Source organism: Magnolia sinica, chromosome 1 (genome assembly GCF_029962835.1).
Source record: "Magnolia sinica isolate HGM2019 chromosome 1, MsV1, whole genome shotgun sequence".
NCBI lineage: Eukaryota > Viridiplantae > Streptophyta > Magnoliopsida > Magnoliales > Magnoliaceae > Magnolia > Magnolia sinica.
In genome coordinates this window covers 70,584,868-70,656,956 of record NC_080573.1, presented here as the reverse complement: position 1 = coordinate 70,656,956, position 72,089 = coordinate 70,584,868, and the positions used below count along the sequence as shown (strand labels likewise).

General features: G+C 42.5%; 1 protein-coding gene across 3 annotated transcripts; it reads right to left on the bottom strand.

Annotated features, from left to right (window-relative positions):
• Positions 1-21,682: 21,682 nt before the first annotated feature.
• LOC131250889 (ribonuclease H2 subunit A) lies at positions 21,683-50,028 on the bottom strand. Of its 3 annotated transcripts, none has more exons than XM_058251285.1 (8): positions 49,829-50,018; positions 49,494-49,565; positions 42,567-42,690; positions 42,382-42,469; positions 30,526-30,663; positions 29,671-29,758; positions 29,453-29,573; positions 21,683-22,009 (listed from the first exon to the last, which is right to left on the bottom strand). In XM_058251285.1, exons 1-8 carry the CDS (start codon positions 49,920-49,922, stop codon positions 21,832-21,834), a joined length of 903 nt encoding a protein of 300 aa, XP_058107268.1. In that variant the 5' UTR covers positions 49,923-50,018; the 3' UTR covers positions 21,683-21,831. The 3 variants fall into 3 exon arrangements, with proteins under 3 accessions (XP_058107268.1, XP_058107273.1, XP_058107281.1); XM_058251298.1 differs by lacking the exon at positions 21,683-22,009 and adding an exon at positions 28,764-29,351 and having other exon boundaries at positions 49,829-50,028; XM_058251290.1 differs by lacking the exon at positions 49,494-49,565 and having other exon boundaries at positions 49,829-50,019.
• Positions 50,029-72,089: the final 22,061 nt, after the last annotated feature.

Genomic DNA, 72,089 nt, shown 5'->3' with positions numbered 1-72,089 from the left:
ATGTTACATTGTAATTTATGTTTATATCGATGTTGATATTACATGTATATCCTTTCCACAATAAGAGTGGATTGTAGATCGGATGTGGTTGGGAGAGGAGCCCGATTGGTATTAGGGTTGCCTCGTATGCATATGTGGCTTACATAGCATTGCTTGAGTGCAATTATACTGCATAGCGTGCTTGTGGATTATCATTGCATTTTGCATAACATCCTCATGAGATGGATTGAACACCACAGCAACATCGTGGTTATATTGATGAGACCACCACAGTGGTATCGTGGTTAGTATTTGTGGACACCAGAAATTTGGGTTTCTTATACTGGGTCCCAGAACCCTAAGTGAAATTTCCTAAACCTCGAGTGGTACCCTCGAGCCTTATCGTCGAGACCGGACGGATGTCATGGGTCACTTAGTGCCGAAGACCATAGTAAGCCTGACTCCCGTCGACGCGGTCAGGTGAGAAGAGGTTCGGCCATGCCTAGCTAAAGAGTTTGAGCGAATGTGGTTGGGTTTGACCAGCCCCCGAAATGGGTCCATTACCAGCATGCTGGTGGGTATTAGTATGGCTATAAGCCCCCCACCGACAGGGCGAGTATGCGAGGCCTCTATTTAACAAGTTTCCAACTTGTTCTAGATAATAGGCCCCGGTGATTCCCAATAATGATAACTATATTGTGATGTGAGACCCGTACCGTTCATTAGGCTTCTGTGGTCCTCCCAGTCAAATTTCAGCGACCCGCGATATGTAACTGGTATTTGCGCATGATCCTGAGTCGTATCCTGTATTCCAGAGTCGGTTCGACCCGAGACTTGTACCCTAGTAACCGCGTCGTCGCCGCGATTCGGACGTCGTGTCTCGTGCGTCGAGGCGATACCCGGGCCAGGAGATGTGGGCCCGCGTTTAGTTTGAGGAAAATGCCACGCATTGCGAATACCGAGGGAATATCTACAACACATCACATCAATCTATCAATTAATGTCAAGTACTACATCCCATCCTCAAGTACAAGCAACCCTTACCTCTCTCTTACACAAGTACCCTAAAGTCAACTCTCTCCATCACTCACTCACCCATCCCTCCCTCTCTTACATCCCATCCTCTCTCTCATTTCAAACTCATTCTCCCAAGAAACCATGGGAGGTGGACATCCAAGCTCTCCATGAGAAAGAGCTATGTGTGGCCCACCTTCCTACCATCCAATCCCACCCTCCATGATCGATCTCAACCATTGAAGTCCATCCATTGGAGCTCTAGCATGCATTGGCGGAAGAAGGAAGAGGAGATCTAACGGTGGGTGATTTTTTTGTATGATTTTGATGATTAGAGGGCCCACTTATGGTGGGACCCATCTTGATGTATGATTTGTATCATGAGGGGCCCATAATGGCGGGGCCCCTCCGCTACCTGATCCCTCTCTCTCTCTCTCTCTCTCTCTCTCTCTCTCTCTCTCTCTCTCTCTCTCTCTCTCTCTCTCTCTCTCTTCCTCATCTTGTGATCCACCATGATGCATGTATGTTATCCAAGTCGTCCACCCAACAAGGGCCCGCATCACTGCCACGTCCAACGGGGCCCACCTGGCTATCCATTAAGGATAGGCCTGGATGAAGGGAATAGCAAATATCAGCTCAATTCAAATTTTGGTGGGCCACCACATGGACCCACCTGATGCACATATTGCATCCAGACCACCTAGACACTGGAGTCTGGACGGAGAGAAAACACAAATTTAGTTTGATTAGTGAGCCACCACGTGGACCCACCTGATGCACGTGTTACATCCAAAATGTCCAGACGCTGGGGTCTGGACGGAGGGAAAACAAAAATATTGGCTTGATTCCAAAATTTTTGGTGGGCCACACTCACGTGGACCCACCATGATGTTTAAGTCAATCCACACCATCCAGATCTCTGGATGGTGGGCCCCTTGAAATATATGGATTGAATCCATCTGTCCAGACCGTTCATCTGGACGCTAGAGGGTGTACATATAATAAATATATATATAATATTATGGTGGGCCCCACATGGGGACCCACCTTGATGTATGGAATTATCCACATCGTCTAGCGTTTCTGGACGGTGGGGATCCACCTTGATATATCTACTTTATCCTCACCGTCCAGTATATTTGGACGGTGGGTCATCAGACCGTCCAGATCAAGGTCCCACCCTGATGTATCTATTTACCCACACGTGTGGACCCACCATGGCAGGTATAAGACCTACCTTGATATACGTTTTATATTCCATCCGTCCGTCAGTTTTGGACGGGCAGGACCTACCTTGCTGTATGATTTCGTCCACTTCGTCCATTCATTTGACGAGCTCGTCTTAGGCTTGGGACTAAAAATGAAGCAGATTCAAATCTCTGGTGGGCCACGTACGTGGACCCCACCATGATGTATTTATTTCATCCACACCGTCCAGACAATGTTTGGACGGTGCTGTCCAATGTTTGGACAGTGCAAATTTACCTATCCAATGTTTGGACGGTGCAGATCATCATTAGAGCGCCATGTGCCCCATAGAATGATAGGGTGTAGTGATACACATGTTACACCTATAACTATTGAAATGGTTTTTAGATGTAATCCAAGCCCTCATCGTGAACTGCAAACCCCCCCACGACCCACATCATAGTGGGACCCACCATGATATATATGTTGTATATTCACACCGTCCATTCATGTGGCCTCCACGTGATGTACGTGTTTGATTTGAGCTATCCATTTTATGAGGCCCATGTGACGTATTGAGGCCCATGTGTAGGGTCCACCTGTTGTATATTTGAGGCCCGTGTGATGAGGCCCACGTGACGTATTTGATGGCCCATGTGATGGGGCCCACCTGTTGTGTATTTATGGCCCATTATGCGGCCCACTTGATGTATATAAGGCCCATTCGTGCGGCTCATTGATGCGGCCCACTTGATGATATGACGCCCATGAGTGAGGCCCAGTGTGATGTATGTGTGGCCCATAAGTGAGGCCCGATGTGATGTATGGCCCATGGGATGCGGCCCACTTTGATGGACATGAGGCCCAGGTATGAGGCCCGTGAGTGAGGCCCAATGTGATGTGTATATTACCCATAAGTGAGGCCCATGATGATGAATATTAGGCCCTTATGTGAGGCCATGGGACCACTAATGTTCGGCCCTATGTGGGCCACTCCTTGGGAGCAATGTTAGTTAAAGGTCCACATTGATGGGCAATGATGGTTAAACATCCACATTGTGACCTTCCCTTAGGCCTGGTTAGGCTCATTCTCGTCATTCTCTAGTAGGTTACCCCAAATGATTGGGCCCCATTGATATTGCTTAGTCCATCATCGGTTGTCCATCCATGGATCCCACCTTGCGTAAAGGTCGATTCCGATTGTTGAGGCCGATCATCGAGGCCAATTCTGATTGTCGAGGCCGATTATGATTATCGAGGCCGATTCCGATTGTCGAGGCCGATTCCGATTATCGAGATCGATTCTGATTGTTCAGGCCGATTCCAATTATCAAGGCTGATTCTGATTGTCGAGGCCGATTCTGATTGTCGAGGCCGATTTCGATTATCGAGGCAGATTCCAACTATCGAGGCAGACCACCGAGACCGATTCTGATTTCTGAGGCCGATTAACAAGACCCAATGTGATGTATATGCGGCGCATATTTGAGGCCCATTATGATGTGTGTTCAGCCCATGTTGAAGGCCCATTGTGATGTATATTAGAGCTAGGTGATGAGGCCCATTGTGATACATTTGAAGGCCAGGCAATGAAGTCCATTTTGATGTATATTAGGCCCATGGGAGAGGCCCGTTGTGATTTGTATTAAACCCTTGAGTGGGGCTCATGGTGTTGTATATTAGGCCCTTTGTGAGGTCATGGGTCCACCATACGTTAAGCTCTATGTGGGTCACTCCTTAGGGGCAATGTTAGTTAAATGTCCACATTATCGAGGCCGATTGTCGATGCCGATTATCAAGGCAGGTTATTGATACCGATTATGAGTATGTGACAGCATTACATCATGATACATGCCCATACAAATCATCTGCATGTTTGTTATGAGATGTGGTTAACTATTGCATGTCACTGGGCATGTTGTTATGAAACTCCCTGACAGGTGAAGGTTGTCTCACATGAGCACACGGTATGTGCAGGATTGATGCATGACTGGATTGTATGACTCATGCATTGTGTGTTGTGATTACTATATGCCCTAGCGAATCAAGGTCGTAGCCTCCACAGGCATATCGTGGATGGCCAGATGAGATACCGAAAATCTGTTACTAGCATTGGGCCGCCATAAATGGCCCTGGGTGAAAATCTCTAAACCTTTTTGGTACCAGAGAATGCCCTAACGTTGAAACTGAGTGAATATATATGAGCGCATGAGGGTTGTATACTAGTAGGCCGCGTCTCTCACTGTGTCGTGGTCGGTTGGGAGGGGGAGTGGCCTTACCCGCCTAAGGGTAGGGGGCATAGCTAGGTTGAGTTTGACCAGCTCGTAAATAGGTCCACTATCAACGTACCGAGTAGATATTGGCCGACTACTAGCAAGGCGGATAGTGAGGTCTGTTCCACTTGCATGGTTGCGCGTCCAGTGGGTGGCGATTGCATGTAAAGTGTACTAGACACCGGTGATGATTACAGAGATGTATAAATCTTGACAGTCCAATTTTAACCATTGATCGATGTACCCAATTAGTCTGATATGACCGTTAATCTACAAGATCAATTGGTTCAATCTCAACCATTAATTTGGACATATCCAATCCAACTGCTTATTAACTAATGAATCCAACCATACAATTATCCATCCATCTACATCATCCATGTACCATCAAATACATCACAACCACACACATGCACAAACACATCATGCACATCCATCCATCTATCCATACATCCATCCGTCCATCTATTGATCCATCCATCCATCTACATCATCACAACCATAGCTTAATACTGGACACCGTGTATAACAATTTCATTCATGCACATACATGTGGCACACATGAGATACATGGTGCACATGCACACTAGATTTCCCACCATGAACACCTATTTCATACACACCTCTTATACGTGTGGCACACATGCACCACATACATCACATGCACCTGATGTCCATACACGTGACACACATAGCAGATGTGAAACGTACAACATGTGGTGCCTGCAAACCAGAGAACATGCAGCACATGTTTTAAACAGACCAATAAAGAAGAAGAAAGAGAAACGGTAAGAGAGTAGTAAGAGCCACTCTCTCTTACACGTGTTAAATATGGAAATGAAGAGGCTATAAAAGGGAGGTATGAGAGATAGAAAAGAAATTGTAAAGTGAGGGTGGAGTGTGGTGTGACGTGAGAAAAGTGAGGAGAGAGAGAAGAGAGAGAGAGAGAGAGAGAGAGAGAGAGAGAGAGGGAAAGTTGCTATTCATTTACGTTAGAAAGAGGGAGAGAAAGAAGAGAGAAAAAGGAAGATAGACAAGAGGAGAGAAAAAGGAAGAGAGAGGAAGAAAAGAAAAGAAAAAGAAAAAGAAAAGAAAATACTTTTTTAAGAAAAAAGTGAGTTTTTTTCTCACTTGATATTTGAAAAAAAAATAATAATGTTTTTTATTATTTAATTATTCATTTATTCAAATAATTAGATCTTACTTGCCCATCTTATATGTATTGTTATTTGTTTAATTTTTATTATTTGTTTTAATTGCTTACTATAGTTTTAAACATGTCATTTTAATTTTTGCCGTTCGGTTGTCTTTATTTTAATTGACATGATATTATTGCAAAAATCTTGAGTTTATAAATTTTGGATTCTTAAATCAAATAAATTATATTGCATGTTTATTTATTTTTATTTTTATTTTTATTTTTTCGTAGAACTTTAATCATGTATATGCAAGTTACATTGATTAACAATTTTGTTTTAAATTTAATAAATTGTGCACATCCCGTATTATGAATTGATCAATAGGAGTCCTTAAATGTTTTTAGAAATATTTGATTTATGCAATATTAAAATCATGCATCATTAAAATAGTTATGAAACACCAGAAAATAGGTGAGGCGATCAAGTCCTCTGGGTTGAAAATCCCTAAAGCGTAAATAAGTGAGGCGATCAAGACCCTTGGGTTGAAAGTCTCAGAAACCCAACTGGTACCTTTTGGAACCTCTATCATACCCTTTGAGTGGGTGAGCATGTCAGGATTGCAAAAGGTTCCCACTGCCGGGTTCGGTAGGGTAGCAGTCTGACCAGCTAACATACAAATGGGTCCCTCACCAAGTGCCCTTTGGATGGGTGAGCATATCATGCAAGAGGTTCCCATTGCCAGGCTAGGTGTTGTATTGGCGCGGATGTTGGCCAACTGATGTAAACTGGCCCTGGTGTTAAAAAGAATAAACTGCTTATGTTATTATGGAGTATAGCATATGTTGATTTCATTCATTCATTTTTCTTTGAATTTACATGGAAACATTTTGTTTATTAAATCTCCTCATTTGCTATTTTGCCTAAATATGTATTGTATTTTTTTATACATTTTATTCATATTACATGAGATTATTTGAAACCAGTGTTGAGATTACTCACTAGGCTTCGCAGCTTATCCTGTTGGGATTTTAAAATTTCAGGATCGGGATCTTATGGAAAAGCTTAAGGAGATTTTCTTTTATTTATTTTTGTTTCTTTACCATTTTCTAAATAAGTGTAATGAACATTTAGTATAACAATAATATGATGACATGTGTTTGATGATAATCTTGAATAGTCGAAACATTGATATTTTTCTTTAAATAAATGTTTAATTATTTAATTTTTGGATTGTTATATTTTATGAATGAGGTTCTTTTGTCAATATATGTGTAAAATATGAAATGTAAACATACAAAATATAAGTCATGCCTGCGGGTACGGAATCGGGGTCGGATATAACCAAGTGCCGAATTTCGGGGCGTGACAGATTGGTATCAGAACCAAGTATAGAATCATTGAGGACCTAGGGTTTTACTTAAAAACTTAGTCACTTTGAAAATTAGGATATATCCCCTGCGAGTGTTGTTGTGATCAAAACTTAACTTGTAGTATTGTCTTTTAGTGATCCATCCTTATGTGATATCTAAAGCTTATTGTTTGCTTTAGAACATGTCTGGGAGCCGGCGTGGAAATAGAGGTAGAGGTAGAGCCAGTCCTGTGGCAGCCACACCAGGGACCACCGAAAGTGGCCAATCATTGGATGGGGTCTTTCATGCTTTAGGTGACATGGCAGCCATTCTTGGACAACACATTCGTCATGATAATAGAGGAGTCGCCCAAGTTGTGCAGGATGGCATTGGGGGTTTAATAGAGAAATTTAAGAGATTGAAGCCGCCTACTTTTAAGGGTTTGTCGGACCCTATGGAGGCAGAAAAGTGAAAAAAAATAAATAGAGAAGATATTCACTATTTTAGGATGTGATGAGGAGCAGAAGGTTACACTTGCGGTTTTCATGTTAGAGGGAGAGGCCGACCACTGGTGGGAGTAGAACAATTGAAGAAGATACAGCATGGACATAGGATATGTTCTGTGAGAAGTTCAATGAGAAATACTTTCCTGAGTGTGTACGGGAGCAGAAAGCAGAGGAATTCATAAGCTTAGAACAGGGGGAGATGACTGTAGGCCAGTATGAGTCTAAATTTACTGAATCATCCCATTTTGCCCCATTTATGATGCAGGATGAAGCTCGCAAAGCTAAGAAGTTTGAACGACGTCTGAGAGGGTCAATTCGTAACAAGTTGACTCCACTTAAGCTTAGATTGTATGCCGAAGTAGTAGAACGGGCTCTAATGATAGAGCGAGACAACGAAGAATTCTGGAAAAGTCGTAACCAAAAGAGAGAAGTGAAGAGCAATGCTAGGGCTGCATCGAATACATCTCAAACACAGGGTGATGCTTCCAAGAAACTAAAGACGATGGTAACAAACACCTCAACTCTTGCTCAGCCAATGAACCGATTTATGGGTAAATGTTATAACTGCAGAATGGAGGGTCACTCCGCGCATTTTTGTAAACAACCACATTATCAGGCGCCCCCGCAGATGCACCCAAGACCTCAGCCACAGTTTCAAGCACCTCAGCCACAGTACCAGAGACCCCCATATCATCAAGTACCAGAACAGTATCAGAGACATTCGCAACAAAGACCCCCTCAGCAACAGCAACGCCCACAGCAACAACACTACCAGCCGAGGTAGGAAGGTCAGGCTTCTCGACAACTAGCCCAGGGTCATGTGTTTGCTATAGTACCATCAGACGCAAATGCTAATGGAGCAGTGGTGGAAGGTACCATAATTATTTATTCCTCGCCCACTCAAGTTTTATTTTATTCAGGAGCTACGCATTCTTTTATTTTGACTCTTTTCGTGCATACATTGGGTCTATCTCCTGAACTCCTAAATAAGAATTTAGTAATTGCTACACCAATAGGAAGCTCCGTAGTATTAAATCAGATATGTAGATCTTGCCCTGTCATGGTTGGAGATTCCGTATTGTTAGCTGACCTTATCGTAATAGACATGCAAGAGTTCGATGTTATTCTAGGAATGGATTGGTTAGCTTCGTTCCATGCAAACTTGGATTGTTTTAAGAAGACTGTGACATTCTCTATTCTTAGGCGAGCGAGACTCCAGTTTATTGGAAAGCAAAAGAATGGACCATTATGCGATTTCTTAGCACTTTTGGAGGAAAAACCACATGAAGTAGGTATCGATCAAATTCCAATCGTATGAGTTTTCCGACGTATTTCAAGACATACCGGGGTTGCCCCCAAGAAGAGAGATCGAATTTGGTATAGATCTTATGCCCGGAGTCTCACCAATCTCCATGGCACCTTACCGTATGGCACCAGTAGAGTTGAAGGAACTGAAGGAGCAAATTCAAAAGTTATTGGAGCGGGGTTTCATTCGGCCGAGTACGTCACCGTGGGGTGCGCCAGTCATATTTGTAAAGAAGAAGGATGGCTCGATGAGATTATGTATTGATTATCGCTAGCTAAACAAGGTCACCATTAAAAACAAATACCGACTTCCTAGGATAGATGACCTTTTCAACCAGTTGAAAGAAGCCAAGTTTTTCTCCAAAATAGATTTGCGGTCAGGATACCACCAGCTTAGAATTAAAGAAGTGAACATACCAAAGACGGCCTTTAGGACTTGTTATGGCCACTACGAGTTTCTCGTGATGCCGTTTGGACTAACAAATGCACCAGCAGTATTCATGGACCTGATGAACAGAGTATTTAAGCCACACCTAGATTGTTTTGTCATAGTATTCATAGATGATATTCTTATATATTCTAATACCCAGGAAGAACATGAGCAACATCTTAGAGTTACTCTTCAAACCCTGCAGGAACACCAATTATATGCTAAATTTGAAAAGTGTGACTTTTGGAAGGAGGAAGTGAAATTTTTGGGCCATGTAGTTTCGAAGAAGGGCATGTTAGTAGACCCATCAAAGGTAGAAGCAGTATTGAAGTGGGAACAGCCCACGAATGTGACTGAAATACGTAGTTTTCTTGGTTTAGCGGGGTATTATCGAAGATTTATCAAAAACTTCTCTCGAATTGCGGCACCGTTAACTCGATTGACCAGGAAGTGTGTAAAGTTCATTTGGGATGATACTTGTGATCAAGCATTTTCAGAGTTAAAGATTAGGTTGACGACAACGCATGTCCTCACCATTCCTTCGAGTGGTGAAAAGTTTGTAATCTTCAGTGATGCTTCATATAGAGGTTTAAGTTGTGTCCTTATGCAACAAGGTAAGGTTGTAGCTTACGCCTCTAGGCAACTGAAAGTGCATGAGCAGAATTACCCTAATCATGACTTGGAGTTGGCAGCCGTGGTTTTCGCTCTCTAAGTATGGAGGCATTATCTATATGGGGAGAAGTTCGAGCTATTTTCAGACCATAAGAGTCTGAAGTATCTTTTCTCTCAGATAGAATTGAATATGAGGCAACGTCGGTGGATGGAATTCTTGAAGGACTATGACTTCACCCTTCAATATCATCCAGGTAAAGCCAATGTAGTAGCAGATGCCTTAAGTCGTAAGCCACACGGAGTAATCGCTCACCTCATGATTCAGCAATGGAAAATGTTAGATACAGTGAAGGATTTTGACATCCAATTGAATCCGCAAACATCTGTAGCTCGTCTCTTTAACCTAGCCGTTCAACCTTCCTTAATTAGTAAGGTTATAGAAGCTCAACAATAAGATTCATGGATATAAGCTAAGGTAATAGAAGCTGAAAAAGGTGGTAAGTCGGAATGGAAAGTTGGTACTGATGGTGGATTAAGGTTCCAAGGAAGATTATGTATACCAAATGTGGTTGAATTAAAGAAGGAAATTATGGACGAGGCACACCACACTAAATTCACAATCCACCCTGGAGGTACGAAGATGTATCAGGATATGCGTAGGCAATATTGGTGGAATAATATGAAGAGGGAGATCGTTGATTTTGTAGCCAAATGTCTCACATGTCAATAGGTGAAAGCAGAGCATCAGAAGCCATCAGGGATGTTACAACCACTACCGATTTCTGAGTGGAAGTGGGAGCATATATCCATGGACTTCATTATGGGATTGCCACGAACATGTAATAATCATGATGCAGTTTGGGTCATCATCGACCGGTTAACTAAGTCCGCACATTTTCTTCCTATACATGCTACATATTCCCTAGAGGAATTATGTAAACTCTATATTAAAGAAATAGTTAGACTACACGGAGTGCCTGTATCTATCGTATCTGATCGGGATTCCAGGTTTATGTCTCGTTTTTGGAGAAGTTTACAGAAGGCACTGAGAACCACTCTTGATTTTAGCACCGCTTTTCACCCTCAGACTAACGGACAGACTGAACGAGTGAATTAGATCCTTGAAGACATGCTCCGAGCTTGCGTGCTTGATTTCAAAGGGAGTTGGGATGATCATTTACCATTAATCGAGTTCGCTTATAATAATAACTACCAGACGAGCATTGGAATGGTGCTATATGAAGCTTTGTACGGGAGGCCTTGTAGATCTCCAAATTGTTGGACAGAAGTTGGAGAAGCTAGTTTACTTGCACCAGAGATTGTGCAAGAGACAACAGAGAAGATTTTTATCATTAGAAACTGTTTGCGCGCAGCTCAAAGTCGTCAGAAGAGTTATGCAGACAATCGCAGAAGAGAGCTAGAGTTTGCAGTTGGAGATCACGTCTTCTTAAAGATTTCTCCTATGAAGGGCGTCATGAGGTTCGGTAAAAAGGAAAAGTTGGCTCCAAGGTATATAGGTCCGTTTGAGATTCTATAGAGAGTTTGTGTTGTCGCATATAAGCTTGCTTTACCGCCTCAGTTATATGGTATTCATGATGTTTTCCATGTGTCAATGTTAAGGAAATATAAGCGGGACGTTTCTCATGTTATAGACTGACAACCATTACAGATCTAGGAAGGCACTTCATATATCGAACAACCAGTACGTATTCTTGATTGGAAAGACCAAGTGCTTCGATCGAGAGTTATACTGTTAGTCAAGGTTCAGTGGAGTAACCATACCCAGGAAGAGGCTTCTTGGGAACGAGAGGTCGAGATCCAAGAGAAATACCCTCACCTGTTCGCATTATAGGTACGTAAATTTCGAGGATGAAATTTCTTTTAAGGAGGGTAGAATGTAATAACCCAAATAAATCTTGACCGTCCAATTTTAATCATTGATTGATGTACCCAATTAGTCTGATATGACCGTTAATCTACAAGATCATTTGGTTCAATCTCAACCATTAATTTGGGCATATCCAATCCAACTGCTCATTAACTAATGAATCCAACCATACAATTATCCATCCATCTACATCATCCATGTACCATCAAATACATCACAACCACACACATGCACAAACACATCATGCATATCCATCCATCTATCCATACATCCATCCGTCCATCTATTGATCCATCCATCCATCTACATCATCACAACCATAGCTTAATACTGGACACCGTGTATAACAATTTCATTCATGCACATACATGTGGCACACATGAGATACATGGTGCACATGCACACTAGATTTCCCACCATGAACACCTATTTCATACACACCTCTTATACGTGTGGCACACATGCACCACATACATCACATGCACCTGATGTCCATACACGTGACACACATAGCAGATGTGAAACGTACAACATGTGGTGCCTGCAAACCAGAGAACGTACAGCACATGTTTTAAACAGACCAATAAAGAAGAAGAAAGAGAAACGGTAAGAGAGTAGTAAGAGCCACTCTCTCTTACACGTGTTAAATATGGGAATGAAGAGGCTATAAAAGGGAGGTATGAGAGATAGAAAAGAAATTGTAAAGTGAGGGTGGAGTGTGGTGTGACGTGAGAAAAGTGAGGAGAGAGAGAGAGAGAGAGAGAGAGAGAGAGAGAGAGAGAGAAAAGAGGGAAAGTTGCTATTCATTTATGTTGGAAAGAGGGAGCGAAAGAAGAGAGAGAAAAAGGAAGAAAGACAAGAGGAGAGAGAAAAAGGAAGAGAGAGGAAGAAAAGAAAAGAAAATACTTTTTTAAGAAAAAAGTGAGTTTTTCTCTCACTCGATATTTGAAAAAAAAATAATGTTTTTTACTATTTAATTATTCATTCATTCAAATAATTAGATCTTACTTGCCCATCTTATATGTATTATTATTTGTTTAATTTTTATTATTTGTTTTAATTGCTTACTATAGTTTTAAACATGTCATTTTAATTTTTGTCGTTCGGTTGTCTTTATTTTAATTGACATGATATTATTGTAAAAATCTTAAGTTTATAAATTTTGGATTCTTAAATCAAATAAATTATAATGCATGTTTATTTATTTTTTTATTTTATTTTTTTCGTAGAACTTTAATCGTGTATATGCAAGTTACATTGATTAACAATTTTGTTTTAAATTTAATAAATTGTGCACATCCCGTATTATGAATTGATCAATAGGAGTTGTTAAATTTTTTAGAAATGTTTGATTTATGCAATATTAAAATCATGCATCATTAAAATAGTTATAAAACACCAGAAAATAGGTGAGGCGATCAAGTCCTCTGGGTTGAAAATCCCTAAAGCGTAAATAGGTGGGGCGATCAAGACCCTTGGGTTGAAAGTCCCAGAAACCCAACTAGTACCTTTTGGAACCTCTACCGTACCCTTTGAGTGGGTGAGCATGTCAGGATTGCAAAAGGTTCCCACTACCAGGTTCGGTAGGGTAGTAGTCTGACCAGCTAACATACAAATGGGTCCCTCACTAAGTGCCCTTTGGATGGGTGAGCATATCATACAAGAGGTTTCCATTGCCAGGCTAGGTGTTGTATTGGCGTGGGTGTTGGCCAACCGATGTAAACTAACCCTGGTGTTAAAAAGAATAAACTGCTCATGTTATTATGGAGTATAGTATATGCTGATTTCATTCATTCATTTTTCTTTGAATTTACATGGAAACATTTTGTTTATTAAATCTCCTCATTTGCTATTTTTCCTAAATACGTATTGTATTTTTTATACATTTTATTCATATTACATGAGATTATTTGAAACCTGTGTTGAGATTACTCACTAGGCTTCGCAGCTTACCCTGTTGGGATTTTAAAATTTCAGGATCGGGATCTCATGGAGGAGCTTAAGGAGATTTTCTTTTATTTATTTTTATTTCTTTACCATTTTCTAAATAAGTGTAATGAACATTTAGTATAACAACATTACAATGACATGTGTTTGATGATAATCTTGAATAGTCAAAACATTGATATTTTTCTTTAAATAAATGTTTAATTATTTAATTTTTGGATTGTTATATTTTATGAATGAGGTTATTTTGTCAATATATGTGTGGAATATGAAATGTAAACATATAAAACATAAGTCATGCCTGCAGGTACGGAATCGAGGTCGGATATACCCAGGTGCCGGATTTCGGGGCGTGACAACCCGTAACCTGCGATACTACGTACTGCCATCCCAACTTCACACTTCAGCTTGGTCATTTCATTCACATCGCATATTACATTGCATCCTCAACACATAGTATTTGGCTTACTATCTCCACATTGCATAGTTGATCTACATTGCCTCCTCAGTATATGATATTGGTTTTTTATATTTTTGCACCGCATAGCCTGGATAAGGCTGATGGTATTTATGGGCCTATCAGCATGTTTTCGCATTATTCTGATATTGTATGATTTATAGGCTTGTCAGTATTTCCACTTACTCTGATTACTCTGATATTGCTTACTTAACACTTACCTTGTGCACACACTTTCACCACCCACTAAGCTTTCTATAAGCTTATGCACGATAAATGCATGCAGGTGGCGTTAAGTTGCAGCAGCATTGAGCTTGGAGCATGTAGCGGACCTGTGGAGCTTTGATTTTCGATATATATATTTCCCTTTCAGCATTGTATTCAAATGATTATATTAGTGGATATGTGATGATGATGTTGCCTTGTGATTTGAGTAAACTTATGATTATGCTTCTTACGAGATAAATGCACGTTGGAAAATCTTCCTTGTAGGATCCTAGGATCGGAATCTGGTGTATGGGCATTGGGAGCCGAGAATGGGGTACTACGGAGGCTGTCGGCACCGGATTCGGCGACTGGGATTCCTGTGAGTCTGATCTCCGAGTTTGGAGTGTGACAGTGATGTGGATTTTTAGAAGAGAACCTGCATGCATACATATATCCAGCATACCTTTGCATATCATCACTTGCATTGCATCCTATCCTCTTGGTTTTATGCAGCATTACTTGATCACCTTGCTTCAGTTTGTGTACTCTAATATTTTAATTGTTACTACATGCTTGTACACAACGCACACACGAGTGTACTCACTAGGCTTTTTGCCTAAGCTTTCTATTTCTCCTTATTTTTTTCAGGGCAGGAGTAACTTGGAGGACATAGCTTTCTCGATGCATTGTATCTATTTTGTAATTTGGCAATATTGACGTTGTGTACGTGTTGGAAAAGCATTGTACTTGTAACCATTAGGATTTATAATGGAGACTGTTGCTTAGTATTGTGATTACGGATCATCATGCTCATGCATTATTATTATTTTTTAAAAAAAAAAGTTAAAAAAATCTTCCTTGTGGTGCGCCGAACTCAAGACTTGATATATGAAAGTCGAGTGCCGGATTCGGGACATTACGGAAGTTGTCCGTCCCCGGATTTGGGGCATGACAGCATGTGTTTAACCATGTATCTACTTTCATAAGGGGTCGAACGAAATCAAATGGCCAAAATTTAGTCATTTCCCAATGGTGGGGTGTCTACATGTTTCAATGGTGGATATTTCCTATGGTGTGGTCCACTTGAGCTTTAGATATGCTTAAATTATGAACTCACGCCATAAAACGAGCTGGAAAAACGGATGGACAGCATAGATAAAATATATACATCCACGGTGAGGGTCCCTACTCATGGCTTGGTGGTAGACTCACATGAGTTTCAACACCAAAGTCATTGGTTGAGTACCCGTTCTGGTGTGTTAAATTTAATATAAATAAATAAATAAAAACCAACACTAAAAATCCTTGGTGGGTCCACAGTTTACTCAGTATGCAATCGGCTTCATGTGGAAATGGAACCACCTAACTTACGGATCTAGACATGCCACCTCCGATGGATGATGCACCTAAATTCTGCTTGATCGGGTAATCCTGACCTTTCAACTTGTGGGCTGGAATAGATGGTTAAGAAGAGAGATGCAGCAACAGTGCTCATTCCGCTGAAAACTAGAAGGCCCAAGATTGGTGGCTAGGATCTTCTAAGTTGAGAGAATTTTCGGAATGGCCCATCTCCAGCGGAACTCAATTAGACAAATATTATTGGACGGCTGAACTAGGATGGCATCACTCTTATAAACTTAAAATCCCATGCACAAACGTGGGTGCCTTCAGGTTAGGTCATATAATTCTGGTAAGAAAACTAGTGGCGTGGAATGATTAAAATCAGGAGGGCATGTAACAGAGGCATGAGAGAGATATGGTGCTTGGTCTGACCGAGCTTAAACATTAATGGCAAAAACATGGCAAATTGCATTTGGGCCCTCGGAAGACTGTAAACGCCATATAGATGGGCTTGCAAAGGGATCAATAGAGAATGGATGGGACTCTTGAATCAATCTGGAAATGGCCCCTCTCTTTTTTTCTTTTTTTTTTGAAGAAACAATAAGCTTACAAAAAATGACAAGTCAGTCCCAAAAAAAGCAAACTACAAAGTAATCCAAACGGCTCTACGAACATTAATGAACATCCGCCGCATGAGACCATTACCCCACAGATCTTCTTGGTAGAAGGAAGACAACACCTGCCGTGCTTGCTTTTTCCCTGAAAGTCTTGTTGTTGCACTTGATCCAGACTGACCAAAGAACTGCTTGAACCCAATCTCCACACAAAAGATCTTGTCCTTCTTCCCTCTACCCTCACCATGCCAGGCTTCAAGGGACGCAATCATGGATTGAGGTATAACACACGGTACTTTAAAGAGGCGGAAGACTCCACCAACTTTCTTGGACGAAAAAGCAATGCATAAACGTATGGTCGACCAATTACACCTCCCTGAGGCGCATTGGACACCCATTAATTAGAAATACTCTCTTTCGTAGGTTGTCTATTGTAGGTTATATGGCCCCTCTTAATTGTAGATTTTATTGGTGAAATGAACTATAACTCCGGAGGACAGATAACTGACCGGGAGACAACCCATGAATAAGAAAAACAGGTTTTATGATTCCATGAATGTATCTTTGCTTACGCCTAGTTTGACCGCATCAGATTTAGTGACTTAGATGATGCCACGGTGCAGCAAAATCTAACAAGAGACAAACGGAAGATCTCTTTAGCTACCCTAAAAGCCAAATATGATCAGGATTCAAAAATTCATGAGTAGCCCAAAAGGAATACGTCTAACCAGATATTACCATGGAACATGTCACGTATCTCACTCACGTGGGAGAGTCAACTATTCATTATAGTGGCTTCATGACCGAAAATGGGTATTAACTGAAACATAGTTGCGGAAAGTGATGGATTCACCGGATGCACTATCGCATCATAGAAGTTCTTATGGTCGAAACCAATTAAGGAGAAAAGTAACAACAACACCAATTTGGCTGAGTTTCGCAACACACTACACATATTAGTGCGGAGATAGTGAACGATCACCAACTCGTGCAATTATGAGAAGAATTCTCATTTGCGTAATAAAAGCAAGACATATGTGCAACAAATGGTCAGCCCATGACAAACAACTAGCACATGTGGCTAGGGTTGTACACAAACCGAGTTAGCTCAGTTAGCTCGCTCGACTCAACTCAAAAAAACTCAATTCAACCCGGTTCAAAACTAAGTTCGAGCCGAGTCAAGCTGTTTTTTTAGCTCGAAAAAATTTCGAACCGAGCTCGACTTGACTCGGATCGAACCCAACTCGAATCGAACTCGGATCGAGCCATTTCGGTGACTTGGTTGCTTTGATATTGATGTTGCTCACCGAGTGTTTGATGAAATGACTCAACGAAGTGTGGCTGGTGACAAGGAAGGTATGTATATGAGACAAATACCTTTTTTCTTGATTTTTATGTTGCTTAGGTGTTTGATAAAATACATGTAAAACCACTACTGTTGTTGTACATAAAGTGAGATTTTGAAGGTGCAATTCATGTGTTTGTGAAAATGTTGCACAGGCAAACTCAGCTCGAACTCGGCTTGAATTGGCCGAGCTGCGGAACCAAATCGAGCCGAGCTGGCCAGTCAAGCTTGAGGACTGAGCCGAGTTCGAACTGGGGTTAGCAAGTAGCCGAGCCGAGTCGAGATGTGCCCAGCTCGACTCGATTCGACTCATGTACACCTCTACATGTGGCGTTGCATGAAAAGCCACAACCATCTATGACCCAAACTATAATCATGGCACCATACTTTATCAATAGTATTATGGGCCTATCAAACTTCACAAAGGACCAGCACTGATGTGAGTCCATTCACCTTAACATATGCACGTCACATCATGACATAGTATTACCAATGGAAGTAAATGTACCTTCACTCGGGGTAGCATTTCGATCCTAATTGACCCCGGCTGAATTCACCGAAGCTAAGCTAATTAAGTTAGAAGGGCCCGATAAAGTCAGGCTTAGAGCTTTGGACTCACTGAAGCTTCACAAATTGAAAGTAGCCAGAGTATACAATAAAATGGTTAAAGGGAAATTATTCAGCAAAGGGTCCCTAGTTTGGAAAGCTATCCTGCTAATAAAATAAAATAAAACCGAATATGGAAAGTGGTCTCCAACTTTAAGAGGGTCCATATAAAATCAAAGAAGTAATTTGTAGAGGGGCATACCAAATGCAATATCTAAATGGGCGAGTATCCTAGTCAGCTATCAATGGTCGATTCCTGAAGAGATATGCCCCCATCGTGTAGGAATCGGCAAGAAATAAATAGCAAAGATTGCTAATAAGGCCGAAATCCCTTCATCTAAATAAGTAATCAAAAGGAGAACGTCTGATTAAATTAAAAGACTTACTATTTATAAAGGCATAAAATGGGCCGAAAGATTCTACAAAGATCAAAATTACAAAAGTCAACCAAAGAACAAAAGTGCATACTAGAAATGCGGTCGTCAAAGTTTGAAATAGTCTAGAAACCGCACTACATTCCCACAACAACCAAAAAAAAACAACAAAAAACAACAAAAAAAAAAACAAAAAAAAAAAAAAAAAAAAACAAAACAAAACAAGACAAGACAAAAAGATAAAAGTAAGCCAACTGGCTTCGAAATAGGCACTCAGAGATGCTTCATCTGATGGGAAGTGAACCAAGCGAAAGTCGTTGCCATCACTCCGCGGCTTCTTCGTACCTGAACTTCCAAGTGTGACTTTCATGCCACACTTTTATGAGGAACTCTGAGGTTTCGCCAGCCCACTTCCCTATAACAACCTTCTTTAAGATCCAGTTCGTGCAAGTCTTCCTTCACGGCCCTTCGATATTGCGAGAATTCTCATATCCATCAATCAAGAAAAGTGAGCTCTCAAGATAGGCAACGAATTTCATCATGATTTTCGTCATGACAATGCTTCTGCATCTCCTGCAACACTTGTTGCCAACGCCGTCATTCCTCTCAAATGAGGTTATTGATGTCGACAATCTTCTTCTGACAATGGGTTTGACATGCCCTACAGCGATCATACTCTTCAGATAGCCTTGTAGCTTCTTCCTTAAAGAGCTCGTGCTCTGAAAGCAAAGCCTTCGCCTGTAATGCTCCCATCTTGCATCTCCAAACTAGTTTACAATTGCCGAGAGTTCGTCTAGAGATTGCAAAACTATGGCTTCATCTAGACTAATTGAAACTATGTTTGGAAGACAGCCAACTACCATGGGGATGTTATAAGGGTCAAAGGAAAAGATCAAATCAGATAGGTCGTGCACCAGAAGATCAGTCGATAATCTTCTTACTTGTTGGAGCTCCAAAGGAGATGAGGCATCCATCATTGCTAAATCAAGAGTACTTACACCAGGACATCCTCTGAATGAGCGAGCAGGGTGGATGAATGAACGAGGGTAGAAGAAAACCTTAAATAGAGGAGAATTGTCATGAGATTGTACCCACATTTAATGTGGCATCATGGCGATAAGTAGCTCTTAAAGTAGACACAGCGCAGGTGATCGATGAATTAATGAGGTTACGCCATGTGAAACCATTGATTTGTCTTCATGTGCAAGAGATCTGTCATCTCGCTGCAAATACAAGTTGTGAATCAACTGAATCTTTCCATGTAGGAGACGGCTATATGGCTCTCCATGAAATGTGGCTACGTCTCTTCACATTTGGTCAAATGTGAAGAGACATGAAAGGCATTGTTTGCGCCTTATTTGACCGCATCAGATCTAGCGACTCAAATGATGTTACATTGTAGCAAAATCTTAACAAGAGATAAACAGAAGATCTCTTTGGCTGCCCTGACACCCGAATGTAATCAGAATCCAAAAAGTCGTAAGTAGCCCAAAAGGGATAAAGACTACTGCTATGAGACATGTGTCACGTATCTCAATCATATGGCAAAGTCTACTTATCTTAATGGCCTCATGACCGAAAATGAGTATCGACCAAAACACAGTCGCGGCAAGTGACGATCTCGACTGATGCATCATAGCATCATAGGAGTCATTATGGCCGAAACCGCTTGGGGAACAAAGTAACAACAATGCCAGGTTGGCCAACTTTCACGACGCACTATACATGATAGAACGAAAAAAGAGATAATGATCACCAGCACATGGCATTAAGAGAAGAAATCTCATCTACATAATAAGAAGACATACACACTACCAATGGCCAACCCATGACAAACAACTAGCACAAGTGGTGTTGCATAATAAGCTAGAACTATCTACGAGCCCATACATTTTTTCCACATCGACAGACATAAGTAGCTAAGAAGATCTTTCTCCAGTTACCGACTCAAAATTTTATAAATAGGAGAACAATTGAAGAGCTTTAAGCCCTCATTAACCCAACAAAAAATAAGCTACAGTGCAACATTGACTATCTTATCTTAGTTTATCCTAGCATAGGAATAGCGTAATCCAATCCTTTTATGCTTAACTGACTTATCTTAAAAGTAGTGTAATTCCCTTCATCTATGCCAAGTCGCTAGACTGAGGAAAACATTTTTCTTTTCTTTTCAATAGTGTGATTCCCTTTATCATTGCCAAACTCATTAGACCAAGGTTAGTTCTAGGACTTCGCCATCTATGCCACATATGTTGAATCCAAATTATCATTGTAAGTTTCTATTACTCTCACATGCACAAATTAGTTTATCTTTGCTATCATGGTGAGAAAAGGCTCCTTCAGCTAAAAGACAAAAAGAACTCGTTAAAAGGGTGAACCTTTCCCCTCGCAAATTGTCCAGTTTCATTTACAAGTAGTTGAATAGAAGACCAAACTGATTAATTCTTGATCATAGATGACCACTCATAGTCTCTTTATCTCAACGCTTGGGGTTATGGGTGTTGATTTGGATAAAGCCGTATCAGGCTCTAACACACTCGGCACCATACACACGTACCAACGACAGAATTTTGAGCCAAATAATCTCCTAACCGTCCTATTCCACACACTTACTAGGATGGCAAAAGAGTCAAAGATCCCAGCCATCCATTAGGTCTGGCCCCCACTGTGCAGATGCCTTGCCAATCTGGCACATTATTCAAACGCCCAAGCTATCCATCAGGTCTGGCCCCACGGTGCAGATGCCCCAGCTCAAAAATTAGTCCGGTCCATGGTATAACAAGAGATGGGTAGCTAAAATAAACTTGGCCAGCCATCCATGGCTCGCATGATGAGTGAACCCACCAGATTGGTAGGGAATCCAATGGAGGACTCCAGTATTGGACACGCGCCAGGTTGGTACATGCACAGTTCTAAAACTCGATGACTCAACTCAAAACCTGGCAGTCTCTGACGAGTTTCCCATGCCAGTCTTTGAGATGAACCAACCCGATCGAACATCGAGGCAAGTTTTTAAGTTTCTGATCTATGGGTACATTTTGATGGGGTGGAGACATACAGGCCTGTGGAATTAATTAGCACACCCACCAAAAAATAAAAATAAATAAATAAATAAAACATCCATCACTTGTTTCTTATTAGAATTTTGTCAAAGATATGATTACGTCACGTCTAGCTTCAAAATTGTGATGAGGATGAACATAGGTAAAAAACGAGTGGACATGTATCTAGAAGCAGTTCAACAGGATTAAATCACATCAATGGAAATTTCGGGCTTGCTCGAGCTTGCGGGCAAGGAAAAACTTACAACGGCCTTTGCCACTCGATTCGATTTCCTCAGTCTTCCTCTTGCATCCACTGATGCCAACACTGGTCAGTTTAAGTTGGCGTTTGCCTCTCCTGTCTGAACCATCCTCATCCAATTCATCGGATTCCCTAAACCACATCACCATCAGTAACAGTCCAACACCTCTTATCTCAATAATTTTGATGCAGGACATGAAATTAAATATGGAATGCAAAAAATCAAGGTTGTGATTATACCAATTTTAAACCGTCACAAAATTCCACATCTTACATACTATTGAACATTCAAAAAGGGAAATCTATGCGAGTCCAAGCCTACACAACTTTAGGACTGGGTCAAATAAATTTATAAGTCAAACAAGCCCAAAGGAGTGTAAGAATCATCCATTCTTGCAGAGGATTGTTCTCAATTCAAGAGATTCACTTAGTTTCAATTTTGGAGAAAATCTAGGGTTTGAAAATTGAGAATAATTGGTATTTGGGATTCTTTAGGATTAGGGATTTGGATTAAGGGGTTTTTTTAGTCAAAAGAGAAGGAAATAGATGAAAAAGAGAACCCGTGATGAGTCACGCATGCTGGGTAGTAGATGGGCCTGGATGCACGTGCGTGACAGGTCGTCCGCACGTGTGTGGGGCCCACAGTCGGAAACCAACTTCTAGGCTAGGATCGGCCAAGGATGGGCTGCCTCCATACTAAGTTTCGCATCGATCCGTCGCAAGGCATGTGCGTAGTACTCCGCTGAAGTTTCAACCCCTCAGATGGGCCAGAATCTGAAAATCTGTTTGTACACTGCTGTATGAGAAAACTTGGATATGAAAGTGGGTGAATCTAAAGGTGGAAGGGGTGTAGAGGGTGATGGATGTGGTGCGTAAGAAAGTGGACATGATTTGGATGAGATGTGGCTTCGCACCATGGTAGTTAGCCCTTCGAGAAAGGGAGAGCTTCGCACCCAATTCAATTCTTCAACCCAAAGAGAGAGAGAGGAAGAAACGCTGAAATTTTTATTCATAAAATATCCGAACGGTTCCTTGAGGATACCGCTCTGGCCTGAGGCGAACCATCACAGAGTCCCCTACATTGAATTCCTTGAATTGTTTATGTTGGTCTGCAGAAAATTTGTATTGTTCATTACTAGTATTGATCCTTCGCCTAATTTCTTGATGCAATGAATGAATATGACGTGCAAAGGACTCTGTAGACTCTGATAGCCTATGGGACAGGGACATAGGGACAAGATCAATAGGCTTTCTAGGTTTATAACCAGTAATGACTTCAAAAGGACTTAAACCTATGGATCTATTGACAAAACTATTAAATTTAAACTCGGCGATAGATAGTGTAGTGTCTCACGTCTTGGTGTACTCCCTCACTCAACACCTGAGCAAATTTTCTAGGCTCCTATTGACCACCTCAGTCTGACCATCAGTCTGAGGGTGGTAGGCAAAAGAAAATTGGAGCCTAGTACTCATCATATTCCATAATGTCTTTCAAAAATAACTCATGAACCGTATGTCATGGTCAGACACTATGGTTTTGAGTAACCCATGAAGTTTGACAACCTAACTAAAGAACAATTTGGCAACATGGGATGCGTCAGAGGTCTTCGAACAAGGATTGAAGTGGGCCATTTTAGAAAAACGGCCCACGACAACAAATATGGAATCGTGTTTGCGAATGGTCTTGGAGAGCCCAAGCACGAAGTCCAAACTGATGTCCTGCCAAGGGGTGAATGGAACTAGTAAAGGTGTGTATAGCCCCGTATTCTGCTTTTTCTACTTTGCCAGTTGATAAGTACGACACTGCCCTATAATTTTGGACACGTCTCGCTTGAGACTTGGCCAGTTGAATCTATCCTCCACTAGGGCAACGGTCTTGTCTCAACCAAAATGACCTGCGACCCCTCTTGAATGTAACTCTTAGACAAGAAAATCACGGAGGGAGGTGCGAGGTATGCACAAACAGTCACTCCTAAACAAATACCCGTCCAATATTAAATACCCACTGCTAGCTCCTGACAAACTCTCTAACAATGATGCGTATACAACTCCAAAATTCCGGCACTCAAAATAATCCTCTCTGACATGCTCGAGCCCCGTGACTTCGACACTCATGGAATTGAGTAACGTGACTTGACGACTCAACGAGTCGGCAAGCTTATTCTCTACATTGGCCTTGTGCTTAAGCACAAAAGTATACTCTTGAAGAAACTGGACCCACTTGAGGTGCCTAGGGTTTAGTTTCTTCTAAGAGTTCACATATCTCAAGGCCTCGTGATCTAAGAACAGGACGAATTCTTGCGGCAATAGATAGTGACGCCAATGGCGCAACGACTATACTACTGCATAGAATTCTTTGTCATAGTGGATATTTTTGCTTCGCCTCATTCAGTTTCTCACTAAAAATGGCGACGAGGTGCCCTTCCTGACTAAGTACTTCTCCTATGCCAATTCCTGACGCGTCGCATGCGACCTTAAAAACTTTTGAAAAATCCGGAAGTCGCGTGACTAGAGTCTCGGTCATCTTAGCCTTTATCTCGTTGAAAGCCTTCAAGGCTGCCTTCGTCCATTAAAACTTCCCTTTTTTTTATGCAATCCGTAACAGGAGCCATAATGGAACTGAAGCCTCGAATGAACCGCCTATAGAAGGTGGCCAAGCCGTGAAAGTTGCGCACCTCATAAATATTGCAGGGTTCAAGCCAATTGATAATGACCTTAACTTTCTTGAGATCTGCCGACACGCCCTCAGCTGACACAACAAAACCTAAGAAGATAACACTGCTAGACATAAACGCACACTTCTTTAGGTTGGTGTACAATTTTTCGGCTCTAAAGATCCCATAAACTTGCCTCGTTCTTTGGTCATACTATAAATCAGGATATCATCAAAGAAGACGACCTGAAACTTCCCCATGAACAGCCTCAACACTTGTGTGTCATCACACGCATGAAGGTACTCGGGGCATTAGTCAGCCCAAAAGGCATGACTAGCCACTCGTATAGCCCATCCTTCGTCTTGAGGGCCGTCTTCCACTCGTCGCTAGGGCGTATGCGGATTTGGTGATAACCACCTTTGAGGTCAATTTTCGAGAAGATAGTAGCGTAGACCATCATGTCCAACATGTCATCAAGACGAGGTATGGGAAACCCATACTTGATTGTATTTTGTTGATGGCCCTACGATTAACACACATCCTCTATGTGTCATCCTACTTAGGTGTAAGAAGGACAAGCACGGCACACGGATTTATGCTCTTTCGAATGAAACCCTTTTCTAGGAGCTCATCAACCTGCCTCTTCAACTCCGCATGCTCCTTTAGGTTCATTTTGTAATGAAGGAGGTTTGGTAGAGTTGCCACGGGGACTAAATCAATGGCCTGCTGTATATCCCTCAGAAGTGGAAGCTCATCCGGTAGATCATTAAGAAGACATCACAAAATTCATCCACTATCAGAATGGCATCAGTGGATAACTCTACACTAGCCTCTAGTGCACTCTCCCTAGCCACAAGGGCGTACACCATTGAGTCCGACTCAGTCTCTCACTCAAAGTCTTTGGCATTTAGAATATGGAGAGGCTTAGACTTGGACTTCAATTCCTTTGGGCCGCTCACACCACTCTTTGTGGTGAACTCCTTTCCAGTCGTGTTCTTGGGTGGGAGAGGATTTAGCTTGACTTTCTTGCCCTCAAACAAGAATGTACACATAATCGAATGACCAAATATGGTGACATCCCTGTCATAGAGCCAGGGCCTACCCAAAATGATGTGGCCAACATCTATGGGAACAACATTACACCAGAGTGTCTTTATATGATCCAAAGTGAATAGGAACAAGACAACAGTGCGAGACTGGAATGGAAGTCTCATCAACCCAAGACACTCTATAGGGTTGAGGATGGACTTGAAGCTTCAAGCCCAAATGGCTCACAGTGCTAGTTAATACCACATTGGCACAACTACCACTATCCACGATCATCTTCCAACTCTTATCACTACATTTTGCGTAAGTATAGAAGATCGTGTTGCGGCGCCAATCATCGGTATTCTTTGTTTGTGCACAGGTCCAACGAACAACTGCAAGTGTCGTGGTCTCTTGCGCTCCCTCTTCCTCATCACTAGGGATCTCCGCTGACTCGTATTCTTCCTTATCACCGTCATTTTCTAGGGGCACTACTTCTACTTTCCCATCAATAAAGAACACCTTGGTGCCCTCTTTTGTGCCACCGATGGGCAAAGTGACCAAAACCCTAACATCTAAAGCACCTAGTCACGTCACTTCTACATGAGCTAGACCCAACAACTCCTTTACCCCTTATCATCATTGGGCCCAGACTGAGAACTACTGGAAGGCTTGTATTGATATCCAGTGCCAGGCTTAGCCCCATAAGGGTTGGCCTTAGCGCCAGAATCACGAGACTCAAACCACTTCCCACATATGCCTTGAGGTATTGCTCGACCTCCAACACCACTTGATACATCTGTTCAAGAGTGTTTATGTTTTTGGCGAGCAACTCTCTCCAAATGTCAAAACGAAGGCCCGTCTTAAATCGAGCAAGAGTGAGCATGGTATCCTCTTCAACCTCACACAAGGTCAAGTACTCTTCGAACTTCTCAATGTATTCAGCCACACTCATGGAACCCCATCGAAGAAATTGCCAATCTTCAACCAACCTCAGGTGATAAGAGAATGGGAGGTACTTCTCGTTTAGAATTTCCATCATTTCTTCCCAGTGGACCATTGGGTGTTCCTTCAACCTTTCTTTCTTTCATTCCAAGGTCGTCCAAAACCTCTTTGCTTGGCCCACAAGATTCATCTTAGTAAATCGGACTCGGCGAGCACCCGACATGTCGTACCATTTAAAATAGTGGTCCATATCCGCCAACCAATCTAAAAAAGCTTTAGGGTCCAAGTGGCCATTAAGCGTAGGAGCCTCTACCCTAACTCCCTTGAGGAGTTGTGCATCTGGGTCATAATGATCACAGTGCCCCTCGCGGGGTGGGTGCACGGGTGCGCGCCCACAACCATTTCCTTGGCCACTCTCATTCTCTTGCCTATCCTCCTGCCCACCTGCCTGAGATTGGGTATCTTCACTAATGGTGGTATTTGCTCAAGTGGAGGTTTCAACTTGATGGACGCGTGCATCTAATTGGTCCAAACGATTATTAACCTATTGCGAAGATGCTTTGATGCTTGCATCCATGGTATCCAACTTTCGGGTTATTCTCCTAAAAGACTTGGTAAGTTGCTCGGTGTTCATGATGGGGTGCAGACAAAAGCCACATCCAGTATGTGCGAGCATGCACTACACAACTCAAGGGGTACTAAGATGTAGCTATATGCATCTAGACTTCACTATATGCACCCTAATGACCTTAGATGAACCTATACAACGCTATATGGACGAAATTACACAACTCTACAAAAATCCGGCAATATGACTGTCAAAATAAATGGACAACAGAAAATTCAGCAATGTGAATGGCTAACTTTCTGATAATAGGAATTTCAGCAAGCTATATCATGAATTATGGACCTCTAAACAGTCCTAACTGAATGGGTGTGGTGTATATATATATACACGGAAACGCTCACCTGCGAACCAGTTCGTACATACTACATACGAACTTTTTTGAGAACTCATCATATCTGATGAGTCTCGCAAATCTGAACGGTCCACATGAAGCGGAACCTCATGAAACCCGCTAGTACGAATTTTTACTTTGATCCAAAACTTCGGTGGCCATGAAAAATGCAAACAATTTCTTCCCTTGATTTGAATTTCTCTTTGCTATGGCCCACCAGAATCTTAGATCATGGTGAAAATTAAAACCACCCCCCCCCCCCCCCCCCCCCAAGGGGTTTCATGGGATTCCGCATCTTACGGACTGTTCAGATTCGACACCCATGACACGTGTGCAAAGGTGCGCACATGCATAGGTGAGCATGCCTCTATATATATATATATATATATATATATGAACTAACCCCTAATCATTCATTGTATTCCCCTATGACAACCTTGTGCTTTGATACCAAATTTGATGTAGGACATGAAATTAAATATAGAATGCAAGAAATCAAGCTTGTGATTATACCAATTTTAAACAGTCACAAAATTCAACATCTTACATTCTATTAAACATTCAAAAAGGGGAATCTATAAGGGTCCAAGCATACACAACTTTAGGGCTAAATCAAATAAAATTATAAGCCAACCAAGCCCAAAGGAGTGTAAGAATCATCCATTCTTGCAAAAGATTATTCCCAACTCGAGAGATTCACTAAGTTTCAATTTTGGGAAAAATCTAGGGTTTGAAAATTGGGGATAATTGGGATTTGGGATTCTTTAGAGTTAGAGATTTAAATTAAGGGATTTTTTTAGTCAAAAGAGAAGAAAATAGAGGAAAAAGAGAACCTAGGATGAGCAATGCACGTTGGACAGCAGATGGGCTTGGACGCACGTGTGTGACAAGTCGTCCGTACATGTGTGGGGCCCACAAAGTGGGAAACCAACTTCTAAGCTGGGATCGGCCAGGGATGGGCTGCCTCCATACCAAGTTTCGTGTCGATCCGTCGCAAGGCGTGCGCCTAGTACTCCGCCGAAGTTTCAACCCTTCAGATGGGCCAAAATTTGAAAATCTGTTTATGCATTGTTGTATGAGAAAACTTATATACGAAAGTGAGTGAATCTAAAGGTAGAAGGGGTGTAAAGAGTGATGGATGTGGTGCGTAAGAAGGTGGACATGATTTGGAGCGGCTTCGCACCAAGGTAGTTAGCCCTTCGATGAAGGGAGGGCTACACACCCAATTCGATCCTTCAACCCAAAGAGAGGAAAAAACGTTGGAATTTTTATTCATAAAATCATTGCAATACCTACATGGGATTGCTATATTTATAAGAAAACCCAAAACCCAAAAAAAAACAAAATTACCCTTGTGTCATGTGCGCACACTAATACCAAAGCTAAAGCAAATAAAATAACTAATCTAACCAATTAAAGCCGTTTATGATGTTTCTAATAACAAAAATAGTCAAAACTCAAAATCCTATATCATCTAAAGCAGTGGGCCACGATCATGAGATCCGATGGAAGAATCTATGTGATGATCGGGTCCACTCCAGTGCTCCATAACGCAGCCCTCTAATTATGAGACCCTCCAAAGATGTCATTGTCGATCAAAATCGAAAGTGAGGCCCGCCTCCTCCTCGAATACGTGTGTAGAGGGGGCATGTGCATGATGTCCCCATCAAATTTCCTCCATTTGAATAAAAGATATAACAACTTTGCTAAGCCTGCAAAAGCCAACATACGAGCTGTGGAGCTCAACAGGTACATGACCTGGCCTGGCAAATAGGCCAGTCCCTGTTCATCATAGATGTTGGATGTGAACTGCAGCAGGACAGTTCTTCAAAACTGTGTTTGTCTGATCCACCAGATGAGTTGACAGTCCCGATTTTGGGGCCAAGTCATCTACATGGTAGGACCCATGCATATATGTGCTTAGTAAATCTCTAGATAAGAAAAGACTCAGATCAACAAAAGTAAAACCATCCAAGACGGCCTGAACTCACCATAAAACTTCAACGATGTCTTTGAAGTAGGGAGTGCATGTGCCCCAACTGAATCGTACCAATGTTGGGAATCCAAACACCGAATGTTTGTGATGGTCCAACCAGGCTTTCGTTTCAGGGTCTGAGGCAAAGGTCACACAACATGATTTGTCAGTCAGGGACCACTGAATTAAAGGATACAAATAGGCGTGGATTAGGAGGTGCAGAGAACTGGTTACCTCCAGGATATCCAGATCCAAAGTTGTTATGCATATTCTCTGCTGTTTCTTCAAGCACCCAGCCATGGAGGGCTCTATCTCTGGTAACCTGTATCAGTACAATCTTGTCAGGCATTGAGAAACAAGGCAAGGTTTATAGTGTTGCTAGGCTCCACCAAATGAATAGTTTGCCGAGACTGGGATTTTGTGCCTGTGGTCCCCATTGTTTGATGATCCGCATAATGCAATGGCGGATGCTCCAAAAATAACCCAGAATAAGAGGTTTCTAGCAATAGAATCATTCGCCTTTTCTTTTCCAGACTGGAGGGTCCAACGCTCTTAAGCAATACAAATCTTTGGCATTTTTTTCCCCAGACTGGAGGGCACTAGCCCCTACCAATACAATCTTTAGCCTTTCTATCCACACCTCTGCTGTTTTGTTCAACTCATTGATTTTAATTAACCTATGTAATAGACTATTAGGTAGGGCTTGTGGGAGTTTGTGCTCTCATTGCCAGTGCCAAACCCAGATAAAGGAGGGCTATGTCAGGTTGGCAGCAATGGTAAAACTTTTGCAGCAACTTTTATCATGAATCCTGAATGGCGTAACAGGATTCATGTAGCTGACCCCAATTAGTCGTTTTAAGGCTTTGATGATGATGAAACCGTCTGTTAGCAGGCTGCTGATTGGAGGATGTACCTTCCATGGTGGGGCCCAGCAGATCATGGACTGAGTAACTGAACATGGAACCCATATGAACAAAATTTCACAGATCTGTAAAGTGTATGTTTGTGACCAGCACCGTAGAATTACTAAAAAGGAAGTCATTGCCCAATGATGATTGATGAGCTCATCAAGAAAAGGGGACTGATCACCTTAGCAACTATGCTTGCTCCACTGACGACTGGAAAAAGACTATCGGCTTTCTTTGCGACCACAAATTTGATGCCTGGAAATCTTTCTGACAATTTGATTCTGTACTTCTCTGCATCTCCCACAGTATCAACATAGACCTGCAGCATTTTCAGTAGAAAAGCAATAGTCACCTGGGATATTAAATGAAAAGGAGATTTAAAGGAGAATCAAAGAGAAAATAAGGAAACAATAAAAACTTAGGTGTTATCAATTCAGTAAGGTAAAGGTGATCAAATGTCGAACACTTATAGCTCGGTCATCCATTAAGCACTCTCATCTCCACACAAGTTCACCAATTTCACCCAAAGGTGGCAACCGTTCAAATGCTCCAAAAACCTAAGGAAATCTTCTGCCTCCTCATCCGAGAGATTCCTTCTGCAAGGAGGGGACCAAATCCCTAGCGCATACAAGTGGAGAAGCAATGAGCCACAGGCATGTTCTTTTCCGTCAAAATTTGAGCCAACCTTGCGAACTTCGACTAGAGAGAACATTCACCACTCCATACTTCTCAAAATTGAATCCGCGAACTGTCGCCGAGAGAAAAGGAGATTCCTCATTTGAACATCAGGGCCACCCTTGCAACCACTTACCCCTATAGATGGAAGAGTCCCTGACCCACCATGCCTCATCCTAGATGCCATATTTGCTAGCAATTACCTCTCTCCACTTCCCTCTTCCATGTTGAATCTCCAAATCCATTTCCCTAACAAGGCAGTGTTCATGATGGACAAGTCCCTTATACCTTGCAGCTGCTTCTACCAAAGGTTTGAACACCTCTTCCCAGTTTAGGAGGTGGAATTTGTGTTATTCTTCAAATCCGCACCACAAAAAATCCCATCTGAGCCTATCCAGCCTATCCAAAACAGATCTTGGGCATCCACACCGAAATTGGTTTCTTTTTTTTTTTTTTGAAGGAAATAGTAATTTTATTGATAGAAAGCACAGAGAAGGCACAAAAGCAACAACCCAAGAAAAGCAAAATTACAATCTTTCAAAAGATCTATACCAGAGGCCCATTTCATAACATAAAACTTCGCCTTGCTAGAGACCCACTTGGCCGCATTACACTCATTCTGAAAGCATGTTCTATCCCTTTCCCCCTATATCACCCAAAGGCCAGCCAACAGGCTCAATTTCCAAACTAACCTTGCTTGTTTCCCGAGCTCCACTACATTCCAAGCCATAAAGAAATCCCTGATTAAGATTGGCATCGTTCAAGACAAATTGAAGCACCTAAAAAATCATGCTACAACTACCACGTGAACAAGCAATGCATAAAAGGATGATCAAGTAATTCAGCACTCAACATGCACATGAGACAAAGATAGGGACTATCATTGACCTTTTTTCTAAGATTGTTGATGGTCAAGACCCTTTCCCTTCCAACTAACCACCCAAAGGCTGCGACCTTCAAAAGGGCATTGTAGAATCACAAGTGTCGCGTCCACCCAAAAAATCCTTCTAGCTGTGGAGCTCAAAGTAAACAGTAGAAGTGAACCAAAAAACACCCTGACTTTTCTTTCATCAAAACCATCCCTAATCCGAATCCCCTCTCACCGAGCAACATAACTAGAGGTGGTCCAAGAGTAATTCATACTCCACCTCGTCGTCAAGAAGGTACCTACAGCAGGGGGCGACCAAACAGCTACGTCTCCACACAACAAGAAGCATCTGGAATACCGCAATCCGAATGGAGGAGACTATGCTCAGAAATGCAGTCTGCAAGGAGATCTCCCCAATCCATACATCCTCCAAAAAGCAAATCCTCTCCCCATTACTAAGAGAGAATCCCGTGCCATCAATAAACTTAGACTTCACGCAAGCAACCCCTACCAGATTGCATGCCCTATAAAGAAATGAGTCCCCAATCCACCATCCCCTTCCTTGTCACCCTTGTTCGCAAAACCCTCTCCACAAGGCACCCTCTTCCAACCCTAATCTTCATAGCCACTTTCATAGCAATGTGAGGTTCATAGATTCCAAGTACCTGATGCATGCTCCTCCCTCTTCATAAGACTTACACACCTCACCCCACCCCAACAAGTGGAACTTCTTCCCTTCCAACCCCTACCACAAGAAGTCATGCCTTAGCCTCTACAACCTTACACCCTTACCAACACAGACTTCAGGTATCTAAATAAGGACATGAAGTATAGCAGTAAATTTGACAATACTATTTTGATTAGAGTAATCCAACCACTAAGAGGAATGAATCAACTCTTCCATCGTGAATCCGTGATAACCTTCTTTCAACCTTTCTACCTCTTTTTCCCACAAGTGTTTGGTCAACTTCCCAATGCAAAGGGGCAATCCAAGGTAGGTGGACGGAAAGAGCCCGCCACACCCAGAAGTCCCCGCCAACTTTTCAATCTCTCCCATAGGCATTCAAACTCCCAACATCTCACTCTTGGCGACGTTGACTTTCAACCCCAACACCACTTCAAAGCATCTAATAATCATTATCGTCCTGTCCATCATAATTGCATCGGCATCATAGAAGAGGATTGTGTCCTCAGCAAAGTAAAGATGGGAAATCAGGGACGTCAACCCTCCCACCTTGAACTCGCGGAAAAGACCAACTTGTCCTATGCCCAACATTCTTCCCAAAGCTTTTGCCACCACCACAAAGAAAAAGAAAGAAAACTTGTCACCTTGTCTTATGCCTTTCGAAGTTTTTAAGAAGCCTTTGGCAAAGCCATTGACCAGCTTTGAGAACCTCATTGAACTAATACACTCCCTAATCCATCCTCTCCATTTCCTCCCACAACTAATCCAGCTCGGCATATAGTCCAAAAGGCCCCAAATAACATGGTCGCAGGCCTTTTCAATTTCCAGCTTACGAAAAATTCCTTTTAAACCATCCTTATGCCTCGAATCTATGCACTCATGAGCTATAAGTGCATTGTATTGATTTTTCCGCCCCACAACGAATGCACCTTGATTCATGAATATGGCGCTTGGTAGGACTGCAGGGAATTCGGATGCCAAGAATTTGGCGAGGATCTTGTGTAGCCCTCCAATTAAGTTGATTGATCTGAAGTCTCTCAAACTTTCCACACCTGTCACCTTCGGAATAATAACAATAAAGGATGCCCCAAGCTTTGCCTATAAACGCCCCCTCTTAAACAAATCTGACATGAAGCTCATAACATCACCCTTCTTCTGAAAACACCTAGAAAAACACCAAAGGGAACCCGTAAGGGCCTAAGGCTTTGTCCCTCCCCAAGGAGTCCACAATGGCCTTCACTTCTTCCTTAGTGACGGGTATCTAACGTAAGTCAGCTTCCTTCCTTGAAAGACTACTGGAGTTTAAGTAATCCAGGCTTGGTCTCCTCCACCCTTCCCTAGTTAAAAACTGAAAGATCGAGCCGCTCACTTGATCTTTTGCTTGAGTCTTCTACCTTCCACAAGAATGCTTCTAATCTTGTTGCATATGGCCGCATGCTTGCAATTCTGTGAAAAAATAGTGTTCCCATCACCCTCCTTAAGCAACATGGCTCTCGAGCACTACCTCCACTTGATCCCCTCCTTAACACGACTCAAATAGTCTTGAGATAACTTCACCAGTAAGCTCTTTTCTTCCTCTGACAACTCAGTCCCTTCTGCCTTGATTTTGAGAGATTGGATTTTGTTGAGGATGTTTCAATTTTGGTTTCCCACCCACCTATAGCTTCCCTCTTCCAAGAGTTTATTTTCCCTTTCAATGGCTTCAATTCCTGACTTAGTTTGAACCTAGAAAAACATGCAACATCGAAAGAAACCTATTGATCGCTCACTAGCTTGGAAAACCCCTCCACATCCAACCATGCCTATTCAAATATGAAAGGTATCGGGTCCCAATTCTTTTCCTGGACAATGGTCGGAAATAGGCTTCGACAACCCACATTGACAAATAATTGCCGAAACTAGGAATCTATCAAGGCTTGACACCAGGAAGTGTACAAGATCTTGTCCATTGGACCAAGTGTGTTTGCCGCAACCCATCAGGAGATCAATCAACTCATGCAAGTCCACCTATTTTGAAAATGCCCTCATGCTATGAATGATTTTCCCATGACTAGACTTCTCGGACATGAATCTAGTGACATTAAAATCGCTCTCCACACACCAAGGCCATTTGACTTGTCAAGAACTGAGCTCAACCCTACCCAAAATCATCCCCTTTTGCTGCCAAATTTGGCCCACACACCACTATGAACATCCATTGAAACCCAGATGAAACGCCCTATAAAAGCACCAAAACACAAAAATTCCAACCTCACCAATTTTCCTTGACCCAGATACTAGAATCCCATCCAACCGACACTCCCCCAGCAGAGCCCACAGCATTAATGGCCACCCAATCCTTGGCATTGATGTCCCACAGAGAGTCCAATAGATTCCTATCGAGGGCATGGGTCTTGGTTTCCTAAAAGGATACCACCTAGGATTTCAATCTTCTACAAATGTCTTTGATCTACCTCTTTTTCATCTTACATCCCACACCCCTTACATTCCGATCCAAAATCTTCATTTGAGCGCTAATCTTCTCCATCCACCCTTCCTCATTCCACTTGACAAACCCCCCATAATCATAATTGACTTCAGAGGTGAGGCTTACCAATTCTTCCTTTCAGAGATGGTTGTATTGGCCTTTGTGAGACAAGTTATTGCTTATAGCTTCCACAATTTTCAACGAACTGAACTAAATCATAACAATCTTCATTGCAATCCCCAAATGTGACTCCAGTCAGCCTTCCCACAGGACTCAAGGCTCCCTTGATCCATTGTTTCCCCACTAACAACGGCAACTTGATTAGCCCTCCTTTCATCAAATTTTCCAACCCGAGTGCGCTGGAAAATCATGGATGGATCCCTCCTCTTCCCCATCAGCAGCTACCACATGCAACAAAACAACCTTAAGGACATCTCTTTGTCCCCCATCAACGTCCTTAGCATTATGAAGCACCATCTTAACTAATAATCTCCTACCTCCATCTTGCCTACTTAGACCACAACCAACATTGTGTGCATCACCTCTTCTACAAATTCACATCTACTAAAGATAGCATCACATCCCTGCTTGACTCATCGACTAGTGACGAAAAGAACCCCAGATATACCTCTAGATCAAGCAGGAGAGACAAACTCGGAGGTTGTAAATCTCTAACTAGGGAAATAATATTGTCTCTTGGGCAGTATATGGAAAATTCTCCACACGTGTGAGGGCCATAAGTAGATGCTAGATGAGCCGCATCTGGAGAAAGGGTCATACGAACCCAAAGTTTCATACACACTAGGCTCCCTTTTCAAGATGCATCAGAGATACATGGAGAGCTTTTTGGCACACACCCACCACGTGTCATCTTCTCGAAGATATGCTCGAGGCCCAATCAATGTTTTAAATAGCGAATAGTGTGTAGTGTAAGCAACATGCTACTTTTATATTTTTAATAAAGGATGTGCTTGGTTGTACCAATTTCGTGATATTTTGCACCAAGTTAGGATGATTGATAATGAAATATACAAAATTTCATGATATTTGGTGCAATCAAACGCATCCTATAATAATAGGAAATGGTAATAATTAAGTATAAAGGTAAAGAAAGAGCAACAAAACTAATTTATTTATTTATTTATGTATTTTGGATTACTGATTTACTATTGTTACTTATATTATTTTACTAAAAGCACTCAAAAAATTAACTAATTTTTATTGAAAGTTAAAAAAATGTAACAAATCATTGAAAACGTTAAATGATTTTAATGTCGTAGTGAAAAATAACTTGTAATGTGATCTAGCATAGACAAATTATCATGTAGCGTAGGCTACACATGACTTGAGATATTTTCATGAGCTATGCAGTGTTAAGGCTAAGCTACGCTACGTAGCGTAAACTACATGCTACGTAGCGTAAACTATTTAAAGCATTGCACCCAATCTTGCCATTGCCAGCTCGAGACAGCACTCTGAGCCGCCAAGTATTGCCCAAACCTCATCCTCCAGCACCCAAAGCTCACCGCCAAGGTTGTCATCATCTCCAAGTATTGCACCTCTCCGTCCTGACCCTTTAGTCGAGGTGTCGTCTTTTAGCATCGTTTCAGAGAAGGCACCAATCCATCCACGCATCTCCATTATAGCTACCAACGCACTATCTAGCTCCTGGCAATAAGTCAATGGCCACCACATCTCACCCTCAAGAATTGGTGCTCTTTTGAAGCACAGAGACGGTTCACAATCTTCTCCTCGACTCAAAGAACCCACCACCAGTAGACCTTCACAAACCACCATTGCAATTTCCTCCTTCCCCAACCTTGCCTAAGCTCCTCCTTCACCACCCTCACAGCCACTCTAACCTCCTCAGCCACAATAAAGATCTTCTACGACACTAGCAGTGCCTTCTTCCTCCTTATGAAAACCCTCGCCATCCTAACCTCTACGCCATCTTCTGTCGTCAAATCAACCATGACCACCTCTCCAATACACAAGCCAATCATTGCGAAGACTTTCGTAAACCAAATTTCCAGTGGCTATACTTGGAATCACGCCTCCTCTAATCTAAACGACAACTGCTCAAGCCACTCCACCGATCAGTCCCTGAACAACACTCCAGCAATGAGGAGTTTGCCCTGCCCACCTCCACCTGCAGACTCAACGAAACCCAACTCTTATTTTCTGAGAGGGGTTTGAGAAGGGACTGATCTTCAACAGTTCCACCACTTTCAACCAATCACTTCTTCACCTTGTCAACAGTAGCTCTGCCTTTAACATGTACCACCGAGCTCCATCGAAGCACCTCCCATGCATTTTCCACAACCTTTGGGTGGATTCTCACCACTGGCCTGTCGCTTGCATCATCCCTCCACAGTCACCTCTTTTCCCCCTTTCTCCCCTACTACACCTAAGGAACCCTTCCCCCAGCTCAGCCTCAAGAGACTCCAGCGCCACCACATCCCTGTAAGATGTACCAACCTTCGCAGCATTTCCCAACCCTCTCCACACCCTGGAACTACTTACCCCACCATCCCCTCCCTTCCTCTCCATCTTCTTCTTGACTTGATGATTCACCATCTCCGAGCCGTACAAGGCCCTCTAAACCGAAATCTTCATCCCCTCAGAGCTTCTCCCGTTTAGAGCCACCACGTAGAGGACACATTCGTTTACTCCAAACACAGACACGAATCCTTTGGCCCTCCTTGACCATGTTCAACCTTGGCACCATCACCTACCTCACCATCAGCACTCTGCCAATAACCCTTTTGAAGTTGATCTCCATCCACCCCTATGGGAAATTTTCCATGTAGAGATTAGGGAGCTCTAAGAGAGGCCTAGCCAACAATCTTCCCTTCTTCCCCTCCGGCTTCCTTCTCTTCTCTACCTACACTCACTTCCCTACCTTGTCCCCCTCCCCCAGATCCTCCACACTGTTTGTCTTCCCTTTGCTCCCCGAAGCAAGAACACCCTCTCCCCCAACATCTCCCTCCAGAACCTTCCCCGCCTCAATCTTACAAGCGAATCCTTGATGCAGGACAATAATTCAAATATGATGTGCAAGAATTCAGGCTTAAGATCACATTAGTTCAGAAACAACTACACAAATTTCATATCCCACATGAAAGTCCAAACATTCAATTAAGGGGAATCTATGCGGGCCCAGGCCTACACAAGCTAGGGCTGAAACAATAAAAATTATAAGCTAAACGATACTCAAAGGGAAATAGAATTCAGCCACACATGCATAGTAATCCGCACGCACGCCGCCCCCCTATGCATGTACTCCAGAAGGAGGGCCCCACCGTCGATTTGGATCGATGACGACGTCCAGGGAGGGCCTCCTAGTTAGAAGACGGAGTTTTGATTCAAAAGAGTGGGCCCGATAGTCAAGAAAAGCCCATTATGGGATCTCATGATCGTGGCCCACTAGTCGAATTGATTTCATATTTTAGGTTTTGCTTATTTATGTTATTTAAAACATCATAAACATTTTAGATTTTTTAATTGGTTTTTATTTTAGTTTACTTCATCGCCAAGTAATAGGTTGTGGACATGGCTCGAGTTTTGGGGTATAGCGTTTTCCCTATAAATAGGCACCCCTTGTAGTTCTTTTGATTCATTTAAGTTTAATAAAAATTCCTACAAGTTTTTTTCTACTCTCTGAGTTTCTGAGTTGTGGAAAAATTCAAGTGGGTGCAAAACCCTCCCTTTTTGAATGGTTAAATTCAAGTGGGTGCGAAGCCCTCACTTTTCAAAGGGCTAACTACCGTGGTGCGAAGCCCTCCCTTTTCGAAGGGCTAACTACTGTGGTGCGAAGCCATGTTTATCCCAATCTGTCCCTCCATCTTATTTCATCCATCCTTCAATCATCTTCACCTCAAATCCACTTGTTTTGCAACTGTTTATCTTTCTACAGCCAGTTTCCAGAATCTAGCCCTACAGAAGGGCTGAAACTTCGATGAAGCACTGCACCTCAATCGTACGAAGGATCGCCATCAAATTTGGAGGGTTTGCAGACCCCCCTGGCCGACCTAGGCCAAGAAGTCCCTTTTGAGATTCGGGCCTCCTCCACACGTGCGGCCCCCTACTACGCACGTGCGCCGATACCCTGCCCCGCTGCCCGCACGCGGGATCTGTTCCAAGTTTAAGATTTCCTTCTCTTTTCCTTTTTCTTACTTAGTTTCATAACCCTAGTCCTAGTTTGCATTATTCATAATTTGTTTCCCCTTTTTTTTCTCATCATAGGGTTCCTCGAATTGAAATTGGGGAATCCCTTGGATTAGGGGTTGATTACTATGCAGTCCCTCATGGGGTGGGTGCATGGGTGCATGCCCATGGTTGATTCCTTAGCCAACTCCATTCATTGGTCTATCCTCCTAGCCACCTACCTAAGATTGGACATCTACCCCAATGGTAGGGTTTGTTCTGGGGGAGGCCTTTAATTGGGTAATGCGCACATCAAGTTGTTCAAAGCATTGGTCCATATCTAAGCACTTACCCAAAGACTCAATTTGCTGGGACAGTTTATTTAGTGACTCTTGCAATCGTTCCATGTTTAGTGTAGGGTGCAAACCAACCACGACCCGTACGTGGGGGCATGCGACTGCTAACTCCACCTAAGGACTTTCTATGACAACTATATGCAACTAAATAAGACTAAATGATCCTATGAGACTCTATATGAGGGAAACTACGCAGTGTTACTAAAATCCAGCAATATAGTTGTCGAAATAAAGGACTAACAGAAAGTTACAGCAATGTGAATTGCTAACTCCCTGCTAACAGAAATTTCAGCAACTAATATCAGGGACTGCAGTCTTCTAAACAGCTATATGTGATGAAACTAGATGTATGATCGACTTACAAAAACTAACCCTAAACATGTAATGCATTCCCCTATAAGAACCCTAAGCTTTGATACCAAATTTGATGCAGAACATAAAATTCAAATATGATGTGCAAGAATTCAGGCTTAAATCACATTAGTTCAGAAACAACTGCACAAATTCCATATCCCACATGAAAGTCCAAACACTCAATTAAGGGGAATCTATGCAGGTCCAAGCCTACACAGGCTAGGGTTGGAACAATAAAAATTATAAGTCAAACGATACTCAAAGGGAAATAGAATTCAGCCACATATGCATCGTAATCAGCTCCTAATCCAAGGGATTCCCCAATTTCAATTCGAGGAACCCTAGGATGAGAAACAAGGAGAAACAAATTATGGATAATGCAAAGTAGGACTGTGGTTATGAAACTAGGTAAGAAAAAGGAAAAGAGAAGGAAATCATGAACCTGGAACAGATCCCGCATGCGGGCAGCGGGGCAGGGTATCGGCGCACGTGGGCAGTAGGGGACCGCATGTGTGGAGGAGACCTGAATCCCAAAAGGAACTTCTTGGCCTTGGTCGGCCAAGGGGGTCTCCAAACCCTCCAAAATTAATGGCGATCCGACGTACAGTTGAGGCACGGTACTCCGTCGAAGTTTCAACCCTCCTGTAGGGCCAGATTCTGAAAACTGACTATAGAAAGACAAACAGCTGCAAAAGAAGTGGATTTGAAGCGAAGATGATCGAAGGATGGATGAAATAAGATGGAGGGGCGGATTGGGATAAACGTGGCTTCGCACCACGGTAGTTAGCCCTTCGAAAAGGGAGGGCTTCGCACCCACTTGAATTTTTCCACAACTCAGAAACTAAGAGAGTATAAAAAAACTTGTAGAAATTTTTATTAAACTTGAATGAATCAAAAGAACTACACACCATGTCCGCAACCTATTACTTAGCGATGAAGTAAACTAAAATAAAAATCAATCAAAGAAATCTAAAGCATTCATGATGTTATAAATAACATAAATAAACAAAACCTAAAATATGAAATCAATCTGACTAGTGGGCCACGATCATGAGATCTCATGCTGGGTTTTTCTTGACTATTGGGCCCACTCTTTTCAATCAAAACTCCGTCTTCTAACTAGGAGGCCCTCCCTAGACGTCGTCATCGATCCGGATCGACAGTGGGGCCCTCCTTCTGGCGTATTTGCATAGGGGGAGGCGTACGTGCGCGTAATGTCCCCATCAATTCTACCCGGCTGTGAAGATTTCCCCATCGACGAAATAAAACTCCTGAACCGCTCCAGGATGTCAGGATCAAGTCTCTGAAGCTCCTCCTTAGTGAGTCACGTACTGTCTGAAGTTAGGCGTGACTTCCATTTAACCAGGTACTTCTAAAACCCGCCGTCCGACATTGAAATTATCTGATGGTCCAAGATATCCTCTATTTCTTCTCTGGGTATATGAAGGTTAGGTATGGGAGGTAGAGGCTGGGAATAAAGTCAGGAAGAGTAGGTATGGGAGGTAAAAACTGGAAAACTGGGCCAGGACAGCTAGGTATGAGATGTAGAGGCTAGGAAAATAGGTCGGAAAGGGTAGGTATGGGAGGTAGAGGCTGGGAAGATGGGTCAAGAGGGGGCCATGGATCAAGGAAAAGGTCTGGGGAATCAAGATGATTAGGCAAAAGGCTGGACAATGCATCAATGGCCCCTTGAAATGCAACTAGATCCTCCACATTGAATGTGGAACTAATTCCAATGGAGGGTGGAAGATTTGTCACATGCGCGTTGAGACTGTTTCGTTTGATAATTTTGAAGGGTCCAGCGCTACGCGCGTGTAACTTACGAACAGCACCCAGAGGATACCGCTCGGGCCTAATGCGGACCATCACTAGGGGGGCAGCGTGCGTGTACGTGCGCGTGATGTCCCCATCAATCCTTCTTCCCTTCTCATCCTAGTCGCCCAACTTCTATCCACTTTCCTATACCCTCCCCTCCCTTGGCTTCAATCCCCTAATCTACTTCACCTCCTTGAAGAACTATGGGTTTCACACTTCTCCCTCTGCTTGTGCTAGCCCAACCTTCTTCTCACCCTAACCATTCCCTGCAATGTTGATGCAGATCTTCTTGTACACTTCCCATCTACAAGAATGGCCATAACCAACCCCTATCAATCTTCCTCGTGCCCAACCGTGCAATGGGCTTCTTGACCACCCTCGTTGCATTCTCTAGTCTGGGTAAGAATTGAAATAATAATAATAATAATAATAAAAGACAGAAAATTTCCAAGATCCAATTCAATGGATAAAAGTTCTTGAATCAATTGCTAGAAATTATCCAGTTGATATGATTCTTGGGTTACGGCCCATCCATGATAGGTCCCAAAAGATGAACAGTCTAGATGGTAATAGAGAAAGAATGCTCGAGGACTGCATTAAGCGATTGACAATTGATCCTTTCTTATTCAACAAATAGGTTGCAAAGGCATCCAGTATATATAGTTTTTAACCTCTGTTAGTAGAACACCCATGTCAAGAACCCTAGAAACAAGGCCCATAGCAGAATCATGCGATATTTCATTCAGGTTAATTTTTGTTCTGTCGACAACAACAAAAAGGTTAAGAGAGAGAAAGAGAGTGAGATTAGCGAGTCATTGCAAGAGATGATTAGGGAAATTTGCCATCCTATACTGACTTCTTTAGCATTTTAGCTGAGAGATCCCTTGGATCTATAATATCTACGCTCCATCCAATAGAATCGTTGGCTTTTAAATTTTCGAACAGTTCTTCCCTCTTTTCCTCTTTCAAGGTTTTTGAATCTGTAAAAGTGAAACAACAAGCACAGATGATTAAATGAAATTGATAATATAGTTCATGAGCGGAATTCATCTCCTCTTTCTATTCTTTTTGGCCCTCAGGCATCACAGAAGTGCAGGTTTTGTGCTGCTTGAGTTAGGTATTCAATGCAGGCACCCATACTAAGGGACATTTAAGCATGGGAAGAGTAGCCAAACATTATAGGATGAAGAAGAACAAAAGAAAGAAGAGCAAGAAAAAATAAATCTCCATTGCTATATTGAAGGGGAAGAAAGTAACTCTCTGAAAAAATCTGCTATACTTCTCCTTTTCTTACTCATCTCTGTTTACTCACATCCCTACAAACGCTTTTATATAGGATTGTGTGAAAGATTCCAGAAAGAAACCAAAGAGGAATTGTAGGGTCCAGAGCATGAGCAGCTATATGGCCTGTTAACGTGCAGGTTTCTGCACATTAGGGCCCCGTTATTCAGTCATCCAAACTGTGATGGATGGTAGATGGACACTTCTCAGACAGGGAGATCCTACACTACAAAAAGGGTGGCCAACAAATAAACAGTTAATTGAAAAAACACAGCAAGAATCCACATTAACAGAAAAAGGCTAAAGATCAAAAGGTTTGAGGTTTCTATTCCGGAAAATTTCCAAGGACAACAGGGGCCTCATCCGATCAATGGTTGCCAAATGTATGGAATCTAACGCAACAATGATCTATGCATTTTGTAATGAGTGGGAACTCATAATTCCTCCCACAAAAAATTTAACACACTTTCCTAGTCATTCTTCAACACCCAATTAAAGGATTTAAGATAATACATTTAAAATGGAAATATCACAAAACTCCTTAAAACAAACCCTAGGTAATGAAATCTCCTAACTTAGTAACGTTTCCTGACAGCATGTACAGCTATGTGCATCAATGTACTGTAAGAATACCTGTCAAAAAAAGGTAATCTAAGAATCACTATCTTCTCAATGATTACCTTCGGAACAATCAAATCATGGAAATTGGGGTGAATATATAATAGTTACAACTTACAGCACAAAATAAACACAACAAGAGAAGTCACATTGAATCAAGTGACTTTAAAGAAGTGACTTGGGTTGGGATCTCTTCCTAGGGCTATTTATACAACTCTTGAGTTGTTTCAAATCGAATCTCAGATTATGGGAGAAATAGAAACTTGAGGGGGGAAAGGGCCAGACTCCAAGGTGAGAAAAAGATGAGGGAAAAGCAATTTATTTACACATGTTGGCATGGATTGTAATAGAAATCCATGTCTATGCATGGTTCTCATGCATTGACGTGGATTTGAGGCAGGGTGTGGGTTTTGTTCTCTTCAGTTTTTGGATGTATTTTTTGTATGTTATTACTTGCATTTTATGATATTTGAATGATATGAATTCATTTTTGAACCACTTGTGTCCAAAAACACATTGTTTAGGCGCCTAGAAAATGGAAACCTATTATGTATAGTTCTTTTTTATGTAATATTTTGAATTTTAAGTGTGTATACATGTCATTAACGACTATTGAAGTTTCACTGAACCATTCCACCTCCCAATGTTTCCCTCATATAGTGATACATTTCCAGCTATCAACGATATTATCGACAATATTGATTTCTGTTTCCATATCCTAGGTAACAACTACAATACTTTGAGCACTGGAATCTAGTGTTGTGAAGTTGCCTAAGTATGGATATATGTTCACATGATAGGATAGATGAGAGCTCAAACTGAATAAAACTCAAGCACCTATATTAATCTACCAAATACCCTCTGCTCAAGCAGTTTTGTACAGACAAATTACTATTTCTATTGCCCAATCTAGACCAAGATTATGTCTGAAAGGACAATCTCTCTCCAACAAACTAAAACATAACAGAAAGGAAGAAGCAAAATGGTAGTTGATGGGTCTCTGGTCTCTCCTGCACAAGAAAGACCTTGAACTCTGTGGCAATTTAAACATTGTAGCCTCAACTTATCTCTCTAGAATTTTGTTCATGGCTCGAGGCTCGTCTTCTCTCCTTATCATCATCTAACTGAAGTTGAGCCATTCTAATCGATAAGTGAGTTGTCAGTTGGAAGGTCTGACTCCCTTTGCTTATGAAACATGCTAGCTGTAGATTGGTATAGAGATGAAAAAGAGGAGAGGAGAGGAGAAGATGAAGAAAAGAATGGGTTAGGGTTGCACGTCTCCACCCCCTTTTCTCTTATATTAAAGTAATAAAAGAAAATGTGACAAAAATACCTCTATACAACAAACTTTATGTCTGGCATATCCCAAGACTAAAAATACTAGGAAACGTGTATGTTGTAAACCCATAACCAAAACCAAGAGTGCCATAGGCCCATGCCCAACCGTTAACATTCCCTCTCAAGCTGGAGCATAGATGTCTTGTATGTCCAGCTTGGAAACAAGTTTGTCGAACTGAGATTTTCGAAGAGCCTTGATAAATAAATTTGCGATTTGATTATGAGATGAAATACAAGGTGTGTGGATCTATATCTTCTCTCGAATGAAATGGCAATCAACTTCTATATGCTTCATTCTCTCATGAAAAAAAAAAAAAAAAAAACGGGGTTATTGGCAATATGTATCGCTACTTGATTGTCACAATGTAAAGATATTGGAACCTAAACTTCAAAATCCAATTCTTCAAGAAGAAATTTTAACCACATAAGTTCACAAGTTGCATGTGCCATTGACCTATATTCAACTTCAGCACTTGATCTAGAAACCACATTATATTTCTTACTCTTCCCAGTAACCACATTACCACCGAGGAAGGTGCAATATCCCATAGTCAACTTTTTATCATGTCTCGATTCTGCATATGAATAACTAGCTACCAGAATATGACCACGAGCTCTATAGAGGATACCCTTCCCAAGAGAACATTTCAAATACTTAAGGATCCTTATAACTATTGCTATGTGCGATGTCCTCAGACTTTGCATGAACTAACTCACCACATTAACTGAAAAGGCAATGTAAGGCCTGATGATGGCAAAATAGATAAGTCTACCAACAAGTCCCTTGTACATACTAAAGTCTACTAGCAATTCTCATTCTCTAGCTTCTAGTTTGAGATAAGGGTCCGTTGGAGTATCAACCAGTTTGGCTCCCAATATTTCTGTCCTTTTAACAGGTCAAGTATATTTTCCTTACATAGATTAATTCTAACTTTTGATCTTACCACTTTAATGCCCAAACGATATTAAAGAAGACCAAGATCATTGATTTGAAACTGAGTTTGAAGATATGCCTTCAACCTTTTAATACCCTTAAAGCCATCACCAATCACTACAATATCATCGACATACACAGCTAAAAGAATGTAGCCAGAGCTTGAGTGCTTTGACAAGACTGAATGATCTACGTTACTCCTTTTTAATCCAAACGATACAACTACACTACTGAACTTCTCAAACCAAGCCCATGGTGATTGCTTCAACCCATATGTTGACTTGTTTAACCTGCATACTTTAGATGACTCCCCTAAGAAACATGCCTAGGAGGTTGCTCCATATAAACTTCTTTGCTTAGGTCTCCATGCAGGAATGTGTTCTTCACATCCAGCTGAAAGAGAGGTCAATCATGATTCGTAAAGAGTGATATAACAACCCGAACTAAATTAAGCTTAGCCACTGGGGAAAATGTGTCCACATAATCTACCCCATAATTCTAAGTATATCCCTTAGCAACCAACCTAGCTTTATAACAATCAATTGACCCATGCCATCTACACTTGACTGGAGTCTTACCTAAAGGAAGATCAGTCAATTTCCAGGTATCATTGGAGTACATGGCTTTCATTTCTTCATCCATAGCTTGTTTCTAATTTTCATTAGACAATGCCTCCTAGATTGACTTAGGAATGGATACAGCAGACAAGGTAAGGGCAAACGTATGATAATTTGTGGACATATGGGTAAAAGTGACTAAGTTGGAAAGAGAATGGGGATCCTCAAAGTTAAATCCAGCAGCTTAAGGGTGGATTGGAGAAGATTGTGGGGCCACTCCAAAGAAAACTCTAATACCATGTAGATTGGTATAGAGATGATAAAGAGAAGAAAGAACGAGAAAACACATGAGGAGAGAAAAAAGATGGAGGAAGAAAAGAATGGGTTAGGGTTGCACGTCCCCACCCCCTTTCTCTTATATTAAAGTAATAAAAGAAAATATGACAAAAATACCAATATACAATAGACTTTATGTCCAAAATACCCCAACACTAAAAACACTAAGAAACTTATGGGTCCATAACCAAAACTAAGAGAGCCATGGGGCTATACCCAACTGTTAACACTAGTAAGAGAAGACTAAATACTAACAAGAAAAGAAGAAGAAAAAGAAAAAAGTTGAAAGAGAGTTAAAAGCCTTTTCTCATAATTTAATTAGTTTAGTTATCTTTCAAAAAAAATATTCGATTTGGTTTAAGTTAATATAAGTCACGCGTACAATTTATGAGTGCAAGTGTATCAAATTCAAGGTGTGGCATGATGGAAACAATGGGTGTAACGGTCCCCACCGTTAACGTTATGCATAATGGCTGTTAATGGTAAAAAAATAACTGCCAAAAAATCCCGAAAAATATGGGAAAATCATAAATATTTAAAGAATTCCAAATATGTTATTCTTTTGTGGTTTCGAACATGTTGATAATAATGTAACAGTCCACTCTTTGGTAAGAATTGTCTCGGCCTATCTGATGATTTTAGTAACCTAGCATGATTAGATTGATGCCAAATTGGCCCACAATTCATGCAAGTCATAACACTCATCCTACTAATGCACATTCCTAAGCATTTGACATCATTCCCCCAAAGAAATTTTAACAAAAAACTGAAATTAAACGGATGAATAATGAAGCCAATTTAGGGGGGCACTCGAATGCCTCAAATAGTCCCAAGTTCACGTAATGTATGGCATTCATCCCACTAATGCATATCCCAGATCATTTGACATCACTCCACCTAAGTAATTATAAGAAGAAAAAAAAATTTTGAAATTAAATTCGGATGAATAGTGTCACTGATTTGGAGGGCCACTCAAATACAGCAAATCGGCCCCAAATTCATGCAAGTTATGGCACATATCCTACTAATGCATATCTCTAAGCATTTTACATCATTTCTCCAAATAAATTTTAAGAAAAAATTTAAATTAAATTCAGATGAATAATGTTGCCATTTGGAGGACCACTTGACGCCCCAAATCAGACACAAATTCGTGCAATCTATTGGCACTTATCCCACTAATGTAATTGGCAAAAAAAATTACATCCATCATCCGATTATCAGATCAATAGACATTTATTAGACGATGAAGAATGAAAAATATACAATGGGCCTATTTCAAGAAACAAGTGTTCGTAAAACAACGGGTAGATATGTGGGCCATTAGCTCAAATGATATTAAATTAATTTCTTGTCAGGTAGGGCCCACTACAGTAGCTTGTTGTTGAGCACTGAGTCATGCACTTGCGTTGCATTCTTGCATTGGCTTGGCGCACTCATAATAATAATTTAATATATATATATATATATAGTGATTAGGATTGCTCAAACAATTTGATTTTGGGATTGTGACTTAGCAACAGCGGATCCCATAATTCAATTCATTAATTTTGAGTTAATATCTGCCAAGAGAAGGGGTCTCAAGTCAAACCGGTTGAACAACAAGGTACGGTCCACCCAGCCAATGTTGTTAAAATCATTATCGTATCACAAATCGTAACAGGGGTTGAATCGTAATGAATTGCAAATCGTAGTATCATAAATCGTAAGATTTTTTATAATTTTGTTAAAAATATGAAAAATATAAATAAATTGGAAAAAATTAAAAACTCTAACACTATCATTGAAAAATTCAACCATTTTCCCAATGTTTGCCTATGTTTCCCCAAAAGTACAATAAATTACCTGATACAGACGATATATCCCATGCAATAACCAATATGTATCTATATCCCAAGGATGCAATACGTAACGTGATACCGATATTTCAAGCACTGACTGCATCTTCTGCATGACCCAAAGGCAATCGTTGAGTGAACTGCATCTTCTGCATGTTACTTGACCTAAGCCACACCATTACTGCCAAGATGGGGCTCGGCCTATGAACCATAAGTGGGACAAGTTTCTGCCTCATACAGCCCGGGCCGAAGACCAGGGGAAGTTTAGGAGAGAGAGATGGGGAGACCCAGCAGCTGCCGGTTGTGACAGACAGGAAACAGGGTGGGGACAAGCTTGTGAGGAAGCAAGCTTTCCCACAATTCAGTGGACCTAGATCAATCATCCGGCAGGCTCCATGGTGGATGAGTGGTGCTGTAAAACACGACCACATCTGAGAATCCCAGCCATTTGATTGTCAGCCAGAAAATGGATGGTTAGGAATATAGTAAAGCCAACATTCCATGTGCCATGGGAAGAAGTCATTGGACAGTTTGATTAAGGCAGCAATAGAGGGCAGAGGAATGATCTGGATCATTGAATGGTACACCCCAGTGTACTGAAGATGTGGTTTGAGTAATATTTCCATGCTTATTTTTTTTGTGTTTAATTGGTTAAATCTTTGTTTTCCCTTTTCTTTCTTTCTTTTATAACCCAAACAAGACAGACCTTCCCCCCAAACAATTCACAACAAAGGAGTGATTTCCACCAAGAAACGAAACAATGTAATAGATTACTGTATCAGATCAAAGCACAGTGGATAAAGTGGCAGAAGCCATACGAAAAGAGAAGGTAAGGAAAAATAATAATAATAATAATAATAAAAAGAAGGGAAAGCCGAAACCTGCAAAGTTCAAGGAGGCAAGCGTCTTCTGATAGGAGACAGCGCAGAACAAGCATCCATATACCATAGGGCCTTCAAAAAAAAAAAAAAAAAAACAAGACAAGACAAGACAAATCGAAGTAAAATGAATAAGGGGAGAGATTTTGACACATCCTCGTTGATTTTCATAAACCCAACCCGTTCTTTTGGAAAGTAAAAGAACTCCAGCTTTTGTACTATTCCAATCCCCAAAATGGGAAATGGACGAATGCAAACAAATCAAAAGGTAAGGATACAGTCATGTAAGAAAATAGGAAGAAGAAAAGGAGAGGGGGGGGGGAGGGGGGGAGGATTACCAAGAACAGGGCCCCTTCCAGCTTCATCAATGCCCATAATGCATGGCTGAGAAGAAGCCCACAAAGGCAATGGAGTTGGACAAGTCGACCCCATTTCCAGCTGGAAAAAGGCCCTATTTCTTCTTCGTTTTGGACGATGAAATAATCGAAGTAATTGAGGTGAGTTTTATTCACTGCAGGTCGCCTCCAAGTATGTATGTTATTATTTAGCGATTTTTCCGTACGTACGTCTGCCTTTTGGGTTATGGACCTAAAACCTCCTGCTTTAAACTATTTCCTGAAGCGAACCTATGTGCTTCACCACGGCCTGCTGTTAGTTACTTATACAGATATATTTTTATATTTTCATATTAATGAAACTCGCCTTTCCACACTTGACAACCTTCCCTCCTCAATGTATAATCACGTGCCAACTTAACCCCGACCACATATGGAGCCCATTCTGATGTTTGCGACAAATCTACCCATTCATCTGTTTCTCCAGCTCATTTTATGACATATCCAAAAATGAGACAGATTCAAAGCTCAACGTGTGCTCAAAGATGGACCCAATCTATTTCAATTGTAGGAGTTTAATCCCACAATTTCCTACTATGTGGCCCACTAAATATTGGTATTGTCCTCGGTTCTAAGGCCCATGGCATAAAATGAGTTGAAAAAAATAGATGAACAGGCTGGATTTGTCATAAACATTTCATGCCCAGCAAATGTTTCAACAATGGGCGTTCAATCTACACTATTTCTTGTTCGTTGTCCCACTTGAGCGTTGGATTGGCCTCATTTTTGCATTCATGCCCTAAAATGATACAAAAAATAGGTGTTAAATCCCCACCGTTTCATTTCCGTTGTCCCACTTGAGCTTTGGATCAACCTAACTTTTGCGCCCATGCCTTAAAATGAGATGAAAAATCTAATGGATGAAATGAATTTATCACAAACATAATGGTAAGGCTCACATACAATCAACCAACTCTCACTCTTGACTTGAATTTCCACAAACCTCTTAACCCACATCGATTGATGTGGATTGTCATGCTAACCTAACCTCGAACATATGTGGGGTCACCTTGATGTTTGTTAGAAATCCACCTCGTTCATCTGTCCATCTAGCTCATTTTAAAACAAAAAATTAAATAAAATAAAATAAAAATAAATATGAGCCACATCTATAGTTCAAAGTGGGCCCCTTAATGGCCCCAATATATTTCAATGGTCAATGTTCAATTCCACTGTTTCCTATCATGTGGGCCACTTAAGCTTTGGATTTGCATCATTTTTGGCCCATGCCCTAAAATGATACGGAAATACAAATGGACAGGGTAGATTTGTCACAAACAATCTCTAACCTCGTGAATGTTTCAATAGTAGAATTCAATCCTCACTTTTTCTATTCATTTGGACCACCTGAGCTTTGAATCAGCCTCATTTTTTGGCATGTCCTAAAATGATATGAAAAATCTCATGGACAAAGTGAATTTATTACAAACATTATGGTGAGCCCCACTAATGCAGGTCAACCCTCCCTATCAAGATTAAAAATGTCCAAAACCTCTTTAGAGAACTTTATGGATCACTTGATTGTTGTGCCAACCTAAACTCGACCATGCAGGGCCTACCTTGAGGTTGTGAGAAATCCACACTGTCCATTTGTTTTACTAGCTCCTTTTAGGGCATGGGCCCAAACATGAGAGAGATCCCATCTCAAAGTGAGCCCCATGATGGTCCCTGATTGTTTTAACGATGAGTGTTCAATCCCATTTTCCCCTTACGTGTTGCCCTTGATGGTGGCTTCATTTTTGGGCCCATGCCATAAAATGAGTTGTCAAAACGGATGGACCAAGTGAATTTCTTGCAAGCATCCCATACCCTTGTGAATTTTTCAACAGACCGTTTTCTGTCATGTGGCCCCGTTGAGCTTTGGATCTGCCTCATTTTTGGGCATCAACGGTTCATGACAGCAACCATAAGATCATTGGTTTAGAGAATTGCACAAAATGGGTATAAAGATGGCATGCACTACACCTTTGGCTTCCACTAGCGAAAATGCAGAAACAACTCCTAGTGAGTGAAATTTTATATTATTATCCATCCATGAATAATCAATGATTTGGACAGGTTGGATTATCTGACAACCATCATGTATATACTGTTTCATAAGTGCATGTGTGTAAACCAATGCAGTCCACCAAGCACATGAATCCACTTCCCTCGTCCATTAGCCTGGCTATGGTCGAGCGTTGGTTGTCTTGCCTACGGACAATGGAAGTGGATTGTGTCCGGCCCCTGCTCATCTCTAGCCAGGAATGGGAAGATCTGTGTGGGGTGCCATGGAGGTTTCAATGGTACGTATCATTATCTCTATTATTTTCTTTGGTGCGACTCATATATGCTTCAATTTTGAGCTCATGCACTAAAATGATCAAGTAAAATGGATGGACGGTATAGGTAAGCCACAACATTATATACCACACGTAACCGCCGAAATTTGACAAAGGTAAAAACATGAAAAGGATCGGACAATAATATCTGTGGTCAACAAGGGTAAGGACTTTTCTGCACTTAACAGCTCCACCCGTTGAGAATCCATTAGTGGAGGTAGTCATAGGACGTATTTGAAACAGGTAGGTAGACTGTGGAAATTTGTTTAAAGTAGGAGGTTTTCGGTCCATAACTAAAAAGGCGGGCAGTCATATAGAAAAATCGCTATTATTTATCTAGTATGTACTTGGGTTTTCGTTTTGTTTGGTGTAGAAGGCAACCCCGTGGCTCGGTGAACCAGACCGTTGATTTTTTTGTCGCCAACCAGGGATGACTCTGGACCAAGCATATCTCCTCCATAGAACAATCTATGACTTGATCGCAGGCAGTCAAAAATTATAAAACCGTAATCATTGGCAATCGACCATTGGTCTATGATTTTACCTTGGAGATTTTCTTACAGGGTCACATTGGAGCTCGATTAGGCTATGGTCCATCATTGATCTGTGGTTCCCATTTATCCAGGATCATCCAATTCCAAGATGCAAATGGTCCACCGTGATCTTATGTGGCACAATTTGACCCACCCAATACTGCAACGTGAATGCATGTATTTTAGCCTAAGTTAATGTTTTCAATCATTAATGATTTGTTACTGCAAACGCATGATGTTGATGCAAAAATCTGGTTAGCCTTTTTCTGTACTTGTTAACTTGCACAAGAAACGGATAAAGAAGACCCTGGCTAGAGTAGAGGACCCTCCGATGCTTAAGTCGGGATAGGATATGGGTCTATTCAAAAATCAGAAACGCACTAAAGATAGTGTGTACCTTTCTCCATTAGAAGTACCTCTATTTATAGTTTAGGAGAAGCGGTGGTGTAGAGGCGATCTACCTTTTTAGTAGGTGCGTATTGTAGAGGGATTCAGATCTCGAACTAGTAGGAGGATGTTCCGAGATCTCGGGCAAGGATATCGAGATTCCGAGCATGTCGCAAATATCCCCCGAGATCTTTGGAGGAGACCTCGGGCGGATTTCTCTTGGACGAGGCTTGACTCCTCGGAACCATCGAAGACATGCAGTAGAAGGCCGAGGTGGTCTTGGCTGACTTGGGCACATCGACCCGGGCATACCGACCTGGATAACATCAACCTGGGTCATACCGACCTTCCTTCCCGATCAAGTAGGAAGACAGGGGGTCCTGACGAACTCTGGGGATCTTGGAGTCGACGGAGGTGGTGCTATTGCGGGCATGTCACTTTGTCACAGTTTGGGAGTAGGGAGCGGGCCCTCGTAGAATCCGAGCTTCATGTTGGTCTTTCGCGAGGCCGAGTACACAAAGTTCCGTCCTGACCTTTCATTATAGGTCGGTCCATTTTTCCCCATAACAGTCAGCCCCCTACTTTCAAGTCAATAGAACAGGCTTGAGAAGTAGGTCAGACCTGGTCAGGTCGGATTGTTGTTGCTCTGGATGTTGAGTCGTCTCGCCATTAATGCTAAATAAGGCGGCAGGGGCGGGTATCGAGGCGTTCTAGTAATCATAGTACGACACCCTCGAAATGGCGTGCCACGGCTCGAGGTCATGTGGGCTATCAAGGTGCCTTTTTGGTGCTACGCAAATGAGGTAGCGATGCGTGACCTGACCTTGGTCGTGGAGTCGTACGGCAAGTGGGAGCACGCCACGTGTCGAAACAGGAGAGCATAGGAGATGCTTTTCGGCCGCACATTAATTAGGAGCAATAAATGCTCGTACACGTGGCTCCCCTATAATAGGGACGCCCTAATCATCGGGCAGGGTCATTTGCTTCTCCCTGCTTTCACGTTTTTCCTTCTTCCTTGGCATCAGACGATTTTCGACAATTGTATTTCCGGCGACCGTCCCAGGTGGTACTATCACACCCCAAACTCGATAACCGAACTCACAAAGAACCTGATGACCGGTTCTGACTGTAACAGCCTTCATAGTATCCCATTCTCGGCTCTTGAGGCAGGTTCCGATCTTGGGATTCTACAAGGAGGATTTTCATAACAGTATAATCATTCCAATTACGAGCATACCCAAAATTATAGCAAGTACATCTAAGAATAACAAAGGGCACACATCACAAAATCCACTAAGAATTTGAACTTTTACAAGCTTACATCAGGTCTGAAAGGACATACATAAGATAATAGGAAAAGAGAGAGAAATTAGCAACATTAGAGTCCTCGGGCTTAACTCTACTACACGCTCTGCTGCTATGATACCTGCGTAGGATCTCTTGCACGCATCAATCGTGCATAAACTTATAGAAGCTTAGAGAGTGGTGTAAGTGTGTGATAATGGTGCACAGAAGAATAACAGGAGGTACAGGGAAGGAATCATACTCAATGAGAATATCACTAGCCTTATCAAGGCTTATCATGAATATGATGCAATAAGTACTGGACGTCATACCAAGACAATTCATGAAGGGGCTTACACAGCCAATGCTAATGCGATGCAAGTAATGTCAGTGCTCATATCAAAACCATAAGTCAAGTACATTTTCAATCATAAGGAAATCACCGGGATTCATTACACTACTGAATGACTGCCGCTCTATAGACCCCGCATAGTTAAAAGAGCGTAAGAGACCTTACTATCCACCTGTGGACAGCCAATCACCAGCAAGGCCTGACGGTAGCGAACTCATTTACAAGCTGATCAGACTCAGCCTAACAATGCCTCCTCACACCAGACAGGTATGGTCACACCCCTATCCAACCGACTACATGACAGTGAGAGTCATGGCCTGACGGTATAAGGCCCTCGTGCGCTCATAATTTTCACTCGGTCATGACGTTGGAGCAGATCCTTGGTACCATGGAAGTTTTAGAAATTTCACACATGGACATCCTATGCACCCAGTATGCTCAAGTAACATTTCCGATGTCCACACATCCTACCATCCACGAATGTCCCTGTGGAGGCAAGGCCCTGATGAAGCAAGGGCGGTATCATCATGAAATACGATGCCAATGCATGAGTCACACATACAGATCATGCACTAGCTGCAGGCACACAATGTGCACGAGGGGGAAACTCTATCCCTTAATGACCACCATACAATGCAATCAATTCATACATATGATGCATATGGGTCACAAAAATGTAAGTGTGCTACCTGTGAAATATGAAATCTTCCGTCCTAAGGAGGGTCAAGGTCTAGGCACATAGGTGGGTGTTCTAAGGAGAAGAAATATCCTCTAGCGGGGGCCCAGTACTTTGGGATGACCCACAAGCTAAGAGAGTCATAATCGAAAGGAGGAACGGTCCTAGCCAGGCCCATGGTGGGCCTTCAACCGCCTATAAGGGCCTCTATAGGCCTACCTTTGGGCCACCAAGGAGGACGTTCAACCTTAACTGGGTCCCAAAAAGGTAGCCTCTACGTATGCAAAGAAAGGTCCAAGACACAATCAATCCATGGCCTAGTGGGCCATGCACTAAGCCCAATACATAGGCAACATGGTGGGCCCTTAAGTAAGGTTAGGGCCCAACCATAAGGGTCATGGGTCACTCATTGTGGTGGGCCTAATGGGCAGCCCATTATCCCAACATATGGGAAATCCTTATATTTAACACAAGTAAGTTGGGCCTCACATCTCGGCCCAAGTATGGATTTATTATAGTGGGCAAGCAAGGGCCCAACTACTTGAGTATTTGGCCCATAAGACTCATCACAATGGCATGGTAAATATAGGACCAAGGGTCCAATGGGCCTATCAAAGTTCCAACCCAACGAAGGCTATAAGGCCCATAATTAACTAGGAGACTAGCCCAAGAAAAATCGAATTGGAATGGGCCTTTAATCATACACTAATTAAACCCAAAAAAAAATAAAATTTAAGATGGTAAGATAACTGACTTAAATCCTCCTCAAATCTAGTGGGCTATAATGCCCCAAAAGAACATTTATAGGCAACAATTATTGGGCTCAATGCCAAATTCCAGCCCACCTAAATTTCTGGGTTGGTTGGAGTCCAACAATAGAAGTATTTCTTAGTATATTTAATCCCTGATGGCCCACACACATCACTGTAGGCCTCACTAGATGAGAAAGGATATGCAACACATATATCAAGTGGGCCAGGCCATTGGAATGCAAGCCCAACAGTAGCCTAAGGCAGGGATGTCCCATGTGTAGGCAGCCCTATGGGCCCGGGGTATCTGGCCCAAAATCCACCCAATGGACCCCGATTTAATACCCAAAAAAATTGGAGGATGATCAATCCCCTAAGGACCCCACATGGTTGGATGGTGGGATATACAACACATCAAGGTGGGCCCACGAAGCAGGCTGGACGGCTAGCCCAGGCTGGATGCCCCAGCCTAGGCATCCCTGCCTAGTGGGCCACTCCTGGTCACACCATAGTTAGCTTAAATGTTTGTTAGGTCTGAAATTTTGCAAGGTAATACTTCCATGGGTGGGACACACCCCCACAAAATTTAAAGATTTTTGGACATATAAAAATATTTTAATTAATTTAAATAAAACAGTTTATTCAGAAAATCAGACTGACCTGGACGTCCCAACATGGTGGGCCAGTCCGGCCCTTACCATGGTGTGCACAGGCGTCCATTGGCTCCAAAAATTTGTAGGTGGGTCCCACCATGGGTGGGCCACCTCCTTGTAAATTTTCATAATTGTTAGATACTCAAAAGTATTTTAATAAATTTTGGAATTACAATCTATCCAGGGTGAAATATTGATGGAAATATAACTGTTCTGAATTTGGGCCATCCAAATGGGTAGGTTCTGGGCCTCCAAAATTTCTAAAATTTGGACCCAAGGTCCCTCATCAAGCCTAAAATAAAGTGGGACCTAGAAATATGGCCTACCTTTTGAGAAAATATTTTTAAAATTTTATTTTTAGGGGACTATGTTGCTGGACTGCACAACAGAAATTTCTGGCAGTCCACTATGTTGGCCCACCCTTTTGGATGCCCAAATGGCATTGGCCATGAAATTGTGCAGGTAGGTCCTGCCATGGGTGGGACACCTCTCTGAAAATTTTTAAAATTTTTAGAATAGTAAAAGTATTTTATTTAACTCATGCAATTTATGGACAGCAAAGTCTAGAAATAATTCTTGTTGAAACAATGTTGCTGCCCTTGACTTGTGTACCCCATTAGAGTGGGCCCAAGTCTACCAAAATTTGAGAAAATATAAGGCCAACATCCTTGTACAAGTATACTGTAAGGTGGGGTCCATAAAGGTGGCCCACCATTTCAGAAACAGACTGACAATTATGTTTGTACAGTAAGCAGAGTGGCTGGACAGTCCAGAAAAATCTGGACTATCCACCCTCCTTGGGCCACTCTTTTGGGTGATCAAACAGGGATGGATGAAGGTGAAATTTAACATAATTCTAGGGGGGGTCTACAACTCCAGAAATAATCTAATAATGGGGGTAAAACATCCTCCAAATTAGTCCATAATCCATGCCAAAAACAACCCAAAAACAGTCCAGAATTTTTCTGGACTGCAAGGTATGCCTGAAAATAACTGAACATAACTACTGAGTAAAGAGGGAAATACCCCACAAAATTTATGTTGTGGTCCACCTTAGTGGGCCCCATAAACATCCAGGCCACACCCTCCTCATAAAACTCATTGCATGTAATCAAAATGAAGCAAGTGGGACGCCAACGTCCATAGAATGGACAGCAAGGGGCGTCCACCTTGCTTGGATGGTCTGGATATTACAGGGCCACTAAGTGGGCCACATATATCAGGAATCAAAAATAAAATCCGGCCATGGGGGTAGGGACCCGCCACTAATGGGCCCTCCCAGAGTCAATCTCAACCATACAATAATGTTACTTGAACGTGCAACATTAAACTAATGCATGCATGATCTTTGACTAGAATGGGTGGTTGGGATGCCATTCCAACATGACTTCTAGGGTCTAGATGCCCTTGAAATAAAGTAGATGATACAATACATCATGATGGGGTCCACAGAGAATGGCCCCATCATGTTTCATGATATGCATGTAGGATGGGCCAAAAGGCCACATCCATGGGGTCAAATGGGGTCCCCACTATGGATTGATGGGTCCCATATGATCCAACTAGGAAGAAAAAAAAATTAAAGGGTAGAAAAAAAAATCAGAAATTATAATCACCAACTTGCAAATCAAGCCTCCAAACTCCTACACCATGAAGGTCTTGAGCCTAAGAAGAAGTTTTAATGGTGGAGATCTACTTTAAATGGAGGGATTGGGAGTATTTTGAGGATTAGGGGGCCGAAGAAGAGAGGGAGAAGGAGAGGTTGGAGTGGAGTGTTGCTAGCAATGGAGGGAAATGAGAGGGAGGGAGAAAATAAAGAGAGAGAAAAATGTCATCATTATTTTGTAAGAGAAGTCATCATAGCATAGGGAGGAGATTACAATACTTAGGCTTTTAGGCTAGGCTTAGGTGGTGTTTGTTGAGATGGGTGATGTTTCCATAGAATTTGTGTGGTGTATGTGTAGTGTGTATGGGGACTTGGGCCATAGAGGTGGTCCACATGCATTTGCACAAAAGTGGGTCATATGATCAAGGGTCATACTATATAATGCTCATAACTTTTGATCCATAAGTCGGATGGACGCATAAGACACGTCGTTGGAACTACAACGACGATGCGAACAAGGTGACATAGGTCTCGGGTCAATCCGGGTCCGGTTTATATGTCCAGACCCAAGGATGGCCTTAAACACAATCCGAGGGTCATAGGTTGCCGGAATTCGACCGGTAAGACTGCAGGACTACAATAAATGAAATGCATACTCACACACACACATGCACATGTAGGAACTCAAGTCGGGTCTTATAGGTACTGTCCTCCGGTGAGCTTTGCTCTCACTTTTCTACTCCCCTCCCTTTTTTTCTTCTTTCTTTTTTTGATTTTTCAGTACGATTTAGGCCCGCTGCCATGTCGAAAACCTTGGATCCGCAGGAGGGGACCCTCGGTTGTGATGGTGGGGTCGAAACCCTTCGCCCGGTGTTGAACCCACCATCACCATTGATGATGATGAGCGAGAAGGACTTTCGTGCATCTCATGTGTTGCAGGTAGTCAAACAGTCCTCGGCAGAGTGGCTGGAGGGGGCGGAGGAGAGCTTTTCAGCGGAGGAGGCACTCGTCGAGTCCTCGTCAGAGGAGGAAGAGAAAGGGTCGGTTGAATCTGTGCTGACGGAGGCTGACCTGGTGCGGATTAGGTTAGGGTACCACATTTCAGACTCTTTGGTGCTTCAAGCTCCCTCACTAGGTGAGCTTCCTAATGTGCCCCCTGAGGGCAAAGTGGCCATCTTTCGAGTCGCCCTCCAGTGTGGCCTTAGGCTTCCTCTCCAGCGGATAGTGAGGCAGGTGCTGGTGTACTTGGGGTGTAACGTCTCAGAAAAATCCGTAAAAAGACCCGAGTGCCACCTCAGACAGAAATCCCTAAGGACCGTATTTTGTAGAGATTTAGGTGAAAATTAATTAAGTTCTAGACTAATTAATCGCTAGATTTAGCTCCAACCACTATATATATAAATGGCAAGACCCAAAACCGTCAGAATCACTAACTCAACACTACTTAAAAACCTAGGAGGAATCCTAAAAGCCAGTTCCTCTCGGGAACACATTGAAACTCTATATCAGACCTGAACCGCACGTCGAAAGTCTGATGACCGCGAACTATAGGGTTCTGACCATCTTATTAGGCTTAACGAACATCGCGGGAATTGAGCCCAAATAGTATCCAAAATTGCACAACTTAAGCCCAGAGTAAAGTGTGTGAGAAATGCAAATATCTTTAGAAAATGCATTGGAACTTAAGTGAATTGGACCATTCGCTTACAGGCGAAATTGAAGATTTCAGACCATCAGTTTTTGACCAAACTTCATCTATGGATTAGTGAAATTTTTATGCACCTATCCATATACCTGTTGCCCTGATCGAGTGACAACAACCGTTGATCTGATACTGGTCCTCCACGGTCGATCCGCTAATCCGATCAAACCGAAATCATAACCTGGCTTAGATCCATGGTCAGGGAACTTGCTCTATGACATAGGCGAGAAATGGACCTTCATAACAACCCTGTTTGTCAGAAACAGGCACCCTTTGGTTATAACCTAAGTATACCATGGCCCTGGGGCCATTGACATCAGTTCTGGGCCTATTTAAAGGCCTTAAACCACCCCATCTCTCCCTCATACGAATTTTCTAAAAACCTTAGGAGAGAGAAGAGAGAAAAGAAGAGAAAAGAGAGTGGAGAGAAGAGAAAGTTTGGGAGATCGTAGTAATGTTTCTCTCCCACGACTACACTTTGGGCCTATTTAAAGGCCTTAAACCACCCCATCTCTCCCTCATACGAATTTTCTAAAAATCATAGAAGAGAGGAGATAAAAGAAGAGAAAAGAGTGTGGAGAGAAGAGAAAATTTGGGAGATCGTGGCAGTGTTTCTCTCCCACGACTACATGTAGTAGATCACCTTTCGACATCGCTTGACGACCCGTTTCAACTGCGATTTAGGTAAGAAATCCTAACCCTAATCTTGTTTTAGAAATCCAAATAGAGTAATCGACGAAATAGCTAACCTATTTCATTGTTTAGGTGCTGTCGTTCTATTTTCGAGAACGTTGTGTTGGAATCGAGTTCAAATCGGGTATTCCGACGAAAGGTGCGGACTATAAACATTTAGGTTATGGTTTTCAAGGCTTTCAATGTCAACAATGATTTATGTCTGACTTGATTACTGCCGTATGATCTTAGTTACGACTTTTTCGATAAATTATACATGTGCGTGTGAACTATGTTGAAATAAGATGCATTCCATGTGTTTGTTGAAATGTTTGAATGGGTGTGAAATCCTGATTTGTGCTTGTCATGATTTCTAATTTAAGATCCATGTATGTTATATGCTTTATAACAGATGTTGTATAATGAATTGAGATAGTACATGTCGTAACTAATTTAGTCTATGTATTTAGTAAGGTGTAGTCTAAGTGTTTGATAAAAGGTCTAGATGAGAATTTGTTGATGGTTTGTATTTAATAAGAGTATTGAGTTGGGATTCTCAATTACCTTATCTATATATGTAACTTCCTTGATGTAGTCAGATTTCGATTACGCAATTTATGGATAAAATACAATTATTTGGTAACATGTTCAATGTGTTGACAAAATGCTCAAATGAGCGTTGTATTTGGATTGTTTGTTAAATGTTGTTATGAGTATCACATATGTTTTACCTGTTGCACTTGAGTAAGATTGAGGCCATACCCTGGCCCAGGCAATCAGTAACAATTCTCGTTTAAGGGCAAAATTAGTCTCACCACATTTGATATGTTCAGTGAATCTGAGTCGTACGACGATTGTCGATAGTGGTTAGGCCACGTGGAGTACTTATGCGCTCCATGTCAATTAATTCAGCGTGCGCTCGTGCCGATCGAACTTATCCAACAAAACTGATTGGCCTATTGTGTGTTTACCATGTATGGACATCCCTGCTTGAATCTAAGGTACCACTTACCAATGTAAATACCTATTTCAACCATGGTACCTTAATCCGCTAAGACTCATGAGCAGAGCAGGGTGGTATGGGACACCGTGGTCGAGCTGTCAGCCTACGCTGGGGTGACGAGCCTCCCCGTAGTGACCAATAAGTAACCCAACTTGTGAGCCGGGGCATGGTGGTATGGGACACTGTGTTCGAGCCGTCGTCCTACGTTGAGGTGATGAGCCTCCCCGTAGTGACCTCGAGTATAAACTCTTGAATTTTCCCATCTACTGTTTTCATTAGGGTGATGCCCTACAACTTGCCTATCGTATGTGGTTAACTAGGATTGACGACCCTAGACGGATCCTTTGTTTGGGTAAATGATTTAAAGGGAGGTACCTTAGCTTTCCAAATCTATTGTATGAATAAGCCTAATTAAGAACCCAGCTAACATGACCATGCACTGCATTGTATGTGCCTTTGTAGATGAAGGGCACGATTAGGGAATTGGACATGCCCGAATGGCTGATGTTGTCGCTTGTGAGGGAGCTTTATACAAGTGCATGCATCATTACTGCACTTTATTCTTGCATTAACCAGAGTATTTAGGAAGTGACTATTGTATTGCTTTATCATTACTGCTTGATTGAATTGATAACATGTTAACCTTTGCTTTATAGTACCACTGAGTTGATCACTCACTCTCACTTTGGGACAGTGTTTTAAAACACCAACCAGACTCTATTATAGACGCAGGTGATGAGGATGTATATGTAGCAGAGTTAGTCTTCATAGATGAGGAGGAAGAGTTCTCCTATGTTCAGCTCTCTGGCAGGTCTATGTAGACCTCGTGCTGCTTTGATGGGATTACAGGGATACATGGATTAGTCGGACATTTACATTTCGACATTTTATATATTTTGAGACAGAACAAGTATATATTCAGCCTGGTACTATACTCATACTCTGGAGGTTGTGAAACACGTATATACTTTATATATCTATCTCAGTCTTCCGCTTGCTTAACTATATTAACTTCGGAGTATGACATGCTGATTTGGTATAATCCCTCTCATATTTAATGCACTAATATGGACAACATTTAAATATCATTATCTATGTTGCATAAGTGATGCATTGGATCTCGGGAGTTGAGCTTTGCTCGACCCTCGAAATTCGGGGAGTTACATGGGGTTACCTCTTGGGCAATTAATCCCAAATTCTTAGTGGGCATTGTAGGGTCGTTCGTCCTCTAGTTCAAGCTCGACCACCTCGAGCTTACCGTAGAGGAATTTCTCCACCTATACCAAGTAAAGTCTAACCCTCTTCATGAGGGCTAGTATTATATCTCCTCCTGGCGGGGAACTGGCAAGGCCATTATCACTGGTGTCTTGACCTCAAACAAAAATTGGAAGAATAAGTGGTTTTGGGCATCGAGAGATTGGGAGACTCCAGGGATAACCGGGTTGCATTCGTGGGTCCCAACATCCTTCACTGATCCAGGTCGATATATCCGAACTTGGACTTTCCCTTCCATCTTCTAGTTTGTTTCACTCAGTCGCCATTTTTCTTCTAACTCGTGTTTTTTTTCTTAGCAGTTCTTCCCAAGTACCCTACCGTGTTAGGTCTGGAAGCTCTCGCTCAAATAGTTGGGGGGAGGTCGGTGGAGGCCGATCTGAGGTCTTAGATGGAGCTTATCTCACCCGAGCTCCTACTTAAACCAGGTCTTGACTCCACCTTGGCAGGTATAGCTTTTGTTTGTCTTGGGACTTAGCATATTTCATGAATTTGTTGTTAACTCCTTTTAGTTGTGTAGATATGTCAGAGGCAAATCTGTTAAAGAGTAAGGCACCTCGTTCTGGCTAGTTGACTCAAAGGAAGAAGAAGAAGCCAACCTCCAAAAGTAAGGGGAAAGTCGGGCCTTCATCTTCTGCAGCTCAGGAGTCGGGGAGGACGCGACGATCTTGACTCCTGCCATCGTCGCAGCTGAGGAGACCATCAGGTCGACTCCTCCCGTCGAAGCTCAAGCTACTGGGCGGGCGGTTATGGAGACGACAACCGAATTTCCCTCACCGCAGGTGGGGGCTCGTTCAACGGTCATGGTGGAGAGGGTCAGAGGCCTCTTAAGTCAGTCTGGACTGCGTTGGAGAGTCTTCTACCCTAGGCGAATCATCATATTTTCGATGCCGATTTCACCAGCACGATGGACGTGCCACCGGAGGGATCCTACTCTAGTTGTCGCGGCTCTTCCTCAGGGTAAATTTCCTTCACTTGAGTCGGCTTTATTCTTTCTGAGCTTGATTTGACCTTTATTGTTTTTCCTCTTTTTTTTGAATAGTACGCCCCGGCCCTGCTTAACATACATCGTGAGATGTCGCGCCTCCAGGAGGAGGTCAAAGTTGTAGAGTTAGTGTTATTACAGAAGGGGGTCAAGGCCGAGTAGTTCAGCGTTGAAGTTGGGCGACTCCGCTAGGAGGCCAACGAACTTCGGACTGCCTCGAAAGCCAAGGTGGAGAGTTTGGTGGCCGAGCTAGAGGCGTTGAAGAAGTTGTTCGCCGATGCCTTGGAGAGAGGGGCTTGGTGAAAGTCAAACCTGGTCATGCTGAGGTGCACCTTTAACGTGAAGGTTAAGGAGGCCAAGGCAGCAGCTGTAGAGGGGTTCAAATCCTCCAAGGAGTACATGAAGGATATGGACGATCTGTATGGTGCTGGGTACGAGAGGTGCCTCAAGGATGTGAAGGGAGCACATCTCGAGATTGACCTCTCATCCTTCGAGGAGGCAGACTTCGACTCCAAGGTGCCCCCAGAGGACGTGCCTTCCGAGCAGCCTCCTGCAACTTAGTGGCTTTTGCTTTCCCTCTTACCGTTGTGTGTGTGTGTGTGTTGTGTGTGTGTGTGTGTATTTGCTATTGATGTAATGTGCTCCTTGGAGCTTTATTAATATAATGATTTTTTGCCACATTGTTCGTTTATACAAATTCTCTAAGTAAGAAGGTCGGCTTAACCTTTTTAAGTTGTGATGTCTAAGTAGTTTTTTATAGTAGGATACACAAATTGCGTGGCTTAAGTAGCGAGTATAGCATATGGTCCGACCTCTTCTCGAAGGATCGGTCCATTAATGAGGGCTATTCTTCCCATGTATCATGGGAAGCCCTTAGTAGATTTTTAGTAGATGGTTCATTTGTAGACATCGAAGTGGAAAGGAAAGTTGTCCCGGCCTAAGGATTTTATTGATATTGAAGTAGAAAGAAAACTTTTTGCGCTGGAATAAACATAGTAGATAAGTAGATCTCGTGCTAGGGGTAGGTCAGTCCCTATGCGTAGTAGATTTTGAGATGCTCGACATTCTATGGATGCGGCAGGAGTTGACCTTCCAGGTGCGTGAGTCGATATGATCCTGGTTGGCTTGTGCTTATCACCACGTAGGGTCCTTCCTAGTTTGATCCCAAGGTTCCTGAGTTGGGTTCCTCAGTGTTTTAGAAGGTTCTTTGGAGGACTAGATCCGTTGGCCTATGGGGTGCCAAGGTGACGAGTAGATATTTCGGTTTCCGAGGTTCTCGCACATATTTCGAAACTGCTTATTGTCGAATTGTTTCCCGTTGTCTAAAATGATCGTGTGGGGCATCCTATACCTACATATGATGTTCTTCCAAACGAAGTCCGTAATTTTTTGCTCAGTGATCTTGGTAAGGGTCTCAACCTCGGCCTATTTAGTGAAATAGTCGACCGCGACAACCGTGAACTTGGTCTGTCCTTTACTGGTTAGTAAGGGTCCGATGATGTCATTCCCCCATCGGGTGAATGGCCATGGTTCGGTCATATGAGTCAGTTGTTCAGGCACTTGTCGGGGTATTGCCGCAAACCGTTGGCATTTGTCATATTTTTGAACATGCTGTCATGTGTCCACTTGAATGGTCGGCCAAAAATACCCCTGTCAGATGACCTTATGGGCGAGGGCTCGGTCGCTGGAGTGATTTCCGCAAATGTCTTTGTGGATCATTTTTAGGATGTACTCAGCTTCCTCAGGTTGGAGACACTTGAGATAGGGAAGGAAGAATCCGTTTTTGTACAAAATGTCTCTGATCATGGTGTAACGAGCGGCTCTAGCTCAGAGCCTGCACTCCTCTGGATGGTTCTCAGGCAACTTCCCCTCTTTGAGGTAATCGGTTATTGGATTCGTGCAGGTCCGCTCTGAGTTTATCGGGAGAACTGTGGTTAGATCGGACTCGTTAACACTCAGTTCGGTAATGAACTAATCAGAATAGATCTTGGCATATCGTCCTCATCTAGGTAGGCCAAGTTTGTCAAAGTATCTGCGTTAGAGTTTTTCGCTCTGGGGATCAGGCTGATGCTGTACTTCAGGAACTTGCTGATTAGCTCTTAGGATTTTTGTAGGTAGACCTTTATTCATTCCTTTTTGGCCTAGTACTTGTTCGCTATTTGGTTGATGATGAGATGTGAGTCACTGTGAGCTTTCAGATGTAGGGCTCCTATGGTGGCCGCCAACCTGAGTCCAGCCAATAGCACTTCGTACCCTGCCGTATTGTTTGATGTTTGAAATCCAAATCTTAAGGCATATTGTACACATGTCTAGGTGGGGGCTTCCGGAACTATACCGGCCTTGCTGCCTTTAGAATTGTATGAGCCATCGACGTAAAGCGTCCATGTTGGTTGATCTAGGATAGCCGCCTGGTGCTTGGTTTAGGTGGGCTAATTGTCGGGACTGGAATCCAGCTCGACAAAACCCGGCTCGGGAGGATCCTGCTCGGCATAACCCAGCTCGAGAGGATCCAGCTCGGCGTGACCTAGCTCGGGAGGAGCCAGCTCGATAATGAAATTAGCCACCACTTGGCCTTTGATTATTGTTTGGGGCTGATATTTAATGAGAACTCGCTAAGCTCGATTGCCCATTTCGTTAGTCTCCCTAACACTTCATGCTTCTATGGCACTCGGTGGAGAGATTGATTGGTTGGAACGATGATGGTATAGGCTTGGAAGTATGACTGTAAGCGTCGAGATGAAATGACAAAGGCCAGCGCCAGCTTTTTTATGTCCGGGTACTTGGTTTTGATAGAGACTAGGGCCTTGCTGACGTAGTATACTAGGAGTTGTTTCCCTTCTTGTTACCTGATCAGGGTCGAGTTGATTGCTGCTATCGAAACCGTCAGGTATAACAGCAATGGTTCTCCTTATTCTGGCTTCGAGAGCAATGGTGGTGACCCTCGATATTGCTTTAGTTGTTAAAAGGTGAGCTCGTACTTCTTCGTCCATTCTGTCTTCTGCTTCCCTTTTAACTGCTTGAAGAAGAGAAGGCATTTGTTCGTAGCTCAAGATACGAAGCGGTTCAATGTGACTACTCTTCCTATAAGGCATTGGACTTCTTTCATCGTCCTGGACAAGCTCATGTCGAGCAGGGCTCGAATTTTATCGAGATTCACCTCAATTCCTCTCTAGATGACTAAGAATTAGAGGAACTTACCATAGCTGACACTGAAGGCGCACTTGCTCGGATTCAATTTCATCTTATACTCCTAAAGGATCTTAAACATCTCTTCGAGGTCGTAGATATGCTCTGCAGCTTTAATGCTCTTAACGATTATGTCGTCAACATAAACTTCCATGGAACGTCCAATTTGGCAGGCAAACATTTTGTTGACGAGCCTTTGACATGTAGCCTCGGTGTTCTTCAATCCAAAAGGCATGACTTTATAGCAGTAGAGCCCTTTGTCGGTGATAAAGTTTGTCTTCTACTTATCATATGGGTGCATTTCAATTTGGTTGTAGCTTGAATAGGCATCCATAAAGCTTAACAGCTCATGCTCAGTCGTGCTATCGATGAGCTGATCGATCCTGGGTAAAGGGAAGCTATCTTTGGGGCAGACTTTGTTCAGTTATGTATAATCAATACAGACCCGCCACTTCCCATTGAACTTTTTAACTAAAACTACGTTGGCTATCTAATTCGGATAGTAGATCTCTTTGATGAAGTCGGCTTTGAGAATTTTTTTTTACTTCTCCATTTATGGCATACCGTTCAAGTTCGAACGCCCTTTGCTTCTGTCAGATTGGTCAATGGTCGGGGTTGACATTCAACCTATGGACCATTACTTTTAGACTAATGCCGGGCATATCCTGGTGAGACCATGCAAATACATCGACATATCGTTGGAGGAGGCTCGTGATTTCATCTCGCAATGGTGACATCAGGAATGACCCGATCTGCACCGTTCGGGATTAATCTGAATCATCGAGTGGGAGGAGTATAAGGTCTTCCATAGGACATCCTCTTTTGGTTAAATCTTCTTGGGGATCAAGGGAGGTGATCACCATTGCATGTTGCTGGGTTCATAATGTCATGGTATAACATTGTCGTGCTTCTGTTGGTTTCCCCTCACCAGTCCAGCACCATGCTCGGTAGGGAACTTCATCATAAGATTGTACATCGACACAATGGCTCGTAGAGTGTTCAGTGAAGGTCATCCAAGAATGGCGTTGTAGACGGACGGGTAGTCTACCAGTAGGAAGTTCATCATGGCCGTTATTTGGTTCTGCCCATCCCTGGCTATGACCAGGAGCTGGATCGACCCTTTTGAAGTGCCATTGTCTCCCGCAAACTTGAGCAGGGGAGTTTTGATGGTTCAGAGTCGAGGTTGTCCTACTCCCATCTTGTCGAATGCTTTATCGAAGAGGATATCAGCCGGGCTTCTAGTGTCCACCAAGATCCGAAACACTTTGCAGTTAGTTATAGTCATATTAACCATAAATGCATCGTCGTGGGGATGATGGACTCCTCCGGCATCCTCTTCAGTGAAGGTTAGATCGCAAGACATTACCTTCTGCTCTTTCGAGGGTTTGTTGGTGACGAGGATATGATTCTTTGAGCTGGAATGGCTGATACTTCTGGTGTGGGCTCTTCGAGCTCAGTTCGAGTCTCCTCCTTCGGCAAGCCCGCCGAAGATGGTACTGATTTCTTCGGTTGACTCATTGTTAATGGGTTTCTCATTCTTTGAATCAGCTTGTTCTTCTGCTTTGTTGACATATTCTTGAAGGTGCCCTTTTGCGGATGAGTGCTTCAATTTCTTCCTTAAGGTCGAAACAGTCCTTGGTCAAGTGGCTATAGTCTCGGTGGAAATGGAGGTATTTTTGTTTATCTCGCCTGTCACCGTTGGACTTCATCTTTCTTGGCCACTTGAGGATCCGTTTATCTCGGACCTCCATGAGGACTTGCTTGGGCATCCTGTTGAGAGGAGTGTACGAGCTGAATCTATTGTCGGGCTGCTGCTCAGGTGCTGACTCCTTTGCAGCATGTCTTCTTTCTTCTTATTTTCGTTGGCTGAACTAGGTTCCTCCTTGGGCCATTTTTCCTTAGCTAAGCTCCCTTTACACCGAGCCTCTCTCCACAGGTCAGCAACTTCCTCCGCATTGGAGTATTTTTGGGCTTTGTAGAGGAGGTTAGCCATCGTCATGGGAAGGCTCTTGTCGAGCGAAAAGAGAAATCTCCCTTCTCTCAGTCCTCCCATTATGGCAGTTAGTGCAATATCCTTAAAATGTGCTTGCACTTGTATCATTTTCAAATTAAATCACTTGATATAGTCTTTGAGCAGCTCGCCTTCTTTCTGGACGTTATGGAGGAGATGGGAAGCCAGTTTGAGGCTTTCATTCCCCCCGATGAAGTTGGTGATAATGGCTTTACTGAGTGGCATGAAAGAACTAATTAGTTGCGGCTTTAGTTATTAGAACCACTTTTAAGCCACTCCTGTCATGGTTAGTTAAAATGCGCGGCACATAACCGTGGTCAATGCATCGTATAATTCCATCTAAGCCCTATAGGATTCCAAATGCTCAGCTGGGTCGGTGGTTCCAAAATATTGAGCAATTTGTGGCATACAAAATCTTAGTGGCAATTGTGCATGCATAATGTCGGCGGTAAACGGAGGCTCGGTCTCTTCCAATATGGCCTCTACTAAGGTCCGAGTGTTCGCATGGTAGGCCTACCGTATGTCATCGATCTGACCCTACAAGTCATTCGGCTCAACCTCCCAAGGGTTCCCGTTTTCGGCCATAGCCTTAGCGGCTACCTTGGGAGCTTTATCGCGCTTCTTCCTATCCAATTTTATAGTGCCAGAGATGCGAGAAGGTATTAGCCTTGATGTTCCGAGTTGTCGGCTTCTGCAGGAGGCAACAGGTGCGTCAGAAGGCTTGGGGAACTCCTGGATCGTTGGTCCCACTGCGTGCTCGATCCCTTGTGCGGGTTGGGGCTAAAGTTGTTCCAACAACTTCTTTATGGAATTCATGTTATTGTTCAATGCTTCGACTTGTTGTTCAAGGGAGACCAACCATCCTCCTCGATTACGGGATCGTTGCACCAGTCCTGCAGGCATAGAATTGGCTTGTAGCTAGGAAGTGGAGTCCCGGTGGCTAGCGGACTGATCTGGCAGTGCAAGGTCGAGCATAACAGAGGAGTCCTGGGCTTTCTTCTTTCCTTTCAACACTGTTGAACTTAAGGTGAGATAAGAGCGGCTTTCAATGTTGGTTCCCACAAACGGTGCCAAACTGTTGATGCAGAAATATGGTTAGCCCCTTTCTAGACCTGTTTACCTGCACAAGGAATAGACAAGGAAGACCCTGACTAGAGCAGGGGACCCTCCGATGCCTAAGTCAGGGACAAGATCTGGGTCAAGTCGAATATCGAGGGTTTAGGGCTAAAGATAGTGCGTACCGTTCTCCATTAGAAGTACCTCTATTTATAGTTTAGGAGAGGCGGTTGTGTAAAGGCGATTTACCTTTTTAATAGGTGTATATCATAGAGGATTTAAATCTTGGACTAGTAGGAGGATGTTCCGAGATCTCGGGAGAGGATATCGGGATTCCGAGCGTGTCGCAGATATCCCCCAAGATCTTTGGGGGAGACTTCAGGCAGATTTCTCTTGGATGAGGCTTGACTCCCCGGAACCATCAAAAACATGCAGTGGGAGGCCGAGGTGGTCTTGGCCGACCTGGGCATACCGACTAAGATAATGCTGACTTGAGTCATGCCGACCTTCCTTCCTGGTCAAGTAGGAAGACAAGGGGTCCTGATGAACTATGGAGATCTTGGAGTTGATGAAGGTGGTGTTCTTGCGGGCATGTCACTTTGTCATGGTCTGAGAGTGGGGAGTGGGACCTCGTAAGATCTGAGCTTCATGTTGGTCTTTCGCGAGGCCGAGCACATAAGGTTCCAGCCTGACCTTTCATTATAGGTTGGTCCATTTTCCCCCATAACACATGAACATGGAGTCTGTATCCAGGATATGTTACATTTTAATTTACAGAATTGAAAGGACCATTTAGAGCATCAGAGTTGGGAATTGAGAAATGTAGAATTCGTACCTGATTGGGATGTAATTGTTGTAGGCTCGATACCACAGTCTTTCGCACCTTACACTCTTTAGAGAAGCACCGGGATGGGAAGTAAAAGCTTCAGATGTGTGTAGGCTTGGGGACCCAACCCTGCTTATACAATTTAAATGGTTTAAGAGTTTGAAACCCATCGAAATTCCTCTCTCTTAGGCTCCACATAAATTTGATTATCCTTGTTCAACTATAACATTGTGCATGTGACACAGTTGTAGTGCACCACCCTTACACGATTTTAGATGAACTATAACTTTGTGGGGACCACTGGTATGCCTGATCACATTATCCAACCCTTAGGGAGATTCAAACCATTGGTCAATAAGGCCTACCTTATAGAATTCTTACTGTCACACCCCAAACTCGAAAACCGGGCTCACAAAATTTTCGATCGCCGAATCTGGTGCCGACAGCCTCCGTAGTACCCCGTTCTCAGCTCCTGGTACCCATTTACCAGGTTCCGATCCTGGGATCCTATAAGGAGAATTTTTAACATCAGTTTGATTCGTAATAAGCATAACCAAAGACATAACCCACAAACAACAACCAAAAACTCCATCACATTTTCACTATGATAAAAAAACTAATAAGTACAGTGCGTATAAAGGGAAATACAATGCTAATAGACAAAAAGCTCCAAAATGATCTGCTATGTGCTCCTGCCTCGGCGCTGCTGCGGTTTAACATCACCTGCACGGAACAGTCGTGCATAAGCTTACAGAAAGCTTAGAGGGTGGTGAAAGTGTGTGCGTAATGTAGAAATGTAATTATGCAATATCAGGGTAATACGGAATATGCTGAAGAATCCATGAACACTATTGGCCGTGCCAAGGCCATGCAATGTAAGGCATGAATGATGTCGGCCATACCAAGGCCATGCTATGCGAGATGCAATTC

Coding starts and splice junctions, on each gene's coding strand:
- LOC131250889 (XM_058251285.1), bottom strand. CDS start 49,922: ATGGGGTCGACTTGTCCAACTCCATTGCCTTTGTGGGCTTCTTCTCAG. Junction 29,759..30,525: donor GAGCAAGCATAGTTGCTAAG/GTGATCAGTCCC, acceptor GTACTGATACAG/GTTACCAGAGATAGAGCCCT. Junction 22,010..29,452: donor GACATCGTTGAAGTTTTATG/GTGAGTTCAGGC, acceptor GATGTGGTTTAG/GGAATCCGATGAATTGGATG.